This window comes from Phaseolus vulgaris, chromosome 7 (genome assembly GCF_051622355.1).
Source record: "Phaseolus vulgaris cultivar YP4 chromosome 7, ASM5162235v1, whole genome shotgun sequence".
In the NCBI taxonomy this organism is placed as follows: domain Eukaryota; kingdom Viridiplantae; phylum Streptophyta; class Magnoliopsida; order Fabales; family Fabaceae; genus Phaseolus; species Phaseolus vulgaris.
The window spans coordinates 2,620,061-2,692,149 of record NC_143504.1 but is presented as its reverse complement, the minus strand read 5'-3'; the positions used below and the strand labels follow the sequence as shown (position 1 = coordinate 2,692,149).

Genomic DNA, 72,089 nt, shown 5'->3' with positions numbered 1-72,089 from the left:
CCACTCCATTAAATTTAAACTTTTATTCAATAAAAATTAAAGAAAATCTTAATCACTTTAGAGTATTGCTCTCAATATATTAATATTAATAGAAAAAAAATGAAATGGCTCAGTTTTTAATACTATTTTACAAAGAAAACCAAAAATGAATTTTTCTTAACCCATTTTTACCTCAAACTGACCATAAAAGGAATGATCATGAAACATTACAAAATTTGTCTGAGAATGAACTGCCATATATTGCCCAGATCTACTTATAATATACACTACTACCACCTGATCTACTTATAATATAACCCTTTTTTCCCTCCATACCAAACTGACTATGAAAGGAAAGATCATGGAAAGATTACAACATTTATTAGAGAGGGAACTACCATATATTGACCCAGACTTCAGAGAAGGAACACAAACCTTATCCCAATTACCATCGCATTGAAAGTATACATTCATATAGTTTCATATTGCAATTGTGTATCATTCACAGGTCCAAAGGAACATGTATGTAGGAGTGACAATAACCAGAATCGTGCAAAGGAAAGAAGGATGAAAAATACTCAAAAAAAATAATTAACAAAAATGGCAGCTGGATGGTGAAAAAGTCTAAAAAGCAGGGAGTTGTCAGCTTTGGTTACAACAAGATATCATCCTCACCTTGTCATCAACATCAGTGAAATTCCGCACATATGTTACTTCATATCCCAAGTGTCTAAGGTACCTACAAGTTTTCATATCAATCAGAGTACAAACAGTGAGTCAACTCTTAATCTTCACATCTAGAAAAAGCAAAATTAAAACAAAAAAGAGTGAGCAGAACAAATGTTTCAAAGAAGTATTCCAATTTAACCTTTCAAATACTGAGATAATCTAATATCTAAACCTACTTAAATCTGGCTAATAATAACAGTCAGACAAACCAAATTAAATCCAACTACACATTTACATGGTAATAAACAAAAACAAATAAGCCCAATACAAAGTGAACCTTAAATCCAGAAAAGACCGAGTCTGAAACAACTTTAAAACCATGGGCTAGATTCTCAATTTCATCGGTACAGAAACCAGTAGATTGAATTGAGGCATGCCAACGAAATGAAAAGAGGGTTGGTGGGAATTGAAGAATGAATGATGAAAAAGTACCTGGTGAGAATGTCAAAGGAAACCGCGGCACGAGCGTGGCCGAGATGGCTGAAGTCATAGGCAGTTACTCCGCAAACGTACATGAAAACCTTGCCAGGGATTTTGGTTTTGAAGATCTCTTTCTGCTGAGTCATGGAGTTGTAAATCCTGAAAACACCAAGCTCCTCTTCAGCCATTGTTACCTGCAGATGAGCACACTCTCTCTCACACTCTGCAGCTATGACCCCTTCAGCCCTAATTTCTTTTCTGTTCTTCAACCCCAAACCCTTCTACCATTTACTTTTGCCTTCATAAATAATAAATAAAATAAATCATTATGTTAATAATAATCACCATTTATAATAATATATTCTTATTTTGTTTAGAGATTTTGTCTATGGTCCGAATGTAATTATATTTTGAATTTTGCATCTATTACAAATAGGTAGTATAAATTATATCTCTATTACAAATAATTGTACCTATTTGTACTATTCTGTAATTTTTTTACTCAAGTATAGGTAACTTATATTATTTTTTCATATTATTATATTTCAAAATATAAATTAATAATATAGGTTTTATTTAGATAAATATAAAATATATTAATATAAATATTAATTTTAAAACTTTAACTTACTAAAATACGATAACATAAAAAAAAAAACATTTCCACCAATAATAATAATAAATACAATATATGATTTCCTTATTTACTTTCTTTTAACTCTGGCGTTGCCTTTGGTTATTCAGTTGACTTTTTTCCTTATTAAATCTATTTTATTTACCTTAGGTTATTCATTTATTATTCTTAAATGATGTAATTAGTGGTTTCTTTATTTTACTTCATTTCCATTCTGGAGTTTTCTTTCTTTCTTCAGTTACCTAACTTACTTTCTTTACTTTTAAATATTTTTACTTACTTCAAGTTGATTATGCATCCTCCTACTGAAATAAAACATGTAATTGTGACATAAAAAAAAACTTATATATTATCAGTAATGGAAGAGTATTGAATTTGTAACATTTTTATTATATTTAGTAATTAGTCTACAAATAAAAACTCTAATTGATCTAAAATTTTATAGACAATACCATTTGAAAGAAGATTTGCCTAATCCATCTAAACAAATTCATCAAATATAATACTTGTCACCTGACCATATAAAATTTTGAATAATTCTATAATTGTCTTGAATATTTTTAATTTAAATGTATCAATAGTTCACATTGTATAAAGATTGTATTTTTCTATTTTGTAACCCTTATACTATACTTATTTTTGTCTAAATTATCACTTATATTATTTTTTTTAATTAAACTTATATTGAAAAATAAAGTTTATAATATAATCCTGGTGGGGTGAGAACAAATAATGTAATTGATGTCCAATATATGAAAAAAAAAGGTGAAACTAACTATTTTCTTTTAAATTATTATATATTGTATTATACAATAAAAAGCAACTCCAGTTAACAGGTAAATAATCCATCTATATATTTTTTTTCTAACAGAAAAATATACTGGACTCAAAGAAGATATTAAGTAAGGCTGCTTCTTCCTGCACCTCCATAGCTTATTCTCTCACCTCCATAGATTTTCATATTTCCAAAAATGCCCCTCTGTAATATTCCGGATTACATAATCCGGAAGTCATTTTTCAAATTTGTAATTAGCTTCTGGATTATATAATCCGGAAGTCTTTTCTCATATGCATGATTACTTTCTGGATTACATAATCTGGAAGTCTTTTTTAACTTCCGGATTATATAATTCGGAAGTCTTTTTTCAAATGTATTTCCGGATTACATAATCCGAAAATTATTCTATGGGGGTGGCACAAGAAGGATAAAAATGTATTTTCATATTGTGTATGGAGGTGCCAGAAGAAGATATGGAGGTGCAGGAAGAAACAGTCATTAAGTAATTATGATCAGACCCTAATTAAGTTAAGGCCCAATGTAAAGAGAGGAAGAAAATTATATAGCAATTACTTCCTGCACCTTTAAAAAATAGAGTACATATAAAAATATATTCCAGAATATGTTTCCAGATTTTTTTTTAAGAACAAATTTTTTGTATTGCAGATTTTCTTATTCGAAATGAACTTTTGATTTTTTTTTTGAATTTTTATTTCTAGAACAAAAAAAAACTCTTCCGAATCTATTATTTTTAATGTATTATTTTTAATTTTTAATTTTCTTATTAAGAATGGGATTTTTATTTTTTTATAGATTTTTATTTTTGAAACATAATAATCTCTTCCACATTTATTTTTTTAAATATATTATTTTTAATTCTAAATTTTCATTTTCGAAATAAAGGATATTTTTAAAAATTTAAATTATGTTGCTTATGTTGAGAAATATTTGGTGTAAGAAGAATTTGCCAAATTATATAAACCCTAATTATGACCCGGCCCACTACTTTCCCTCCTTGTCAGCCCCGCAACTGTTAACACTGCTTATGCAGTTTATATTAGGTTTAACTTGAGATAATTGTAGACAAAACTTTTATCTAGATCCAAATGTGCTAAGTTTAAATCAATATTTGAAAATTTTACTGAAGAAAACCTTTGAAACCTTAGTCAATTGGAATATATATTGACTTTAAAAAAAACAAAAACATAGGGGACTTCTAATGTTTTCCTTTTTGGCAAACATGTTTGGGATTGAAAATCTATAATTCAAGAACAACATATTTAAATTAGGGCTTCCATGTTGTTGTATAAAGATGATGTTTCATTTTAACCAACACTTCAACTATTGACTTTATAATAGTTTAATATATTTTTTATCAATAGAGTGTCAAAATATTGTACTGTGTAGATTGTTATGATAACTGTTTTTTTTTCTATAATCCATTATATTTCAATTATCTGTATTAAACGTGTCAGAATAAAATAAAACAAAAAGTTCAATTCAATGTTTCTTCTCTTTTTATTTTGACACTAAAAAAAAAGGTCTCATAATAATATAGAGTTTTTTTAAGATTTATTCATACGGATGTGTGTTTTAATGGACACAGTTGATAGGTATGTTTGAAGTTGACTTGTTCTTGAAAAGATAAATTAAACAAATAACTTATTGTTCAAGACTACAATATTCTATTAAAAAAATGACTTTGAATATTTTTTATCAGTATAATATTTTTTTAATATTTCAAATGGACTTAAATAGCTCATTTTCACTCTTCTACACGAGAATTTGGGCTCAGTGGGTAGAATTCCCATTTTAAATTTCGTCTTGATCAGTAAAAGGAAGGAAAATTGGAAAATAAAATATTATAGAAAAAATTAAAAAAGATATTAAAGATATAAGGATGCATATTAAGCTAGAAATTATGTATCATCACATCAGGTATTTATAATTGATCTTTTTCATCAATATACAATTATGTGAATTGTTATCCTTCATAGTTATTTTAGTCAGTAAACTCACGCAACTCAAAAATATATTTCATATTTAAATAATTTCGTTAACATTAATCTTCTAACATCTTTTAATATCTTTTAATATGTTTACATTCAAACATGTTAAAATTAATTTATCTAATTTACATAGTTAACGTAACACTGTACATCAATTATATTGGTCTATGTTTCGATAATTCATCATCTATAGATTCAACTATCCAAACCATTAAGATAAAATACACCATTTTGACCAAGCATATAAAATATATTTTTTTCTCTTTAATATGAAAAAAAAAATTCATACTTTTTTTAATTCTTATCTTGATGTTATACTTGTCTATGATCCAATAACAAAAACTAATGAAGGTGTTTACTTTGGATGTTCATCTCTTAAATTGTTTTGCATCCCACTCAAGTATAACTTCTTTCATTTGAAGGAAAAAATGTGTGTCATTTTGGAACTTCCTCCTCAAAATCCTTTGAAAAGGTTGTACTATCATCAACCTCGACTAATAAAACATAGTAAAGTTAGGTGTGATGGTTTTCAAATATTAACTAATGACAATTTTTTCCATTGTTAACTTGGAAGTCCCAATTTTAATTGGTTAGAGTGATTGAACTACGTGTCAAATTAACAAGATCTACAAAAGACTTAGAGGCTTATGAACTAACTCACAGCAAACTTTTCCACAAATTCTATCTAATTAAGTTCCTTAGAAACAATAATATACTACGGGAGACTTATCCAACTAACCACCATAATAAAAAGTCTAAATGGTATGGTCTAGCGTATAGATGTTGGAAACCTAAAAAGATGCAATTCCACACAATTATTCATTCAATCAACTATTTGATAACATATATGAAGTACTACAATATGGCGAGAAGAAACAAGTTACAAAAATGAACTATCAACATCCAGGTTGAGTTCTTTATTAAAAACTCGTTCACGACTCAATAGAAATACAAAATGTTGTTGATGTCGCACTAATGATCAATCATTGAATAAGAACTCGATGTCTTTCCCCAAATATCAATTGGAAAGAATCATCAATCAATTAATATTGAACTATTTGTATAAATACAAGATTTACGCAAGAAAATACGCGATGAAATGGTTAAATACTTAAAAAAAAAAGTAATTACATTGTTGATTAAGAGGTAACAATATCCACATTTAACTAAATTTAATAAGATGCACATCACTTTCAATATGATTTTTTTTTGTCATCCTTTAACCATAAAAAAAATAATTTTATATTCAATTGGTCGTATATATGGTTTTTTATATGACTTTTTTCTCAAATATTATTAAATAAATTTATAATTATACTTTAGTAAATATATAAAATTAATTGCATATTACAAAATTGGTATATTGGAATTATAAATCATTTTTTTTAATTTATATTTTATCATCAATTTCTAATAATAATTTCAAATTATCTTAATTTTCCAATCCATTATATAACATATTTTAAAAACAATTTTAATTTTTCTTACTGTTCATAAATTAATTATCAAGATATTAAAATTTTATTTATTTCCAAATAATATTACAAAAACAATATTAAAAAATCATATTTTTTAACATTTCAATTATTTTTTATTCTTCTCATCTTCCAATCCAATCAAAATTTATTCTCAACATTTTTAATTAATTATTTTAAGTTTTTTTTTTCTATTACAATTCAATTTTATTTTGATTTATTTTTTAATTTTCCTCCATATTTAAAACAAAAAAATGTCTCAAATTTTGACTCTCAAAAAATTAAATTTACAATTGTCAATATGAAAATTATTTGTCTAGAAGAATTCCCTTGGATATTGTGGAAATATGCCATTTGAGAAGTTAATATTTTCTTGAGTCCATTCTGGATATTATATATTAAAAGAATATTACATCACGAAAAAAAATCCTCTTTGAAACATCTATGGTATTTTTTTATTTCACCATTAAATTAAAATAAAAACTAAGAAATAAAACTTATTATTCTTCCTTCAATACATGTCATGTCCAGTGTACTTTACAATAATTACTTATTCACCTCAGTGTTCCTATGTTTCTTCCTTCAATAATGTCTTTTCCTGACACCACGTCATCAACCTCAATTTAAACAACAACCAATGGAGGACAATGTTTTAAATGAAAACTTTGTTTTTTTAACATTAAAAAACTTTGGTACAAATTACAGTAGGGTTATGTCCATTTTGAATTTTCACCCAGTCTATTAAATTGATTGTAATTATTTATTTGATATAATTTATATTTTTTGTATATCATTTTTTTTTCAATTTTTGTTTTTAATAAAAAAAATTTACTCAAATTTAACTGTTATTCTGATGTGATATAATAATTTCTAACCATTTTAACAGTTAGAACTTGTTTAAATTTTAATAAAAAATTCACCAAACAATCTCTAAAAAATAAAACTATCAAAAATTAATTCTCACTAAATATTATAAAATATTTTGAAATTTAACGTCTCATCATCACTTAATTACTAATTACAAAAATATCATATTAAAAATTAAAATTCTTCAAATATGTCGTATAAAAACAAAGATAAGTTAAATAAATTTTTAGTTTGCCATTTTAATTATCCACATAGAGTAATATACCTACATAGTTAACCACTTGCAAATCATTAAAATTAAAAATAAATCTATTATTGGAAGAATAATTCATATTTTTTTTTCTATTGTATTAAAATAAAAATTATATGAAAAATATATTTGTATTTTGTTTTATAAAGTACGATTGATCACTGACTACAGATAAAATTTTTGGACATTTTTAAAAATTGAACAGTCTTGCTCAGTTAAAAAATCAATATAATCCTCTTTTCACTCTCCACATTAATGTTGTTTTTTTCTAACTTATTTTATAATATTATCTTTTTTTATTAAGTAGTTTCCTAAACACACTTAAAATAAACATTATCTTATATAAATTTATTATGTAGGTCGGATTGTCCAATGATACTTATTTTTTTAATATTTTATTGTGACATACTATTATGTATATGTTGAATATATCAACAAAAGGGTTACAAAGATGGTTTTAAAATTAAAATTAAAAAACTTTATTTTTTAATGTCATATAAAAAATATGAGTTAAGTAAAAGTCTAGATAATAAGAAATCATGTTCTTTACTTATAAAAATTGTAATTAAATAGAAGGAGAAACAACAAAAATTATAAAAATATAGATAAATTCTCATAAAGTAAGAAAGATTAATGAAAAGTTTAAAAATTGAGACTTGATTATTCTCATTGATTCATAGTTTGAGATTACATCATATGGGGACCTAATCAGTTAATGGACTTTGAATTTAGGAGAATGTATATATATAGGACTCACATATAGATTTATGCATTTATTTTTTTTAGTCAAAAACTACTTCATGACAATAATGCTTTATAAAATACAAACAAAACCTTCAATAAGTGGTCCTCATGGTTGGAAGTTCTTATTGTGTTATATTTTTCAATTGTTACTTAAAATAATAATTGAATAAATTAAAATAATCAAGATGATACATAAATAATTATTAGATTAATATAATTAACAATATGAGGATAAAAATGTTTTAGAAATATAACTAAAGGAACTGTAAAATATAATAAATTTTAAATATTTTAATGTTATAAACTATAGCTAATATTTACCGTAAATCTTTTAATATATTCTATTAAATAAGCTGATTTGATGGGATCGTAATTTCAGTTTGAAGTCCTGTTAACCTATTTTTTAAAAATTAACATTAAAATAAATTTTTTAAAAGATTGTTCTTTTATGTTATATTATTTGAAAGATTGTGGTTTATCCTTATTCAAATAATTTTCTTTTCACTAATCACCAAATTTCCTTTATATACAAAGAGAAAATGTGCCTGCTCAATAAAATTACTAAAACACATTAAATAATATTATCTTGATTTTGAAAATGTTTCAAAACATTCTAACTATAATTCTATACAGTCACATGAAAACAGTATATTAATTAAATTATATATTTTAATATAAAAAAAAAACTAAAAACACACATCTTTATTGTCCAAAATACCCAGAAAAAATAACATATTATATTTTTTTTAAAAAATTCAAAACAATTCATGACAACAAATAAAACACACATAGAACAAAGTCCAGAAAATATAAATTTAACAAGGAAAACATAATAAATCACCAGCATAAAAAGTCTCTTAAATATTTTTTTACACAAATTCTACAAATACTTTCACTACTCACACAAACATTAAAATAATTCTTTCACAAATTATCTATTTTGTCTTACACTTATCAATTTTTTAATTTTTTTTAAAAATGTATCGTTTCCTGTTTTTGTATGACTTTTTTTTCATCCTTACCGCATTCTCAGTTTCCGTTTTGAGTCTTCTTTAATAACTAAAATTAATGAAGGTCTGAATTTTTTATTTTATTACCATAAATAGTACAATAAATATGCACATGCATATTTATTTCAAATTCAGTTATAATTGACTTTTTATTTTTATACTAAATTAAATTTCAAATAATTTATTTAACTATTTTAAGGAAAGAAATATAAATAACATGTAATAAAATTGACAATAAGAATAATGTCAAGAATAATAATAATAATATAGGTACTACTCATTCTTATCCAATACTCTACTCACAATTATCTATATAACTTTATTTATTATTTTCTCTACTCTCCATTTTTCTTATTTGTTTCCTTTTTAATTACTCAATATAATACCTTTACAAAACTATATAATTTAGTATAGACCCAACAACACAAAATATATAGTATTTCAAAATATAAATTAAATATAAAATATATATAATTTTTTTTTATTAAAGTAGAGTCATAAGTAAAATTCAAATTTGTTCTAAATGTTGTTTTTATATCTATACCTATATTTAATCGTGTATATAGTACAATCATCGCATATTACAATAAAAATAATACATACAACATTAAATTATGGAAATAAATTCATATCTTTACAACTATTCACAGTATATAACAAAATATATCAGTTTTACGTAATAATAAAAGTTCTACAATAAAGTAAATAACTATCTATATAATTTAAACATTCTGAATTATCAAGAGTCATCAGTTTCTACTCGTATAACATATATATGAAAAAAACACACAAAAAGAATTGAGATTTTTTTAAAATTTAAATATCAATCTTAATAGACTTAACTGACAATGCAAACAATGAAGGCCTATGACTTAATCCACAATCATAAGACTCAATCTTACTATGAATCTGTATTCCAATTTTGATGACCTACTATGAACATTAAAAGTTATTTGAGAAGTGATTATTTAGTTAAGTAATTCTCATTAAAAATATTGGTAATTATAATTATTTTTCTTAAGAATATCGGTCATTTTCAATTTACAAAAGAAATATATACCCATTACCTAACATCGGTGATGCTGAGCAAATATCATATAGTCGAAAGTTTGACTTATGAATATCTTAGTTTAAGACATTATTTTGAACTATATAGATATTCACCTACTCTATCACTTTCTTAGACCCCACCATGGTCTTTACTTTTTATCTCGTAGTACCAAATTGTGACTTCTCAAACACAAAGATTAATACATTAACATGACTTTGACATAATGCAACAAATTTCATAACTCTTTATGGAACTGATATATTTTTTTATACTTTCAAGAATCATATACACGTGATGACTATTAAGACATGTCATATTTGTATTGCCAAAAATCTATACACACAAGTATAAAAATAAAAATAAAACATACAGGTAAGTTTATTTTATCCAAACTCATTAAATAAAAATAATAATCTATTTTTATTATTAATTTATATGTTTTTTTGAATTATAAAATAAATAAGAATTAAAGCAAACACTTTAAATCATTATATATTGATAAATATATTATAAAAAAATAAAATAATAAAAATATAAACTAATAAAGAGCATCAATGTCAGATAAATTAAATGACATAATTATAAATAAATAAATGAGAGCAATGCGTGACTAGAGATAAATTAAATATAAATGACATAAAATAAATAAATATGACCATGTAGATAAATAAATTAAGTGATGTAATATAAATAAATAAATTGGACCATAGATAAATTAAATGATATAAATATAAATAAATAAACTGTACAAGTTTGGAAATACATTAAATAACATAAATATAAATAAATAAATAGTTCAAGTTTGAAAATACATTAAATAATATAAATATAAATAAATAGTTAAATAAATAAGACCAGTAAGTGAAGATATATTAAATAACATAAAAATAAATAAATAAATAGAACCAGTAAATAACTATAGATATATATGAAATAAATATAATTAAATAAAATTACTGTGTAAGTAAATATCAATTAAATGATATAAATATAAATAAATGAACAAGATTACTATGTAACTTGATATTAAAATAAATAATATATATGAAAGAACAAAGAAATAAAGTAAATAATATATAATGCAAAATGAATAAAAAGTTAATAAAAAAACACATAATTTTATTAATAAATACAAGAATAGCTTAACATCACTCCCCTTACCTTTGATTGAAGTGAAACATTAGAATTAGAGATTCTAGAATATTTAAAAAAATTATCACCTCTTTCTCTTTGTCTTACCTTTCTTTCATCTTCTCTCCCACAACACCTATTTATAAGCCAAAATTTTACTTTATTTAATTTTGTTTAGAGTCATGATTTCAATGAAGATTTTATTTATTATCTTCATCTTATTTTATCTTTTTCTTTTCTATTTCATTTGTTTTTTTTTTCTTATCTAATATGGATAGAATACGATATATATAGATAGATACACACGTGACTATCCAAAAGTTGAATATAGCATGGATGTTTGTACAAACTATGGACTAATTAATAAATTGTTAATGCATTATAAGATTTTTTATTTTATTGGAAGTATATTGTTTTATTTGTTAATGTCAAATATCCTATTTCATTTCTATATCACCCTTTTCCAACTAAAATCGAATAAACTATCATTTTTCTTTATATAACTTGTAATTTATATTTATATTTATTAATTTATCTGATAACCATCTATTATCACGTTAATTTGAAATCTCATACGACAAAATTTTATTTGGAGACTAGATCGTATTAGTGTCCAAATTAACTAATTAAATTTAAGTTAAGCCTACAAAATTTTACATTAAGTTTGTGAATTAATTCAATAATTTATATTTATTCATTCCATAATTCAATTTTTTTTTTATTCTATGAATATACACTACAAAATAAAATAAATATATACATTTAATAACATTTATTACTCTCAATTCTTCTGAAACAAACACCTCGAAAAATTCAAAACTTACAAAGAACGAAAGCTCATACAAAAACAATTTATATTAAAGAATTCTTGACATGATTTTGAGGCTCTTGGATTTAATTTGGACAATTTCTATATTTGAACTAAGAGAAGCTTTTAAAGTTGTATGTGAAAGAGGCTTTAACTGGTTAAACTAACTACATATGACTATGAAATGAAGATAAAGGTGTTCTTCCTTTCATCCCTCCAAAGAAACTAGGTAAGTAGTCATACTTTTATTTATTATAATAATAATGGGATTGCAATAATGTTATCTCCCTTTCTTAGTAAAGTGGTCCCAGTAAAGTAGACTTTGGTTATGATTTTCACAATCCAGTTTTTTTTCTAGAAATTGCATTATCTTAACTACTATAAAACTATTTGAAAAAAAAAGTTGTGAACTCGTCAGTTTGCTCTGGTTTATATTATTCAGAAGGGAAAAGAACGTGACAAAGATATTTAAACAGAGAATCTCCAACCCTAAAATAACACTAATGTTATAAAACACTTATCATATATTCCCATCCTTTCTGTCTCCTTTGGAAGAAATTTTAGAATATAGATCTTAAATCTTGCTGCATAATAATGCCTGATATATAAAATATCACAATATAAGAGGAAACAATGGGTCTCTCTCATACAATCTTGATCTAAATCAGAAAAAAGAATTTATGAAATAGTCACTAGGATTTTCTTACAACATGTACCACAACAACTTAGAAATTAGGTAACACAATACTGATACGACATGTTATAAATACAAAAATATGTATAATTTTTAAAATATAAAACACAAAAACACATATTTATATTATATAATTATGAATTATATAAAATGACAATAAAAATTTATATGAAAAATATGTTTTAATTCTTTTTTATAGCAAAAAGTGTTTCTGATGATTAGTTCATAAAAATTTGTCCCATAATAAAAATTTATAAAATAAATTGAATTTTTAAAAAATTATTATATTTTTCTATTTTAAAATTGTAACTAGAATTATCATAAATCGAACAAATATGTTTTTTTTAAATTGAACACTTCAACAATACATATTATACGTTCGATGTGTTCTGAGTCACATAGATTACAACTCATTAATAAAATTATCATTTAGTCAAGAGATGGAATTAAATTAATATATTTAATTATTTATTATAGATCAAGCAAGGAAGTAATGCATTACTCTCCTGTTTGAAAATAAAATTAAGCAAAACTAAGGCGAAATAATGAAACAATTGAGAAAGGAAATGAATTGAAAAATACAAAAATGAATATGAAGAGCTAGAGCGATTCCTGCCTCTGCATTCTCATCTGGTGGTAGAAACTCTGGATGAACTTCTCAGCCTTCTGATCAACCGATTCACCTTCATCCGCTGAACCACACTCAAACAAATCATGGGCTACGCCTGTTTCATCTCCAATTTCAAAGGGTTCCAATGCCAGCTGCCACTCCCGTTCTACTTTCAGGTTCCCCAGGCAGCAATACAGATACAAGAAAGAACGCAGACCTGGGTTGTCCCTGTTCTTGAACTGGTTTCGATGGTAACTTGGAATTAAGGGAGTGAACTGATACTCTCCGTCGTTGGAGTGATTGAGGAGCTTCAACTCCCGACGCTTCTTGAACCTCTTGAGAAGTTTCGGGAAGATGGGTTTTCTTAATCTGTGGACGAGAAGAGAGAGTCTGAGGAGATGGAGCGAGACTTTGTGGAAAAAGGGTGATGTTTTTCTGAGCATTTTTGAGAGCGAGAAAGAGAATTTGGTGGGGTATGCAATAGCAGTAGCAGTAGCAAGGGTGAGACATGGTGAAGAATGAAGAGTGAAGAGTGCTTTAAGGTAAGAAAAAGGTGGAGAGATCGAAGCCAAGCTGTAAAAGGTTTGGTCGGTTGTGTTTTGTAGTTGGCATGTTGAGGGAATGTGCAGAAGTAGCCGTTGAACCTCTCATGGTAGGGTTTCCCTCCAAATTCACTTTTTTCTTTCCCTTCACCCATTCTCTATGTTTTTTTTCTTAATTAAAAGTTTTGCCTTCAATTACTTCTAATTTTGTTTATGTTAGTTTTTTTTTTATTGGTTCTTGATTGTGAGTTGATTGATTTTAACTAAAGTATTGGATCTTTCTTTTAAATGGAGTAGTTGGCATGTGGATCACTTCTTAAATAATTTTTATTTATTTATTTATTAATTTTGGTGATAAATTTATTTCCCTTCTTTCCTACTATTACTAAATTGTTGGTTTCTTTTATCTTTCTTATGAAAAACAAAATTCAAATACGCGTAATCCACGTCAGTTCTCAATAATCAGTATTAATACGTAATGACCAATATTATTACTTGAGGCAACATATTTTATATGTATAAGATGGTTAGTGAAATATGATATTTTGACTAATTATGTGAAAAATAAAATGAATTGAGAAATTTAGAGTTTTGATAACTGATTTTATTGATGTTTGTTGAAATTTGAGTTTACTAGTAAAATTATAATTGAATCTTATGGTTAGATTATGTGAATTTTAACTTATACTTGTAAATTATAGTTATGCTGGATTCATAAATCTAATATTTTATTCAATATTCGAGTTGAATTGTTACGGGTGATGGAAGTTTTGAAATTTAAAATTGATTGCGTTTTTGAATTTTGAGTAAAAACTTAGGTTTTAAATTTAATTTAGATAACCATAGAATTTGATACCGGTTATACTAACTTTATGGTTGTTTTAAAATTGAATTGATATGAAATTATTTTTAATAAAAAAAGACTTAAGTTTTTGGTTATTTTTTGAATACTTTTATGTCTATTACCACATGTTAGTTACTTAAATAATATATATATATATATATATATATATATATATATCAATTAAAACTAAGTTATGTTTTGATACTACTTTGCTATAAGTAATGAGTGTTGTTTTTAAAATAATAATTCAGTCAATTTGTTCTCATATTCATAATGGTTATTTAAATGTTAGATTAACTCTCTAACTTTTGACTAAGCACAATATCATATATTTTATTTCTCATTTATAAATTTCGCTTAACATAAAGTATCTATACAGAGATATTTGTAGATAACTTAGTATTGATTTTTATTTGTTTCTTTTTTAAAAGTAAAGATTATATTTTATACTTCGATTATTATATTTTGTACTTCAATTATAAAATGTGTATTATTCTTTTTATAAACAACAAATAGTATAGTAAATAAAGAGACATTAAACATTTTCGCTTTTATATATTCTACTAATCAGAATATATATATATATATATATATATATATATATATATATATATATTATATGGTATAATCACATATTGTTTAAGTATTGAGTTCAATAAAAGTTTTAATATTTTTTTATTGAAATATATTTTAAGAATAAAATTATAATGAAATTTTAAATTTTAAAATAGACAATAATTTAAATATGATGACAGATCCTAGTGATACTTAATCAACTTGAAATCGAAATATATATATTAAATTGATTTTTTTTATATAAATATGTTTATATTTATTTTTTTACAACAGATAATAGAAATAGAAATGATATATTTATACTTCTATGATATATATTTATTTTATTTTAAAATTTATATATATCAAAAGATAAGAGGGGAGGATTAGAGAAGAAAGGAAGGAGGAGAATGATAAAAAGAAGAAAGAATTAAAAAGTGTTATAAAAAGTGGATATATTTTAATTATAAAGGAAGTGAAATTTGAAAGGTGAAATAAAAGCAGTTGGAAAATGTTGAGAGAGTGGTGCGTGTGGGGAAGAGAATGGGTGAGTATGAATCCATTGTAGGTTTGCGTGGTGTGTGAGAATGACCTGTGCCACGTGGCATCATAAATCATCATGCACGTGTTTTTTATCTCTTATTTTAATGGACCAAGATAAATTGCAAATTGTTTACTTTAATTTAGAATTAGAATGTAACAAAGCAAGAATTGAATAGGTGATAACGTGGCACGTGGGACTGTGATTGGGATTTGGCAAGCGCTTCCTTCTTTCCTTTTCTTTCCTTTCCCTTCACACAATCCCTTTCATCACTTTATTTACTTCTTTTTATTTTATTATAATTCGCCTTTTTCAACAAATCCCTTTCCTAACCTCATCCAACTCCATTAATTCTTTCAAATTTTGTTTTCGATATACCTATATTTAAAAGGAGAATTTTTTTTTAACTGTTCTTATTTTTTATTTTTTTAATCTTTATATAATATTTAATTATATTATGAACATTATCTCATTTCTTATTTTTTTAAAATATATTCAAATTGAATCTCCTCAATTACCTCATCGTTAGGTATATATTTTATATGCACTAGTTATTAATATTGTATAATTTTTAAAGTTTATATCTTTTATGAATTAAGTGTTGGCATATGTACTCTAATAAACAAATATGAATTTGTTATGGGTCATAATAGTATTTTAAGTTTGATGATCACAATTTTTTTTTGGATAGATTTTAAGTTTATCATTATTTACTTTTGTAGATGAGTCAAACTTAAATATTTAAGTTAATACAACTCTATGAAGTGAGGAATATGTTGAAAATGATTAAAAAATGTTAAATAGTATTATTGTGTTAAAGGTTTGATGAAGCATGAATACTATTATTGAATAATATTTAAGATAGTAAGTTGGCGCATGATTATTGAAAGTGTATCCTTTAGTTAAAATTGATCTTATAAGATATGTAAAGAATTACCTCTTGGAATAAATTTTGGTAAGATACTTTTGGGTTGATTTGTATCATTAATGAATTGATAGTGTTGTTAATGATGAGAGTAATAACTTGACAATAGTAAAATGTGATGAATGTTAGATTGTATCATAACATTTGAAACTCTATGTGATAGATTCATTTTTGAAAATTCTTTGTTTTGTTTAGGGTTTTATGATTAGATTTGGTATGGTTGACTTTGATTATGTTGATAAAAATTTAAAAGTAATGTTTTAGGACGTTGATGTCAGCCAATCTGAGTATTTAATAGTTGAAAATGAGCAATTTAAACTTGCTGTAAAGTGTAGAATTATTTATCAAAATGGAAAATTATGCATTCACCTAACAAATGGTAATTTCACTCAATAAATTTTATCTAGAAATCCAATTTTTCTTTAATGCAAGAAGTTAGATAGTTTTTTGAGAATTGATTAATTTTCGTGACATGGTTAAAGATGCACAATGAATGAAATATTTTATCATCTATGCACAAATCATTTTGGGAGTGTTGATCTCGTAGGGGTCAACTTCTAAGACTGAAACAACTAAAATTGTGGCAGACAAATTACACAACTTGAATTGGTATTTTTCATGCTAATACGAGGAATGTTGTCCTTTTGGTTGGTACTGATTTGTTGGGTATGGGAAAACATTATAAGGTAGTAGATTGAGCGTCCAATATTTGGACCATTTTTGTGTAGGGCGTAGGGTTATAAGGTCTTCTGTGGACATGTTTTTTGTATAAGGGTTGAGACATCCCTTGAATATCTCATTTTTATTCATTTTATTCTTTGTTGAGAAAAAAATGATTAAATGTATGTACTAAGCAAAACACTTTGTTGTGAAAAAGATCCCTTTAACTTCACCAATGACATAAGTGACATTACTAAAAGGTGAAAAATTGAAGGAAGAATAATGATATTGAAAAATAAATATTGAGGTATGAAAGGACTCAAATTGTCAGTTGAGGTGTGAACATGACTATACTTTAAACCCAACTTACTCTTATTCCTGTAGTATATTTAGTAGAATATTTGACTTACCCTTATTGCATGCACAATGTATTTTTTTTTATAAAAGTTTTCATGTTAAGCATTACTATGCAACTTGACATCTCAGTTAGGCTGACACCTCAAGCAACAACAATCATCTGACATCACATGAAAAAAATATTATGAAAAAAAAGGAAAGAAAATACAAAAATATGGGGGGACCAAAACCTATATGCTAACAAAAACGATACATAGGTAGACTATACTTATTCATAAAGAATTCTAAGAACAGACTAGATGAAAGTTTGTTATACCAATGAAATGGTTATCTATGAATAAATCTTAAATTAGCTAACTTATCAACACATGCATTTCCTTCACGAAAAATATGACTAACCCTAGACCTGATTTTCTCACAGTAATTAAGACAAGTATTATATCGATTATGAAGCATTCGCGGAACATTAGTTCTAGAAGTAAACGCAGCACAAACTAAGACAAAATCACATTCAACCCAAACATTAGTAAGCCCCATCTTTTGAACTTCTTCCATAACATGTATAACTCCATAAAACTCACCAATCATAACAGTTTGAACTTCAAGAAACGCAGAGAAAACACCAATAAACTCCCTCATACTCCCACAAAAAATACCTCCACAAGTAGCAAGACCATGATACCCCCTAGCAGTCCGACCAACGTTAATTTTAACCCAACCTGGTGAAGGAAACTCCGATCTAAAAGGAAGAGGACGAAGAACTTTACCACTACGAGTATTAATACCAAAAAACTTAATCACGCTAAAATCCAACATATCATTCTTCATTGAAGTTTTAGATGAATTTCTCATTAGACAAGTTAAGTTTTTAATTACCAAAATAATCCTAGAAACCTCAATCTTATCCTGAAATCTAACATAATTCCTCATACACCATATAATCCAAATAGAAAAAGTTACCACAACAAGCTTAATCAATTTAACCAAAGGATTATCATCACTCTTAATAAAAGAAAAAAGATCATCCTTATTAGAGAAATGAGAAGTAAGAAAATTCTGTCGAACCCAACTCCAAATATGCAAAACATTAGAATATTCAAAAAATAAATGTTGAGTAGATTCCTCATGCTTTTCACAAATCGTACACATATAACATATATGCAAACCTTTATTCTAAATATGTTGATCTGTAGGAAGTTGCCCATGAAAACAATTTCAGAGTACTAGAGTTTTGGAAGGCGAAATAGATGAAGACCAAATGAATTTACCCCAACCACATGGAACTCCTGATTCCAAGAAAAAAGTCCAAGCCGATTTAAAAGTGAAACGACTAGACTCATCTAGAATCCAATTAGGAATATCCTGTTCTTCCCTAACCATGATATGATTAAAAAAATGAGGCATCTGCTGTAAAGACAAGAGAATATTTCAATCACAACCTGTCCAAAACTGAGAGATTGTATCCAGAATGCTAGCATCATCAGGTAAACCTGCAATATTTGCTAAAAAATTAGTAAAACACCATTTATCATTCCATAAATTAATAAAAGTGCATGTACCAACAATCCAAGAAGTATAATCAAGTATAGTAGAATAAAACTGTTTAATTTCAGGCCAAAGAGATGAGGATCTATAAACCATTGTAAACTCGTATTTTCATTTAAGAACCCAGACTTTCAGAAGAAAAGCCAATACTTGTTGCTATAAAAAAAGATTCAAGCAAGCTTAAGAAGATATGCATTATTTTCATGACGAAGATTAATAATCTTCAAACCTCCATTCTCAAAAGGAGAACAAATCGTATCCCAATTCACTGTGACTATGCCTTTTTTCATAATATCACCAGTCCAAATAAAATTTCGACATCATTGCTCAACTTGGTTAAGAAGTGAAATAGATCATTTATACATATTAAAACTATAAGCTAGAAATCCAGAAGTTACCATATTGACCAACTGAATCCGACCCATCATGCTAAGAGATTTACCTTTCCAAGATGTTAGTTTCAATTTGACTTTATCAACCAAATGTTGAAGAAATCGACACTTTCGAGCACCAACAAAGATTGACACTCCTAAATAATTAAAAAGGCAAACAACCATGACTATAAAAAAGAATATGTTGTATTTTAGTTACAAATCTTGCAGAAGTATTCTTGGTGAAAAAAACTACTTTTAGAGTTATTAACTTATTGACCAAAAAAATTATCATATGTTTTAAGAAAAATACTCAAATTTCTAAGAGACTTAATATTCTCATACAAAAAATAAATATGTCATCAACATATAAAATATGGGAGGGAGTGAGATAACCTTCTAGACTAGTCATATATATATATATAACTTCTTTTGCAAGAAAAAAAAATAAGTACAACATGTTTTATATGGATCTTTCAAAATATATTAACAAATATTCCTTAACAAATATACTTTGTTAATATAGATATATTCTGGTTTATAAGGATTTCTTTTTATAAAAGGTTGGTCATTTTTAGGAATTTGTTATTCTAAAGAAGTGTCATTTATATGATACGATAGTTTATGTTTATTTTTTATGAATGTATATATAGTTAGTTAAGATTATAATATTTATGGAGTGTTAAACACTAAATTTTAGAAATTGCTTAAGATTTATGAAAAACTGTTTTTTTTTTCTATCAAACATAGGAAATAAGACATCAACAAATATGTGATTTCAATCTATTTATAAAAATAATACAAATTCTTTGAAAAGAGCTTAAAATACAAGCAACTATGTGAACTTGTTTAATTTTAATGGAGCTCACATTAACCTTCATTATTGTTCTTCCATATTAGGTCTTGTTTAAATTTTATGACTCCATTTGGCAAACAAATAGCTCTAATTATAGTAATGTATCATTTATAATTAAAAATTTAATTCTTTATTAACTCTTCCGTTTTTACCTAATATTTTGATAGATGAATAAAGTAAATATTTAATTTCTTGACAGAAATTGATATATAAATATATATTAGACTGATAAAATAAAATAAAATATAAAAATTTGACGTGTTTGATAAATTGGCGATAATTTGATAAATATTAAATTATGTTTTATATAAAATTTATTCAATTATTTTACTATAATTATTTTAAATTACTTGTCTTTTCATACTAAATATAAAATATTATTTTATTTACATCTTTATCTTTTGTTAAATAAGATTACTGGTTATACTCTTTTTCAAATTGATGGTATAATATATCTATAAAAAAAACACAGGGAACTATTAGGGATTTAGTATTTTATGTTTTATTTGTGAGGTAATAAATGAAGAAAGGATGGAACTGGAGTATATACTTCTGCATGAGTTGTTATCGTAATAAAAAAAACAAAAATATAAGTTAAAGTTTATTTTGTAAATTGTTTCCAAGTGTTTAGATAAAGAATTGTGATGCTTTTTAAAACATACAACATTTCTAACATGGATATGTTATAAGAACAACTCTTTCATATCAAAAGTTTAAAAGTAGATTATTAATTGCTTCTCCAAGCAATTTAATCTCTTTAAAAATATTATTTTATGAAAACTCTTGTACATAACTAGTTTTTAATAATAAAACATTACATTATTAAGTAAAATAACAATATATGTGCTACGGATACACATTAAAATAATAGTTCTATGAGATAACATATTATCAAAATATAGAAATTCCTCTTATAAATAAAAATACAAATAGGTTAGATCACTACAAGAAAATAACGATTTAGTCACCAAATTTAACAACCGAAAAATAGTGGTCGCTATTTGAGATTGAAATAGTCACCGACCACTCTTAGTGTCAAATCTGTGACTGAAATAGTGACTGAATGAAGTGTTGATGAGTTTTGTTAGTGTTGCGACCGAAACAACAACCGAAGATGAAAGTAGCAAAATAAAATTAAAAAATAATTATATCTACGATCGAAACTATTTATTTGTCAGCGACCAATTTTTTTCACTCACTAAATGAATTTGCTAAATTCTGCCACCGAATTAGCGACCAAATTTCTTTTATATTTTTAGCTACCAATTATCTTTTGGTCGCTAAATGAAATTGTTTATTTTTGTCACCAAATTAGCGACCGATTTTATAGCTTTAGCAACCGATTTTGGTGGTAGCTAAGGAAGATTTCTTTTTGTAGTGGATTGATGAGACTTAAACAAGTCTGGATTTTACTTATTTAAAAATACATTTTATTATATACATAATATAATGTATAATTATTTTTTACCGAGCTCTTAAATTATTATCAATCTCATTGCAATTACAATAAAGTAATATAAAGGTTTAACAATATCTAATTAAAAATAAACCTACAACAAAGTCTAAAAAAAACTATTAAAAAAGAACTCTAAAAAAAATAGATAAAAGTTTATTATATCAATAAAAATCCTCTTTCTAAATAAAGTATAAGTTAATAAACTTAATATTTTATCAAATACTTTTAAGTTTATCTTTTTCTTTTATTATTTATTTGATTTTAATCACAACGAAACCAGATTATTGTTTCCTGATCTTGGAAGAATATTCAAACGCTTTTTTTAAACAGGTCTCTAGCTAACTTTTTTAGATTTGATATTTAGACTTAAAAAGTTGTTTTTAATACTTGTAAACTAGAACTAGCAAACAATCATTAACCAGTTAAGCTCCCTTCACTTTCAGTTCCACAAGAAGATTTCATCACAATAATCTCCCCAGATTATAAAAAGTTTTTTATTAATTTATGAAGTATTATACTCGAACCTTTTAAATCAATCTATATAAACAAAAATTATTTAAGAAGCTAGAATCACTGAAAAGGGGATATAAACTGAAGAATATTCAAGGAGAAAAAGATACTACATGATGATTTTTTTATATTCATTTACCCATAAATTTGCTAAACCCTTCAATTATAAGTTAGTTATTGGATTATGATTATCATTAGATTGAAATAAAAACCAATTTATTTAGTTTGAGTTGTTTAAGATTTGAAAGATTGATATAATTTGAGTAGTAAATTGTTTGATAGTGATTTAGTAAAACACAATCTCAACATATTTTCTATAATTACAAATTCTCGCACTACACATGAACTATTCAACTATCTCCTTGTAGTTTTATATATTTTTATGCCTTTGTCATTTACTGTTTTTTTTCCTACTTTTATCTCTATTTCTTTATTTTGTTTACTTTTTATATATTTATATACTTTATTACTGATTTAATTTTTTTATATTTCTCCTTTAACTTTTATTTTTATTTTTCTCTTTATATTTTTCAAATCCCTTAAACACTGTATTTTATAAAAATATAATCCTTGGCATACACCTAAATCAATATGGTTACTTCAAGTTGCTCATACATTGAATTTTATCAAAATATAAATCTTTATATATATATATATATATATATATTTTGTTGAAAATCCTACATTAACTATACTAGAAATAAAAATATTTTATAATATATAAATTATATAAATTTTATCTTATAAATTAATTTTATAAATTTGAATTAAGTTAAATTATTTTTTAAGATATGATATTATTTTTTAAGCTTTAAACACAACTTTACTCATAAGCAAGAATTAAGCCATCTCCTTCTGAAGATAATTTTGAGATGAATGGAAAACATGGAAGATGGAGATATTGTGTTTTGATTCCCAAATATAATGTCTTCATCTTATATTACATAACATTAAATTATTCTTTTCTATGGTTCTTTTAATTTTCTATTTATTTTGATATACTAAGTTAAGAAGTTGAGATGTAAAATAATTTATATATATTTTTCTTTATTAAGAAACACCTTTTAAAACAAAATCGTAATTTGAGGTGAGAACACATCTATAAATAATATGTAATTTTTAATAAGGATACACAAGTTTATTTTTAAATATATTTAACTAAGTTTGTTTTGTTAAATAATAGATTTTTCTTTTATATATGAAAACACTTAAATCATATCAACAAATGCATTTTCAATAACTTTTCTAATAAAAACAAAGTTATTTAATAATATATGATTTTACTTATTTAAAAAATATATATACATAACAAAATATTATATTAACCTGTTTAAAGGTACGTTATAATGAGGAATATTTGAATTTAAAAAACAAGGAAATAATTATAATAATCATGATAAGATTCCTTTAAAAAAAATCATGATACGATGTTCACTATTTCAAAATCGTTTATAAAAATATTGTGTTAGAATGCTCTCTTCAACTTTATTAGAACATGTACCATTAAATTAAAAATTAATCCTTTTACCGTATAATTTTTTCATATTAATCGACATTAAAAAACTATATATTTTAATCCTTACTTAAAGAATTATCTTTACCAATGTTCCTTCCCTTTACTAAAATTAGAACTTTTTTACACTTCATACTTTATTTTAAGGTCAAACTTAAATGTACAAAGTGTTAAATTTAATCTTCATTGATGCTACTTTACATGCAGAGAAGAAAAAAAAAGGAAAATAATGATTTGATAAGTCTTAGAGCTGTATACAATATGTAATAAATTTAAAAATAAATATATATAATAAAAGGTAATTTGTAATTAAAGAATATAAAAAAAATATATTAAAATAATAGTATTTATGGTTATATTATGATTGATGTGGACTGTGAATGTTATGATTAAAAAAAATATACTTATTTATAATTTAGTTTTCACAGTGTTTGGTTGGTATTTCAAATTCAATTAAATTACATTAACAACCTATCAACATATTGAAGTCATATTCTGGATATAACATTTCATCTCTATGTAAAAAAAAAGCATTTTATCTTATTTCATTCAAAGTATAAACGAAGTGGATCGATCCCACACGAACCAAACTATATTCTATCTTTTTCACTCGAATTGATTAAAATGTTAAATTAAAAATGTTGGTGTATTTTCTGTCTGAGTGTAAGAGAGTTTATTAGTATTTTTTTTATGTATTTATTGGTATTTATACTTTTTTTTTTGAGTTTTATGAAATTATATATATGTTATGAATAAAATTCAAAAGATGAGTCTTATTAATGTATAACATTGTGATTCTTTCCTGGTTAGTTGGGCACTTTCTCTTAGAACTACGGTTCTGTAGGTGTTTCGTAATCAATAGAACATTTGTCTCAATTATTGAGGCAAAATAAAGTTTAGAATTACTCATATTTTTCGCAAAGGGAATATGTGTGTAGATAAATTGACTAATTTAGTATTTATTCATAGAGATCTATTTCATTCATATAATAGGATTTCACCAAGTCTATTATTAGGAATTTTTTATAAGTATAGTTTATTTATGTTTCGTTTTTTTTAACATGAGTTTTAGTTTAATCATCTCATAATTTTTTGTATTTTTTTATAATACTTTTTTTTATTATAACAGATGATTATGGTTACTTGAAGATCTAATTGAGATGTGAAATTTCATGGTGATACCTAATATAAAAACTTGATATAAAAAAAAAAGATAATGTTGGTGACGGTATATTAATTCTCATCCTTTCAAATCCTTGACCACCAAGAACCCAAAATCAATGGTCCGATTGACCTAGCACAACACGCAAATCAAATTTTAATCCAAAACACAGAGAAACAAAATGAACGGCCTCGATCGAATCACACCATTTCGAAATCGCAAAAACGAACGGCGGAGCGTGAGTTAAAATAAACGAGGTATTTAACCCGGGAAAAAAGGGAAAAAAAGAAAGGAAAAAAAGAGGTATGTATAAGTAGGCAACGCATCGCGGCGCAGGTTAGCGTTGAGCCTAGAAGGCGAACCCGAACGTTAAAACCGCCTCGCTTCGTTCTTTCTTTGTTTCAGAGTTATATAAATAAGAGTTTGCGTTTCCCGGCGACTATGCAACGAAGCGAAACTCGCGAAAGTGCGAAACCCAAACCAAAAGCTTGCGGCTTTCGCGTGGGTTCAATTTCTCAGCTTCGAAAGTTCTCGCTTGGGCTCTGCTGAAGAACAACAAGAAGAAGAAAAGCAAGACACTTGTCGCTGTTTTTTTTTTTTTTTTCCTTTTGGGGTTGTGTTTGGATTAAATGGTGTTTACGTGTTCGGAGGAAGGAGAGAGTATGGCCATGGGACCCGAGAGATCGAAGCCTCTTCACAATTTCATGTTACCCTGTTTGAAGTGGGGGAGTCAGCGCCACCTCCGCTGCACCAAACTGGGCTCCGACTCCTCCACTGACGCCGGAGATCGGCGATCTCCGGCGCCGCGGGAATTCGACCCCCCGCCGCCTGGAAATGCCGACGCGCGACTGCGTCTCAAGCGGCCGCGATTCCTCGGCGACGAGGGGATCGACGCCGTCAGGGAGAAGCTCATGCTCGATCTCAAAACCGAGGCTGATAGGATGAAGGACGCGATTCTCGGTAAGGAGGTCGTCGAGGAGGACAATGATGTTATCATGGACGACGCGCCGTCAGTGACGGTGGCGGTTGAGGAGGAGGCGCAGCCGTTGGCTTCTGAAGTCAGGACGTGGAATCTGCGGACGCGGAGGGCTCCCGTGGCGGTCAAGATTGACGAGAGGAAGGCCGGGGTCGGGACGTCGTTTACGCCGTTGAGGAGCCTTTCCGGCGCCGGAAAGTCACCGAAATTAAGAGGGTCGCCGGAGAAAGACGAGCGGCCGGCGAAGTTTTCTATGACGCTGACGAAGAAGGAGATTGAGGATGATTTCATGAATTTGGTGGGCCACCGGCCTCCCCGCCGGCCCAAGAAGCGCCCCAGAAACGCTCAGAAGCAATTGGATGTAAGCTGATCAATTCATTACGTTGTGTTATCTCATATCATTCCTTGAACCCTTTCGATTTTATCATGTTGTCAGTATCAAAAAAAAAAAACAAGTCTTGAGTTTGGTTTTGTGCTGCAGACCCTTTTCCCTGGTCAGTGGTTGTCGGAGGTTAGTGCTGATTGCTACAAGGTTCCTGAGGAAGCTGAAACTGGCAAGGTATGTATAAAGTTTTTGCCGAAGTTTTTCTGTTTTTTGTTTGTTTGGTTGATTGATTGGATTGTGATTTGTATTTTGTGTGTGGGATTTGATTTGGCAGAGGTAGCGTTGAGGCTGGCGAAAGGCATTTTGTTGTTGGCTGCGGAGGATGCATATGAGGCTGATGGGGGATTTCATGGATGGATGGATTTGGTGGTGTTTCCCAGGAGCAGTTGATGCTTGCCTTTGTTGATTTCAATGTTGCTTTTCAACTTCAGAAATATAGTTTCATTCTTTTGTTTATAGAATAATACTCTGAACAGTGATGATTGCTCCAAATCACATATGGTTTACTACTTTGCTTTTGAGGCTGTGTGTACTAGCTTCAAGGATGAAGTTATATTGTTGGCACTTTAAACTTTAATTTGAAATTCTAGATTATGGAGCTTATTTTCTGAGATCTAAGTTTACTCAATCTCTTCTTTCTGATTATTTTTGTTCACACTGTTTAAATTTGGCCGTGCTTGTGAGATTGGGATGGATTCTGTTTCTCCTTGTTAGGGCTTTTCTCCTTTCCGAATCATGGAATAGAGCCATGGTTTATGTGGTTTCCTCTGTAACAAGAGTTATACTTAGTGGTACTGTAACTACTACGAATGCAGTTCTATCCATCGAGTGCAGTGCTATTCTAGCCACAAGATAGCCAACTGTTTATCCATTGCCGAGGCTAGAATGCAGGTCCATCCACCATCCAAACGGCACCAAGAAAACCTCTCAGCATATTTAACATTTGATGAGATGAATATCGGCTAATCATTTAAAACCAAGCAACACATCTCTAATGTATCTCTTCAAACCTTTCATAAATCAGCCCTCACATTCATAATTGCATTTACTGCGAAATGATAAGTCAACTAGCTATGCAGGCCACGGATTCAACACTGTAAAGCACATATTTTGGCTAAAATGCTTCACCTGTTGAGGTAAAGATTGTGCAGCTGAACCTCTCTGCTCTCTATATCTACCAATGAAGATAGTCTTTCAGTCTCACCATTAGAGCTTTAAACTGCAAAGCACGGATAATTTTCCTAGGACTCGAGAACAACATTTTCATTGTCATAGTTCTCCATTTGTTTAGAAGTAATGCAGAATTGATTCTGATATAACTGAATGTAATTTATTGCAGTCACAAGTCTTGCTTGTAGAAAGAAGAACTGAATTCAGTGTTTTGTCAGGCAAACACTGAATCACTTGGGTGAAGTTGTATAGTTGTGCATGTTGTGATTTATTATGTATGAAATTACTGTTGCATTAATATATACAAAAGTTTATTTATGAGTTGAAAAGAATTTAGAAGTCAACCTTGCATGATCCTACATTGGTGTTGGAAATGCATGATCCTACATTGGTGTTGGAAATGGGAATCTTGTCCGTAAAGGTGTTATTTAGAAAAAGACGCGTTATGAAGCACTGTGACTTAGCATACATGGACATAAAGCCTACATGGTGGCCCGGTGATCATGGTTTTGTTCAACTTCCTCAGAGTCCTAGTTTTTCATGTCTGCACGCTGCCAACGTCATATATTGTGACTTGTCTTTGTGAAATGGGATCAAAGATGGTTAGGTGAAGAGTGAGTAATCTTTATGTGTATGCATCTAAAATCCAAAAGTAGAATTAATTTCAACACATGTTGAGTTAAGGTTCAATCAGTTTAGTCTGTGAATAATTTATTAAAATCTGTTTGTATAGAGGGAGAGAGAATGTGTACAAGATTTGTTGATGTCATAAAGAAAGATAAATAACAAAATTGCTTAGGAATAAAATATGGTAAAAAAATACAACACTTAATTTTAAGATTTTTTAAAACATACTGTTGGCAACAAAGGAGTACAAGGTAAAACCCAACAACAATTTACCATAACAATTTTTTGTACAACAATTTACCATAACAATTTTTTGTACAACAATTTACCATAACAATTTTTTGTACAACACAGATATATATGCTATGTATTTTTAAAAAAAAATTATTTTGGTTTTTAATTTAAAATTTAGATCTATTAGAAAGAGTATTTTCAATTTTTTTAACTTAAAAATGTGAAATAGGAAGTTAAAATATTTTATACGTCATAGATATTATAATGCATAGATATTATAATGTTATAATATAATTAAAAATTTATTTTCTAAACTAAAAAAATCAATAAAAACTTATTTTATAAATATTTAAGAAGTGTAAAGTTTAGACTAAAAGTAAAAAACTAATTTTGCATTATAATATATAAAAAAACATATTTAACATATTTCTTAAATTTGTTTGAAGTGATACTCCTAAATATTTGAATGAAATATTCATAATCTTACAATGGAGTATAATTTTCACCTCAGTATTCTTCTTGTAGAGATTGACAGTAAATTCAGATACTACTTTAAAATATCTCAATATTAACCTATTGTGATAGTGGGTTTTCCAAAGTTAAGATATCATCAATCATATACTTACTAATTCGATTTCCATTTCAATTCTTAATTTTATTTATATTTATTTATATATTTTTACATTTTTATTGATTAAAATTTAAATAAAAATGTTCAGTTTAAGATTTAATTGAATCAAAATAAAATACATAAAACTGGAAATTGTATTAAAATTTATAAGTTTTCTAAAGTAATGAGAGAAAATGTTTTTATTTTAAATTGGAGAGATTTAAATTGTGAGTTGAAAAAAATAATGAAACAAAAATTATATTTAAGTAAAAAAGAAAATGATCTGCAGACACTTGGTTTGACACATAGAATGAGAAAGAGAAAATAAAGAAAAAGTTAGGAATGATAGATAATATTAAATATACTAAGTTTTGTATATCACTAGTTGACCGATTCTTTTAACAAATGCAAATCACATTTTACAAAATGTCTACTTGCGTTTAAGAAAAATTGACGCAGACACGGTTTTCAATATTAAAATGAAATTGTGATAAAATACACAAATATGTATAACAAATTATATGAAGTTAACAAAAATTATTATATTATTCTTTTTAAATATATTTTTCTTAGAGAAAAAAAACTAAAAAATGAGAGTTACTTGATTCATTACCTCAAAATATGACTACTTTTTTTTGGATGTATGTAATTAAAAGAAAAAACTCTAACTTATTGAATAAGATGAAATTGATGATATTAATCCAATCTATTTATCATCTCCAATTACATCATCATAATCATTATCATAATAATAATAAAACAAAAAAGATAATTGCTAGTATATATAATCATAAATGTCTCTTTACCGTTTGAAAGTCATTCATCTCCATCATTTCAAATACACATCACATCATATGCACAGCCTTGCACTTAACCAATCAGTAAATGAAAAATAAGCTGAAAATAAAATAAATAAATAAAATTGTTAATCAATTTGTTTCTTGGTATGTACATCCTGGTTGATATTGATTTGGTCTGACAAAAATTAACTATCATATGAATATTGTGGATTTAATTCATGACACTTTATTAGTATAATGCATTTTACTGTTCTTCACAACGGTTAACTTATTTGAATATATTATATACTAAGGAGAGTCAACCGAACAATAGTTAGTTAATAAATGCATTTTTTTTAATAAAAAGTGTTTGACCAAGACCAAACACTGTTTATGAAACATATGCAGACTCCAACTTAGTTTAAAAGATCATGAAAGCAGCTTTGACCATGTTTATTTAAAAGATCTTTTTAATGATTAATAAATTATACGGAAATAATTATTATTCATACTTTGTTATATTTCAATAGAACTAGATTATTAGAGATGAAACTTTAAGATGTTGCTTGACTATTTTTATAAAAATCCTTCATTTTCTATTAAAAAAAATAATTATTCACATGTATATGTTTCATAGAATTGAAATATATATATAATATTGAGGTACAAGAAATATTAAGAGTTTAATATATATAAAATAATTTTGTTTGGCTCAAATGCCAATAAAAACTATACAATACACAGGTGGTTCCTTTCTTTTAAGGCGAATTGACCAGACAAGGAATTAACTTATAAAAACATAGTTTAATTTTTTTATAAAAATAATTTAAGTGGACAAATTGATCATTTAGCACTATATCCACAGTGCATTTTGGTTTAGAGTTGAATCAAGTCAACATGGTGTTGACCTAGTATCAAAACGAGTTGAACAACCAGAGAAATAGAATAATATTAATTATCAACATATTAATAAGAAATTATGAACAAATGATATTTAACCCTATACGAAGAACCATCTTATTTATTAAGCATATAAATTTTATGAGATATATAAAACTTATACTAATAGAAATATTTATGATTATTTATTGTTATATGTATGATAACTAACATACACACAACCTAGTTGTGCTACAGTGTATAAAGAGTTGAATATGTCAAATCTACCATAAATCTAAGTGTCCCTGAAACTAAAATTAATTAGGTGTTCTTACTAATAACGTATATACACCATATATATATTATTCTTTGTGTAAGGTGATTTAATATCATGCTTCCTACATCATAAAATTAATTTTATGAGATTTTTTTTAAAATTTTCCATTAAATAAAATAATTTAGAAGATAGTGGTTTGAGTGGAAGAAGGTTCAAATAAAAGAATTTGTGTTTATTTTGAAAGGTCAAACCTTTAGCTCTAGGAAAGATAGTTGGATTTAGAGAGATCCTTATACTAGCATGTATAATAATGTTAATTCAGCTTATGCAATCTTATCAAAATCGCACATAGGGTTAAGCAACGCTATGTTTACAGACCTGTGGAGTTTCCACCCTTGGCTTAATGCTTTGGCATAATCTATCTAGAAGGGTTGTCCAACTAGCAAATTCTCTATGTGTTTTATGTGGGAGTGAGGAAGAAACATCTTCTCACCTACTCTTAACTTACTAAATTGCAAGTTCTGTATGGAATTTTTGTTTTATCGATTAAGTCAGTTAATCATAATTCTTGGAAGGATAATTTTGACCAATTCGAGTGTCCTTGGTTTGACAAAGAAGACAATAAAGTGTGGAAAGGAGTGTGGGTCTTCATTATTTAGTGCATTCAGAAGCATAGAAATGGGACAGTATTTAACCAAGCAAAAGTGGAAGTGGTTGAAATATTTTTCCTAGCCCAGATGCAGGTTTCAAGGACATGTTTTTCGTTTTCAGATTGGATCCAATGTCCGAGTACATGTATTAACATAGTAGCAAAATGATGGGTTCCTCAAACAAACGGGTATCTCTTGGTTTGTTATACTTTACTTTGTCTTGTGGATGCTGCACTCAAGTTCACAGTTCGATTATATTGGGTATCATGTGATTTGTAGATGATCGGAAGTAAATGAATTATAAGATTCTTCTTGATTGTTGTTGGCACAGACTTGCCTTTTAAACTGAAGAAGAAAGTGCAGATGTTTTCAAGTACAGGGAGCAAGAGTCACTCATTGTAGCTATACGTCTTTTGTTACTTGTTTATTGTGAGAGGATTCAGTTTGCTATGATTTTAGTGTGTCTTAGTGTGGTTGTTGTCCAAAGCAATTTACACCTAATTGTGGGTTTTTCTCTCTCCATTTTCTCTATATTTTAGCAGTTGATTGTGGTCCATTTGTTGCAGTTTTGTGTGCTTTAATTGCTTTTATTTTTAGTAAAAGAATGATGCAAAGTTGTCTCATATTGTAAGAGTTTTATGCTTTTGTAGAGTCATAGAGAATATAACAAGCTACTCTATCTTGTATAAGAGTTACATATATCCCTTGAATGTTTCTCATTATTTATTTATTTATTGTTTGTCGAGTAAAAAAACCTAGAAGATTTTATCTTTTTTCTCAAGTGTTGATAAAAAAATATTTTTCTTCTTTGCTTATTTAAAAATTTCAGAACCGATTAAAACTATTTCTATAAAAAAAAATTCTGCTAAAAAACTAAAAGATGAAAAAAAACTCACTCGTAGGGTAGAAGTGATTTCGATAATTAATTAACCATGCAAATGATGAACGAAAGAAATATAAACTCACTTTAAAATACCATTCCCAAATATAAAATAATGTTTTCAAAACTAATTATACCAAAACCAAGTCTAAAAGAATCCAATACAAACAAAACTCACAATTTTTTTTTAAAGTGATTGAAGCATATATAAACTTGAATGAGGTAGTATTTTTCTGAAGTTCAGTAATCCAGATTGTTTAATTACAAAAGTTCAGCGTTTCATAACTGACAAAATAAATAATCTTTTAATGTATGTTTCACATCTCGTAATTAATATAAGTAGGTGTAGTAATATAGTAACCCTAGTTGCTAAAACCTTAAAGGTCGTTCAAAATGGTAAGCAGATACAGGAAGAGGTTTATGATGTCGCCATAGATGGCAATAGCAGCCCAGATGTAATCGTCGTAGGTATATCTTTTGATGAGATCATCAGTGTCGTATACGATGAAACCACACATTATCAGTGCACCAATCCCAGCAATGATCATACGCCCAATTGGTCCAAAAGGGAAAAACACCTGTAACCAACAAAATGAGATCACTCTACAAAAGAAGAAACAAAAACAAATGACAGTGTTGGCGATGAAATTTTTACCTGAATGATCGAGAACAATAACATGACCATAAGGGAAGCAAAGAGGAACGGGCCTAGGAAACTGAAATCACTGCCTCTTTTAACAGCCCAAAATGTGTACATCGTCAAGCTCCCAGTCACCACACCTGTTAGTAGTGCAGCCTCCATAACAATCATTGCTGTTTCACAAACATAAAATGTTCAGACATGTCCAGATCTCAAGTAGGTTTTGAAAAAAGAGGGTTCAAGTTAGAGGGGTTTTTGGAATTTGTTTGTGGGTGAGCCATTTTGTTTTATAATGTAATTGTGATCTTTTGGTTGTATTCGGATCACTTATGTGAATTGTTTTGACTCAAGACTGGTTATAAGGATTATCATAGATAAATTTTTATGATGATTTGTTGCATGTCTGAAATATGTTTGTAGGTTAGTTACTTTGTATAAAGATTGGACACTCTTAAATGTCTGTAGTTATAACATCCTTGTACAAGTTATAACATCCTTGAAGCAAAAAAAATTCAAATCTCAAATTTGGTGTGGCTTCATTTCATAAGATGATAAATTTTGTTAAGAGTAGGAAGAAGTTTAGAAAGGATACCGTCGACAAAAGCACAAGCGAATCCAACTGTGACAGACATGCCGAGGGTATAGAGACCAAGAAGAACGAGGTTGATGGGGTGTTTGTTGTAGTATTTGCTCAACACAAACAAAACTGCATGCACATGACAGACAGAAGAACCAATTAACTACAGTTGATTAATGAAGGAAAAGTAAAAGCTATAGACAAGAGGAGAGAGGTTAATTACGTATGATAGAGAAAATGGCGGCTCCAAAGAAAAGGAAGAGACCATAGGGATTATAGCGAGCGAAATTTCTTGCGGGTGGGAAGAAGATGAAGATGGAGGAACAGGCAGCTGTGAAAAGCAGCTGAATAGAAATAATGATGTAAACCTTTCGTATGAATCCCCATCGTAGCTCAGGTGACTCAATCATGTATGGGTAGAGGTTGTTGGTTTGTCCATGGGAGAATCCCGATTCAATGTCACCTTTACCCATGTGGCTCACCAACTGTTGAGATAGGAAGAACCTTTTTTTCCTTCTCTTATGTCTCTATCTTTTCAAGAAATTCTCAATGGGTTTTAGATTATGCAGATTCAATGGCTTCTTTCTTTTCTGGTTTAAACCCAAACCCTCATTGCAACGCATGCATATATATATAGAATTGGCGTGGCTTAATTTTGGTGTGCTTTAGTACTTCATTTATAGCTCTTCCTCGCTGTTTTCCAACCATTTTTACATGCATACACAACTAATTAACGACCATTGCTATTAAAAATAATGCCTAAACTAAAATATACATGACAAATTTAATCACATGGCAAATTCAAATTCGGACACTGACCCTAAAATATACATGACAAATTTACATCAACTATTAAATTCACAATTTAATACTTCATGTGACATGTAACACATGTAACATTTAATTGTTGAGTTTATTTGATGTTTATAAGCTCCTCACAATTGGTAATTTATCTCGATTAAATTATCATTTCTAAATTTGTGTGAATAATATCTAGAATGATAATAGGGAGATCTTTCTCAAATGACGAAATACTTGAAATCTGATAACGATTTAGAGATTTTATATTAAATTTAGGTGGATATTGCTATGATAATTATAAGATGATGATTCAGAGATCTTTTATAAATTTTGACAAATATTCGTTGTTTTAGAGATCATCGTTATGATAGTTATAGGATGATGATCAAGAGATCTTTCATAAATTTAGGCAAATATTTGTTATTATAGAAATCAAGTGATCTTTTGCAAATCTAGGTAGATATTCTATAATGACAATATTTTTGTTACAATTTGAGTTGTTGAACGTGATATTAATATAATTTTTAATAAAATATATATATAATTTTTTTAACCATAACAAAATAATTAAAATATTTTTATTGTATGATTTTTCAATTATATTTTGTAATACATGCTATATTTAAATAAATTAATTATTAGGTGAAGAAAACAAACTTAAATAACTAAGAGAAAACAAAATTTAGTTTGGAGTTTGAGAACAAAACCCTTCCTAACTTTTTTTTTGGAAATGTTAATTATTTGCAATAATAATAGATATTGAATCAGGTTAACACCAATTGATATAGCTTCTAATGACTAAGACGAACATTGTAAGTATAAAAAAATAATGGTGAAGATATAAAGTTATTGAAAATATCAAATTCATTTAATTATATATTTGAGTGAGAAATCAGCTTTATGTGGACAATATTGTATAAAATATAAAACATGTGGAATAAATATGTATGAATAAAAAAGAGTAGTAAAAGAAACCTTTTAAAAGAATAATGGTTTAATAATATTAGTATGACAATAATTAATACCTATTCAAAGATAACTATGTTCTGCAGTGAATCTTGTTTTTTAAGGATTGGGTATCCTTAAATATCTCTTTTTATTCTATTTATTTTTTTTATATATAGAAAACCATTCAAAGAGAAATAGAACAAAAAAATTACACAATTTTATGAGCACCTATACCCCCAACAACTATTTTTTCTCTTTATTAGCTCATAATTTTTGCTCGTAAGAATTATGGGAAGGATATATAGTAGATTATGTCATCATATTTAGAGTATAAATTATAGAAAATAGTTCTAAAAATATTAGATCTCCTATTCATACTAAATATTGAGAACTTGTAGTAAGTTTTATATATATACTAAAAAAAATTATGAAATAAAAATTAATTTTTAGAAATCAAAATAATTAGTTGCAATAAATTAGAAACAATTTTACAAATTAAAAAAAAATTGATTTCTAAACTAGTTTATAGTTTCTAATTAGATACCAATTTAAAAACTATTTAACAATAATATAAACTAATTTAAAAACCAATTTTTTTTTTAGAGGTCTAAAATGGTCTCTAATTTAGTTAATATTATAACTAATTATTTTGCTCTCTAAAAATTGATTTTTATTTCATAATTTTCTTGTAATATATATATATATATATATATATATATATATATATTTCTGATTGTGGACTGTGATTTTATTGAAAGATTAGATTAGATAAAAAAAATTACAATTATTTTTAAATCCTTTTTTATACAGCAATTTCAACTTTCAAATATATGAACTTTAATAAGTTGTAAGAGGATTGGGGCTTGAAACTTGAAAACAGAGAACAGTTTGGGTCAATGGGATGGACCTTCTTTGAGTTTTGTACCTTTTCTGGTCCTCTTCAATTTTTTTTCTAGTCAATTATTTTCCTGCACTAAATGATTTTAGATCTAACATCAAATAATTTTTTAATTTTCAAAAGTATATTTTATTTTTGAAATTAAAAACTAGAATTACAAAATATTTAAGGAAAAGGAAATTCAGAATAGATATTTATGTATACAAAAATCCATTAAAAAATATTTAAAAAAAAATTCCGGAAACATATTTTACATAAAGGATTTCAGAAAATTACTGAGAACATTTTCAGTTATGGAGTATAAGTTTAAATTTGTTGGGTGCAGTAACCAATTTCCTTTATTTTATCCTATAATCCATGGCATTTTTAATCATCCAAAATCTTCTTTGATGGAAGTGTATGAGATCATTTTTCCCCTCACAAGAATCTTTCTTTCTAACATAAGCTTATCTTATGCAGCATGGTATTAAATGGGAATAGAGTGTATGAGATAATAAGGAAGAAATATTCTTTTACAGCTTCATGGATTAAGATTTGAAAACAGCAAACATTGTGCATAGCATTGATGTTATTATTTGATTTTTATCTCTGTCTTTTGCTCCTGACTCTGTTATTGTTTGAAATTTGAAGGGTGTGGAGGTTTACAAGTTACAATTCTGAATAAAGGAAGCTGAGGGAAGTTAAATCATGGACCCCACTCTGAAGCAAAGAAAAAGGACATAAGACATTTAAATAGTCTAATCTTCTATAAAGCAATTGATGAATGGCTGGTAAATTCAAAGAATGGGCCATCTTGGAAACAAAAACATAGAACTTCACAATATTCTGTGAAGTCACATTAATTGGTTAAATTAAGTCAAGAATGGGTGATGTTCTTAGAGTGGTTAACTGGCCAAGACTTGTGAAGGATTAAAGCAGTGCAAATAAATAAGAACAAGAAAAGAAGTAACAAACAGTGTAAGCTAAAACATAGAGGGGTATTTTAATCAATGATTTCTTTTTCTAACCTATTCTTTTTGACTGAACTGCTTTGTCATGCTGCCACAATAAAACAAAAAGAACAAAATTAGAGGGTCCCATAAAACAGTAGGTTTGGAATATTTTTGAGCATACAAAAAGAAAAATGGAGCCCTTACAGCAAGTCTTCAATCAGTGTTGAAGTGAACAAAAGCCAGTCACATGTAGTTATCAGCAGAAATTTTTTAAAAGGATAGAAGAGGGAAAGAGCATGGGAGAGAGGTCTCCAAAGAAGGATTCCTTGTTTATTTGTCTCCTAGGTCCTAAACATAGTGATATGCATGAATTATTTTTGTCCATTTCCATCTCTCAACTGTACTTTTCACCCTCCAAATTTACAATTAACACCTTCATCATAATTTTCTGTAATGCAGTTTTTAATACTCTTGTTCCATTCATTCACAGTTAGCCTCACATGATGCTACATGGACCAAAATCACAGAAACCAGCATAACCCTCTCAAGGATTTCATCATCAATGACAGATTAAAAAATGAGTTTATTTTTCTATACATGCATTATCAGATATAATTGTTTTGCACAATTAACTGATAAAGATTTATAAGTGGTTATTCTAGAATTTAGTAAACTTGTTGAGAGTTCTTAGTTGATTAAGAGTGTAAGAACATTTTTCTACTCTCAGTAAAAATGAACAAAAAGATTAAAACTGTGAATGCTCCTATTTCTTCTTTCTTTTAATCTTTCCATTACAGAACAGGGAACCAAATCCAAAAAATCTGGCAGTAGCTTTGGGAATATATGCTTGTGGTAGATTCAGAACAGGACTTATTCTAACACCATTACCCGAATATCCACCGCTTTTCTTTAAGGAAGCTTTTTGAGACGAACTATAAAAATAATATGTACTTGAACTCGAAGAGGAAGACGAAGACCTTCTGCTCGAAACAGAGGATTGTTTCTGCAGCCTCTGCTTGTGAGTTTCTCTTGGAAGCTCTGTTTGCTTCGGATTCAGGGCCGAACCGGTTGATTTGCTTCGTGACAGGAACTGAAGCGACCGAATCAAGCCATTCCCACGGGTTGTATCGAAATTCAAACTGCTACTGCGCTTGAATTGCCAGAAATACTTGGATGATGGTTTTTCTTCTTCGTTCTCTGCTTCGTCAGAGGAAGCAGACAAGAACTCTTTGAGCCTCTTTCTTTGAGTCTTTTCAGTGGTTGCAGGATGAGATCGAGGAGGTTCTGAAGGTTTGTTGGAAACGGTTTTGATCTCTGTTGGGACAATCTTACCATTAGAGAAGAGTTCATCGGCGGAAGAGAGATGCTGAGCTAAGCCATTGGTGATGCAGAACACGAAGTCAGAGCTTGAGTCCAAGAGGCACAGGTCTGATCCGCGGTGGCGATCTTCGACACGAACGGATGCATCTTCCGCGTTCTTCAGATCGTGGGAGAAGGAGATTCGCGGGCTGATTCCCGTGCTGGATATCTCGGAGCACACTTCTATTGCCATGGGGATTTGTTCAGAACAGGGGAACTCTGTTTCTGGGGAACAGACAGAGGAAATGATGTTGTCTTGAAATGTTGGGGAAGCCGCGAAAAAGTTTCAAAATTTATGAAATGGGGTGAGGGGGTTGGTTGAAACGGTGATGGGTTTGAGTCAAAGGGAGAGAAAGAGACACTGGGAGAGAGAAATAGATAGAAGTGTGGGAATTAAGGGGTTGAGAAGTCAGAAATGGCAGCTTTAGCTTTTGGTCGTGTGTTGATGTGTTGTGTAGGTTGGGTGTGTGTGTGTGCTAGGTGCGTCCTCCGAAATTGAAGGAAGAATTATGCAGGGTGCTGCAGATTATATTTAACATTGTGGTGCTGGATTGCGTGAGATCCTTTTCTTTAAGATGTGTTTAGGGAAGGTTAAAGGGAAAGCAGAGCAAAGAGAGGGAAAGAGGTGAAACTAATCACCGAAAGGCTATAAAAGGATAACTCTTTTTGGGGGTTTCCAAAGAAGCTTTAGAAATCAGCATAGTGTGATGAGAGAGAAAGAGAGAGAGAGAGAGGGAGAGAGAAATTGACATGCACCACTTGAGAATGATGCAGTGGAAGAAGAGTATTTTTTAAGGAAAAAGATTACATGCTAATATGCTAAGATAACATGCTCAACTATCATAAATGCTTATTATGCTAGAGTTTAACTGTTGAGAATAACTTGCTCATGAAGAAGATTGCTTGCAAAGTGGAATCTTTGCTTAGAAAAGAGTAAAACAATCACTTCCAAAGTTAAGAACAATGAAATGATGGAGCTTATCAATGTCACTAGATTAGAAATAAAAAATAAAAAAATCTTATATTTTTTTTATTGAAATTAATAAAGTTTATTGTATTTATTAGTTTCCAAAAAGATTTTTAAAGAAAGCTAAAAAGGTATTTTATAAAATGATCACATTTTCTTACTTCTATCTAGTTCTCGAAAAGATTGAAAGCGGTAATTAGTAAATTATAATGTTAACAAGAGTTCATTATTAGTAGAATTTATTGGAAATATTTTCTTTGCCAACAAGAAAAGAAAAAAAGGAGCATAAATGCTCTACTTGCTACTAAAAAATTATTATGCTTATTTTTAAACAGTTATCGTTAAAGATGATCCAAAGCTGATTTGCGTCAACAAGAATAAGGTTTTCATTTTTTTTGTAAGTTTTGTGAGAAAAAGTTTAATAAGTTATTACGTATTTCTAATTTTTCAAAAAGCATAATTATATTTTTATTAATTTGTTTTCTACTTATACATTTTTATTAATTTGTTCCTACTAATGTTCTTAAAATGTCATCATCTAAATTATTTTTTTCTCATTTTCTAGCCTTATTTTTCCAGTAGGAAAAATGCAAATCTTAATTGCATGAACAATATATACGAGATTCTGAAAATGAATGATTTTGAGTTTTAACAAAACAATAACCCTTTCTTCACAAATACGTAAGGAAGGTTTTCTCAAGCACAATAAGCGTTTTTTTATTTAGCTTGTCATCCTAATAAAAAACAAAGTGATGAAAAAAATTATTGACTTTTATCGTCTTCACAAGTACGTATGATCACGCCAATATTAATTTAATATTAACCTTAATTATCTTTGCACAAGTTTCTTATGTTAATGACAGATCTGATAAATACTAAACCAGGTTTTGGATCTTGGCAATCATCAACATTTTCAGTGTTTGTGCAAATCTTGTTCTAATTTCTTAGATCAGCTAATATTCATTGGTCATGATCTGCCATTAAATCAAGAAAAATCTCTAACATTTTTAATGCAATTATCAGAATAAATTATTAAAAATATACTTTAAACCTAATTTAATCTCATAAAACTAACTTATAAAATAAAATTTATACTAACTTATATAATATAAAATGCTCTAGTTTTTCATTGACGTGATCTCTAACACAAATTAGAACACACGAGGATTTAAAAGCACTCTTAGTTGTTACAACGATTTCAACATTTGGATACATGGGTTAAAAGCATTAATGTTGTCCTATGTGGTGGAAACATGATGTTCTGAGTTAGCATTATGTGGCAGCGATGTGGGATTCCTTTTAGGACAACAAGCATAGCAAAAAATGATATTGATTCATAGGAAATTATTGTTGCAATGACTAGGCACTGTCACAGGAGTACTGGTACCACACCTTTAGTACTTCTTGAAGCAATGTAAACATCATGAACATTATTAGGGTCATAACAGAATGCTTCTTCTTCTCGAGAAGAAGATGAACCTTTTTCAAATTCCATACACATTATTTAACCTTTGTGGAGGAGGTGAAGATCTGGTAGCATAGAAATGGACATTCTTATTCTCTAGAGTGAAATTGGGTTGGATTAAAACACAGAGGTGATGTCTGAAAAAAGAATTGGCAAGAGAAAGAGAAAATGAAAGGGGAAAGGGAATCTCTAGATGAGATTTGGGGGCATCCCTATATGTGTGGGAGAGTAGTACTTTGACAGTGTTGGATGATTCCTACTGTGTTGGCACGTGGGTAATGGTGATCCCGATCAGATTATGATTCTTGCTGGCTATTCGATTGGATGCACTTGGCATCTTCATCTCATGAATTTTCATGGAACAATCACACACTCTACAATCTGGATACGGGTACAAAGTACGAGTGACATAACATACACTCAATTCTCAATTCAATGCGTACATCACTCTTTCTCCATCACTTCTCAATCAAAGTGTTCAATGCAACCGCATCATTTTGGTTGAGATGTTACTCGTAAAGATAAGTCTATTTCATATAGTATATAAATAATAAGTATAAATCTTTTTATAAATTGATTTTATAAGGGTGAATTATATTTGACGAGATTCCATATCGATTAGAGATTATCAGAATCCAATCGATTAGAGATTGTGACAGTTCATTTTTTATAAGTGAGTGTCAGCCTCATTTCAAAAGTCGATTGTATAAGGTTAAGTTAAACATAAATTCATTTAATATAGACAATTTATTATTTATAAATAAATATAAAATTCATTTTATTGTTAGATACTTTATTACTAGATGTAAGAATACGAAATTAACAAATCTCCTTCTTGATTTATAATCAATTTCATCCAAATTCATATGACTAATTTTAATAAATTATTATTTTTACTAGTTTTTCGCTAAAATAATCAAAATTCAATTTTCACAATTTCAAATATTCTAACATATATACTTATATCTCCAAATTAGCTGGAACAATTTTTTTAAAATGATTTTCAAAAGTAAAACCTACAAAATTAACCATTGTTCTTTATGTATGAATTTGAAATAATTTTATAATATATAGAGTAAAAAACTTAGCAAGATGTTACAATATTATCAAACTAAGTACAGTCTCCACTTCGTATAAACAAAATTAGCTTGCTTCCTGAGGGTACTACTTCAAATGATATCATATATATATATATATATATATATAGTATTGTCGTAAACATGTGTTTACTTTTCATTGAGAAAAGTGCTTATAATTATTAAAAACATTCTTAATTGTTAAGACTTTTATTTAATTTTGATGTTTAAATGTGAAAATATTCCCTGGGAAATATTTCAAGAATTAAGTAAACTTCTATTCTAAGTATTAATTGTACTTTAGCTATAAATGTTGTAGACAGTGTAAGATTAATAAATATTCTCTATTTCTTTAAAGTAAATGAGCAAAAAAATGTAAGTTTAGTAAATGTGATTATGTTGAGAAAAATATTTTTCTTAATTTATATAAGGGAATAAGAACATGTTTACTATTATCGATATTTATAGTTGAGTTTAAAATATTTTTCATGATATCAACTACAAAGTTACTGTTAATATATTATAAATATTTTTATTAGTTTTTTTTAAAGATATAGATCACATGAGTTCTTTCAACATATAAAATATCACATGTTTACGGAGCTACATGAAAAATATTCCTCACATAAAATATATTTGACATGTGATCATTAAATCATATTCATTTATGTGGAATTGAAGTGAACGAGATATATCACTACAAGAAAATTATGAAATAGAAATTAATTTTTAGAAATCAAAAATAAACTTTGGTAGCTAATTAGATATCAATTTATAAATTATTTAACAATAATAGAAACTAATTTAGAAACCAATTTTTTTTAGTCACTAAAATAGTATCTAATTTAGTCAATATATCAACTAATTATTTTTGTTTCTATTTCATTATTTTCTAATAGTGTATTATACATATAAAATGTAAAATACAAGATGTATAGCTGGGTCAAATTGTTTCACAATAGTTTTACTTAGAAAAAATAATTACTTGTAAGCATAAAAAATGCATTGAAATATTATTAAATCAATATGGTATAATCTATAAGTTTATTAAGAAATGTTTGAATATTATTATAGAGTGATGATTGGTGAATTAAATTTTATTAGTATTTTTTTTGTTGGAATATATGGTTTTAAATGATAAAATTGATATGTTAGTGTATAAGTTATCATGTGATGATATGTAAAATTTGAAGTGTATGATATGAAATAAAATATTATTTGAGTTGGAATGTATATGAGTGATGATATATTATGATTATGTTATGATAGAACATGAATGCAAACATGGTTGTTTTCAGGGAGAGAATTTCATGTTAAGATGTTTAAGTGACATGTTGACTTGAGATTATATATGAAATATCCCGAGTTTATTGATATTAGATTCGTATAGAGGAAAATATGAGGTGGTGAGAGTAAAAAAGGATTTATAACCTTGTATGCAATGTGAAAACAAAAGTTGTGTTTAGTAGTTTATAGCGATCCACTTGTCACATGAGTCGATACATTCATATAATGTAACTTTGTTGTCATGACAACCTAATAGATGTATTGTGTTAGATGCACATATGTGAGTGTAGTTCAGCAAATGTGTTTCCCGAAAATAGAGTCAGATGTTTATGATGTTAATATTAGATATAGATAATGTTCTGAGAGTTCTATATTTAATTTTGGTGTATGTTTAGTGAGTAAATTGAAAGTAGATGAAATATGAGTGAATTTTTAAAATATATGTATTCACATATGCATGTAGTGAGATCTTAAAACAACATTTACTTATTTTTTTTTTTGTTATAAGTTTGTGATCCAATATGATTGTATATATGAAACTCATGCTTTTATGAATAAGAAAACTCTCTACAAATAAAATGATAAAAAAAATTATATTATATTATATATTAACTTTTTAGTAATATATATAAATCTCTATGAAGAGAAAAAAGTTAAAATTATTATATATATATATATATATATATATTAGTTAAATCTAAGTATTACCACTAGAGCAAAATGAGGAATATATGATAACTTTTTATGATGGTTGATAGTCACCCATTATAATAAATGTTACGGTGACATACTTGTAATTTTGAAAAAAACTTATTATGTGAGTTGTAGATCGAACTGACATAATAATTAGTTATTATGTTAGGTCATATTTTAAGTGTCATAAAAGTTATTTATTATGTGTGTTCAATTTAAAACCATCATATAGTAAAATTTGTGATAGATTAAAAAAATTATAAATTTCTAACTTCTCCTTATCTTAGGGTTTGTGTGTTGAGGGTTTGCAAAGGAACAAAAAAATGAGTGAAAGAGTGAGAAAGTGAAATGGTTCAATGATCAAAAGGGGTTTTGGTTCATAATCCTGGACGAAGTTTCAAGGATTTTTTTTGTTCATCAATTGCAGATCAAATATGACGATTTTCGAAGTCTTGCCGAGGCAGAATCCGTTGAGTTTGCCATTAAATTTGACAGTGACAGACGCACCAAGATGATCAATATCACCGATTAATTATATTCTAGTAGTTCTCCCTCTAATAAATCAAACCAAGATTCCTAAGTCATTTGGACTATATAATAGGTGAGTTTAATCTAATTTTTTTTTTAATGCACCTAGATTAAAAAAAATGCCAAACAGAACTGTAAATATTATTGCAAAAACTTTATAAGGTGAGACATGCTATAAGAACTTCATTGTAAAGATATCCCATTTGAATAAAACTGTAAAGTAATAGTGTCTTAATTACAAAAATTAGGTTGAGTTAAACATTTTTTGTGTGGTTATAGTTTCTTGAAGGTGTAATTATTTAGTTTCTACAAAAAAATAATAATTAGATTTTGAATATTAAAGGTTAAATAATTTTAGGAGATGTAAGATTGAATTTAATGGTAAAAATTAGACGGATGTTTGATTCAATTACTAGTAAAAAAATATACTAATATTTAATATTAATTAAACAATTTTAGTTTACTGTTAATATATCATTTAATTACTGAAAAATATGATTATTTTTATTACAATAACAAATGTAGAAGTTCATTGTTAAAAATAATTAACAATATTTTGTAATAATAGACATTTGACTTTTTTATCACATTTTAGTATTGGATGATATATTAATAGCAAATAAAAATTGTTTAATTTTGTAAATTTGTAGGAACAATTAAATATTTACAGGAAGCGGAATTGCGTGTTTATAAAATTAAAGATATCAAAAGTAAATTTAAGTTAATTTAAAATCAAAATCAAAGCAATTCCTTTCTTAAAAAATTATAATTTCAAATAAAATGTTTTCCAATATGTTATAATAAAGAATATATTTGGTCAACAGGGCCAATAATTTTAAAAATATTAAATTAATTCTTATTGCGGGCCCAGTGCGTGAAGCCCAAGCTAATACGTCAGAAAGTGGGATCCAAGCCCAAGTTGAAGCGGTAAACGTCAACCTAAGTCACTCTCCAGTGGGATGTAGAGGATGATCGTAAAGCCCACAGGATCTTAAACCAAGAATCTTTACATCCTCACTCTTAACGTTAACAATAAAGCTCGTCGACTCTGGATTAGTTAATTTCTTACACACCCTTCTATATCTTCACCACTACCATTTCTGTCGTCGCAGTCACAGCCAAAACCCTAAAGTCTCTCACACTTTGTCGGAATACGATTTTGGCTTTTTCCGTCACAAGATGCCGGCGAAGGATGGCGGCTCCGATAAGGAGAAGTGCCTAGATCTCTTTCTGAAGATCGGTTTAGACGAGCGCACAGCTCGAAACACTGTCGCCAATAACAAAGTCACTGCCAATCTCACTTCCGTCATCAACGAGGTATATACACAACCATCCATAGCACAATGATTCTCAATTCAACAATTCCTTCTGCAACCAGTCTTTCTAATTTCGGAAGGTTTCCGTTTCCTTTATTCGTTATATTAGTTGCATTTGTTCTGTGTTTTTTTAGGCTGGTGTTACTGATGGATGCAGTCGAACGGTTGGAAATCTTCTTTACACGGTAATAAATGTCTTTGCATGCACTCGAATTTGTGTTACACTCGTAATTCTGGATGTCTTTATGTTCTGTATTCTGCTGTGCTCACTGAACTACGCGAGTCTATGGTAAAGAGAAATTGTATAACGTTTTATTGTGGTTTTCTTGATGACTGTTGTTGACGTTGATTTATGTGGCAGGTTGCGACGAAGTACCCTGCAAATGCCTTGCCGCATCGTCCAACATTACTTCAATACATTGTTTCTTCGAAGGTGTGCATATTAGATTCTTGGTTGCCGTCTTATGTTCGTCGATTGGCACTAACTGTTTAATTTGTGTTATTATTGTATTCCACTTTTTATTTGTTCTCTTGATTGGTTGTCAACTTTGTTATTATGTTTTCTGCTGATCTCTGGTTTAGATGAAGTTTTATGTTTGAGATATTTCTTCTCTTCTATGATTGTGCTTGCAGGTCAAAACAACTGCACAGTTAGATGCAGCCTTATCATTTCTTGCTTCTACGGGCTTGGAGAATCTTGATTCGAAAACATTTGAAGAAGCTTGTGGTGTTGGTACGGTAGAAAAAACTTTAGCAGTGTAGTCTCGTATAAAGTTGACCTTATGATCTATTTGGACGAGCTTCTTAAAAAGACTTTTAAGAGAGAAAATTAAGAAGAAAACAAGGAAATTGATTTCCTCATAAGTTAAATTTAGCTTGTGGACAAGTTTAAAACAAAACTTTGGAGAAGTTATGTGCAAATTTCTAGAAATTAACTTATGATAAGTGTATCTCTTAATATCTTGCATACTTGAGCAGGCGTTGAGGTTTCAACAGAAGATATCAAACAAGCTGTCAGTGAAGTTGTTGAGGAGAACAAGTCTACAATTTTGGAGCTACGTTATCGAACAAATGGTAGTGTTCAGTCTTTGCCGTGATAGATTTAATAATTCAATTCTGGCAGATTTCATTACTTTGAAATTATAACTTTAAATGAATTGATATGATTTAACTTTCCAATATATATACTGTAAAATCTCACTACAAATTTTAAATTGGAATGCACCTTTTTAATTCTTATAGAGAAGTTCATTATGTGGATGATTGGATGGTTTATTATTATGCAATTTGTTTCCCTTTTATATTGAACTGTCATTCTATTCAGTGCTGAGAACATTTATATTTTATCTTTGCTAGTGGGTGAGTTGCTTGGGCATGTGCGCAAGAGGCTGCCATGGGGTGACGCCAAAGTTGCCAAGGTGACAGCTATGGAATAAACCTAATTCAAGGGTCGTTCGTTTACTTATTTCATGTTTTTAATACTATTTAGTTGCTTTCGCAGCAACTTGTTGATGCAAAACTATATGAACTACTGGGCGATCGAACAGCAGCAGATGATGAAAAGCCATCTAAAAAGAAGAAGGAGAAACCTGCTAAAGTAGAGGTGCCTGTGTTTCCAGTTGTCTATTTTGGCTTTACTTTTTTTATGACATTACTTATTGGTTCACAATTCTACTTACATGCTTATATAGGATAAAGCACCTGTTGCCACTCCTGAAAAGTCACCTGAAGAAGATGTTAATCCATATTTAATATTTCCTAACCCAGTGGAAAATTTCAAGGTATTTTCTTTTATTTAAAATTAAATTGCATTTTAGTATGAATGGAGTCATTTCCAATGCACTGCTTGCTCATGGCATGACATATGAGTGTTTCTTATCGAATCTTTCTGGTTGCTATATTGTTCTTGCAAGGCTTTCAACGCTATAAAGTTCCCTTGGTGCCCTTAGTTTGAAGTTTAACTTTGTTCCTTAACTTGCATCTGCAACATGTCTTGATGATAAGTTGATTTCAGGTGCATACTGAAGTGCCTTTTAGTGATGGAAGTATTTTGAGATGTTGTAATACAAGGGCGCTTCTTGACAAACACTTGAAAGCAACATGTGGAAAAGTTTTGACCCGCTTTCCACCCGAACCAAATGGATATCTGCATATTGGTCATGCAAAAGTATGTAACTTTTTTTGCATTGTAATCATTACTCTGGTTTTTCCCCCCAGTGATATATAGTTTGAAATAAAAACTTAATTGTTGTTCAGGCTATGTTTATTGATTTTGGGCTGGCAAAAGACAGGGATGGAGGTTGTTATCTGAGGTGTGTACTTTTTTTTCAATTTTTCCTTTATTTATTGTCAGTTCAGCTGAGTTTCTCTTCTTTCATCTGAAAGAGATGGACATTGCTCTTGTGAAATATATCATCTAGGAATTATCTATGGGGGAGTTTTAGCATCTTTAACTGGCCTAGAATATTTTAAGATTGAACTTAAAAATGCTTTATAAATAACAAATCATGAGTAGTGTGAAGTGTGGGTGTTTAGATTAAGAGAGAGTTAAAAAGTGGAGAGAAATGAGTGGAAAGTTTATGAGTCATTTGATTGATGTGATAGAATAAAAGAAACTGTAGATTGATATGTTTAGAAAATAACCAAAGTGCCCTTTTGTGAAAAATGAAATTTGATTCCCTTGTGTTAAGAAATGTTTAAATAAATACCTAACACCCATGTCGGATCAAACCGCGGGTACTTGATTATAAAATAATTGTCAATTATTTGATACCTGTAAGTGTTCATAATTATGTAAAATTACTTGATGTAAAAAATATTTTTAAAATATAAATTAGAGTTAAGATAAATTATAAATTTAAATAAAAATTATTTTAAAATTTTAGTAGACAAAATAAATTAAATTTTTAAACAACAAATTAAATTAAGTTATTTCATGAAACACCAAATTTTAAATTTATTTATTTATTTAAATTGTTATTTAAATATTTAAACACCAATTCCAGGTATGATGATACAAATCCTGAAGCAGAAAAGAAAGAATATATTGATCACATTGAAGAAATTGTCCAGTGGATGGGTTGGAAACCATTCAAGGTATGTTCGTTTGTTTCATGACGTGTATTGGCTGACGTGATCTTGGTTATTTAGATGTTTAACAGCTTTGTAATGTTTGCAGATTACTTACACAAGTGATTACTTCCAAGAGTTGTATGAATTAGCTGTGGAGCTCATAAAAAAGGGTCATGCGTATGTTGACCATCAGGTTGTCATCCAAACATCTGAATATCTTATTGCTACAAATATTTAACATTGTTGTTAAATGTTTCATTGGTTCTTCCCTTTAGGTGGTTTTAAAACATCTGACATGTAATTAACTTGATTTATTTGAAGCACTAATTCTGATCCCTTTGGCAGTTTACTCTGAAAATTTCAATTGCATGGAATTATATTATCAACCCTTATGTTATAAATTTGTGTTCTCGTGCCTAAGCATGAAGACATCTCTTTTTTGTATTCTCTTTCTGATTGTGATGCGTGCATCATCAACACTATTTAGCACTTATTGTATATTTTTAAAACTTTTAAAATTATTGATTATTTATGTTTTTCTTTTACGTTGGAATTCCTTCTTTCCTATAAATCTTAGCTTTAATCACTTTCAATTTTTAATATCAAATTTTTCTTTTTTAAATACCTTAGATTTAGTGAGAATTTTTTTAAAAGATTAAAGGAATTAATTTGATAGTATTACTCATCACATATTTACACTTTTACGTTTATTTTATATTTTAAAAAAGTTACTTCAATTGTTGCAAAGGATACTTGCTATTCCAGAAGAAAATGTTAACGTGGAATACTAAGGAGGATGTGATAATTGTCTCCATGTTGTTGAATTTTGTATTAAGCAAGCACAACAAACATTAACAGTATTTAATGATGATTTGGTTGTAGACACCTGATGAGATAAAGGAATATAGGGAGAAGAAAATGAACAGTCCTTGGAGAGACAGACCAATTTCAGAGTCATTGAAGCTCTTTGAGGATATGAAAAATGGCCTTGTAGAAGAAGGAAAAGCCACACTTAGAATGAAGCAAGACATGCAGAGTGATAATTACAATATGTATGACCTTATTGCTTACAGAATTAAGGTAAGTACTTGCCTAGATGATTTTGATTACTCAAATTTACGGGGAGATAATGATCCAATTTCATGTGATGTGAATGCTTTTGGTCTTTTAGTTTACTCCACACCCTCACGCCGGAGACAAATGGTGTATTTATCCAAGTTATGACTATGCTCACTGCATTGTTGATTCTCTAGAGAATATCACACATTCAGTAAGTTGTCTTTCACTCTATTTTTTCTTGGTGATGTTACAATTTTCTTGCTAGTAACCCGGTTTCTCCTTTTTTATTTACCCATTTCAACCTTCAACAAGAATGTGTTAATCCTAGATGCTTAAATTCTCCTAATTTAATCTCTCTCTATCTATATATTTATAGTGGCGGTCCTTGTGATAACATCCGTTTTTTATACACGTGATATTTGGATATCCTAATATAATAATACTTAGACAGCTAGATTTCTAGCTTCTTCAACATTATTTTATGCTCTAAACTTTTGTAATATTTATAGTCAGTTAGATTTTTGGAAGATCATTGAGTTGGAGTTATTATGTTTTAAAATGTGTGGTTCTCCTTAAAAAAATTGTAGTTTCAACTTTCATGTATATATACATAATGGGAATTTTAAATTTTCTGTCCTACAAATAGCGGTGTGCTGTACAGAATGTTCTATTCACTATAGTTGGTTCTTTGTGGCTATAACTGTGCTGGGAACTTTTGTAACTAATGGTCAATGTTTTATGGCTTCATACCTAACAAATAGCATTCAGATTTCGTATGCGATTAATGCTAACTCTGTTGTTATTTTATATATATCTAATTCACGAATATCTCATGCAGCTGTGTACACTTGAATTTGAGACACGTCGAGCATCGTATTATTGGTTGTTGCATGCGTTAGGCATTTACCAGCCTTATGTATGGGAATATTCAAGGTTGAATGTCTCTAACACAGTTATGTCAAAGCGTAAGGTGAATCAGCAATTTTGCACATTGTAATAATTTTGTTGAGTTTTGTTATTATGCTTATAATTTGCTATCCCCTAATTACATATTGTTCTTTGTTGAAGCTGAATCGTCTAGTTACAGAGAAGTGGGTTGATGGGTGGGATGATCCTCGTTTGATGACACTAGCTGGTTTGCGGCGAAGAGGCATGAGCCCCACTGCAATCAATGCTTTTGTCCGAGGAATTGGAATAACTAGAAGGTATGTTATCAATTTCCAACTACAGTTGGTTGTATAAGAATGCTATTTCTAAGTTATTGGTGTGGAAAAGTACTTGAAACACCACATACTTCAGTTCATGTTTTATACTAAAAATTGACCTGAATTTCATTTTAGCTTTTACCATTTCCTTTATATCTTGATGTCGGAAGTTGCTTTGGTAATGCTTTATTATATTTATCATATTAATTGCTATTTATGTCTTTTTCAATCTATAATTTTTCAATGTAATTGATGAATTATTCTGTTAGCAGTTATAACAAAACATTTTGTGATCCATGTATTTGCCCCCACCAAAAGCCTAGGTTGTTTTTTTTTTTTTGTAGTTATGAAGGCACAAATTCTCTACATTTGTCAATTCATTATTGCGTATTAGTTTTGGACGTCATGTTATAGTTTGTGTTAGTAAAAGATGTTTATTTGTCAACTTAGTCTCTCTATCTCTGAGAGAAAAGGCATAGTCTACAATGACTTGATCCATCATGTGCTGTGTTAATAAAAATGGCTATAAATCTTTAGTATTTTTGTTACCACTAATGACTACACCCCTGTTCCCATCCTCAAAGTAAAAATTCACACACATTCTTGTCTCCATCCCCATTGGATATGAAATTTGTCTCATCCCCCCCATAGTCTTCGAGACACTTTGAGTAGTGAGTATTATCGTCCCCCAAATATTAAATAACTCTCACAAAAATAAAAAATTCAAACAGAATAAAATAAACATGATATTATCAAATATTCAATGTTAAAAGAACACATTTTCTTTTCTTCAATATCAAAGATCAAAGGAATATTTTATAATTGCATAAATGACAAGTAATTATAAAAAAAAGTAAACAATTACGCAATTGAAATTTCATGACAACTATAACATGTATTACTTTTTGAAAATCTTGAGAGGAAAAATACAAGGATTTGAGTCAATTTGGTGAATATTGAAAGAGTTGAACCATTGAGAGAGAGAATGAAAAATTGTGTAGTGAATGAAGAATTTTTCAAATGAAATGAAACTAAGAACCAAAGATAAAAGATATTATAAGTTCTTTATGTTATCTAGTAAAGTAAGGGTTTACATGATTGAACATTCAAAATTGATGACATTCTCGCATGACAGAAAATAAACAAAAAATAAAATATTAAAAAGGAGTACAAATGAACAAATGGGTGACTTAATTCATTGAAAATGAGGTTTACATTTCTTGAAATGCAATACATTGTTTGAACAAAACTGGATAAAGGAAAAAAAAAGTGTAATTGAGGTTGTGATGAAGGAGAAAATACTTTAGGGATTTGAGTGAACTTGGTGGATTGAGTTGAACAATTGAGAGAGAAGATGGAAAATTATTTATCGAAAGAAAAATTCTTCAAATGAAATGAAACAAAAACCCAACAAGAAAATTGAAAATAAGTTTTTTTGGCTACCTACCTAATAAACTAATAGTGTTTTAGTTATTTTAAATGGGGACGGGAACATACATACCCATCCCATCTATGTACTTGAATTAAAATATTGGATATTACTCATACTTATACCTGGTAAATGAGGGGATTCCCGTCAAAATCATTATGAGTTCGGACAATACAGCGAGTGCAAATTTATTTTTCCTACCTTTTAGATATTGTGATTGAGTGTTATTTCCTCTTTTTCTACTTTTAATTTTTGTTAAAATTGTAAGTACTTTGTATCCTTTGTAGAGTTTAAAAGCTTGCCAGTTATTAGCAATTTTTTTAAAAACTGAACCATTAATAAACTTGTGATTGAAAACATTAGTGCCAAGAAGATACTACATTCTAAATATATCAGTCTCGCCAGGAGGGAAATATTGCATTGGAATGGCGGGATTGTTATTGCCAGAGGCAGAAACAGAAAATAGGGAGTAGAGAAAACAACATATAATTTAGCAAAAGGCTTAACTTGGTGAACAGTAGGCCTATTTATTCAGGTGGATGTAAAGAAATATTTGAAGATTACAGAAAGTAGCTCCTGACCACTCAAATCCTATTTTTGTGTCACTTGTATTATACAACCTAGCATTTTGCCTTCATTGTGTGTATCTGTACTGCAGGTTTTTTGGGTCAGGTCATGATGTGTCTGGCAGAACCCAAAATTAAAATTTCAGCAAGCAGCCACTTTCTCTTTATAGGACCAAAAAAATACTGATCTCCTTAACAAACAGAACATAAGTCTTTGAAGAAATAGTTGTCTAGGTGATGCCTTATCCAAATAGTTGATTCACTATTGTGTTCTTTGCACGGGATTGTTATTTTATTTATTCGTTTATTTAATGTGTGCTTTAGGAAATGCACATTTGAAGCTTTAATCAGTTGACTGTAGCTTACTTTCAAGAACAAGAACCTGCGCACTGTTTTTTCATTTAAAAAATAGGTATATGAGGGTGGAGGTGCATCATTAATTACAATTATTCTTTTTGTTGCTGTAGTGATGGCACTTTGATTTCTATTGAACGCCTTGAATACCATGTTAGGGAAGAATTAAACAGAACAGCTCCTCGTGCAATGGTTGTCCTTCATCCCCTCAAGGTATATTTATTTTCTTTCTATGCCAGTATACCGTTCTGATTTAATCAGCTTAAGACTAATTGATTTAATCTTGTAAGGTTGTTATTACTAATCTTGAAGCCAACCCAGTTATTGAGGTTGATGCAAAGATATGGCCTGATGCAAAAGCTGATGATGCTTCTGCTTTCTACAAGGTAATGCTTAGCTTGTGAAAACCGATATCTTTGGGCAATGCTCTGGTTTTAGGATGATGATTCAATATGTTGACTTTTTTGTTAAGCTTTATCATGATATTACCAGTTCATATGTTGGTTGGTTTCTGATTCTCTTTTCATGTCTACGTTTGTAGATTCCATTTTCCAATATTGTATATATTGAACACTCGGACTTCCGGATGCAAGATTCGAAAGATTATTATGGTCTAGCTCCTGGGAAATCTGCGATACTCAGGTTAGTTGAGGGTACAAATTGATATTGTGGTGAGAATTTAAAGTCCACTGTTCAAAGTTTTCATTGTTTGGTGTAGATATGCATTTCCTATAAAGTGCACTGAAGTGATTCTAGCTGATGATAATGAGACTATTCTTGAAATTCGAGCCGAGTATGATCCTTCAAAGAAGACAAAGCCTAAGGTTTACAAACTTTGCTATTTCTGTTGATTAAAAATAGTCGACGAGAGTTGTGGAAAACTGATTGGTGATCTGTGCAATCCTTTTGTTTTTAGGGGGTTCTCCATTGGGTTCCTCAACCTTCTCCTGGAGTTGATCCATTAAAGGTGGAAGTCAGGTTGTTTGAGAGGCTATTCGTATCAGAGGTTTGCTATCCTTTACGTCTGCCTGTGATTTTACACACACGCTATATAGTTTGCTAATAATATTTTCCTTCTTTGTTGCTGTTTGAATCACTGGAATAGAATCCCGCTGAACTTGACAATTGGCTCGGCGATTTAAACCCTAATTCCAAAGTGATAATCCCGGATGCTTACGGCGTGTCCTCCCTGCAGAATGCGAAAGTTGGGGACAATTTCCAATTTGAACGATTAGGTACTTTACGTTGAGTGCTACTTGATTATTAGTTCATCTTTCTTCACTTAATATCTAACCCTTATATCTCTGCTCTTGTAGGCTACTTCGTAGTTGACAGGGACTCAACTCCAGAAAAACTTGTTTTTAATAGGACTGTCACCTTAAAGGACAGCTATAGCAAAGGTGGAAAATAGGGTTCCTCAATATTGGCACATGCAGGTCCTGCGGTTCATACATGTTTAAAATAGATACTTGTAACACAGAAATTTTTGGGGTTGGGGGGTTATGTAAAACATTTACTAGCCACTTAGCCGTGTACATTTTCTTAAGGGATCATTTATAAGTTCCTCAGTTATTTAATTACTTTTTGGTTGGTTGGTTTTGTAGTTTGGATATTTTATTTGTTTTTACTCTTGGTGAATTAGTGCCAACGTTGATGTTTTTTCCTATTAGTCGAGTGTAACATTAGTATTAAGAAATCATTTCCCTCTAAAAAGAAATTACATTTAAGTCAGATTAAGTCTAGTGTTTGCACTGTATGCATGTATGTGACATGTGACAGGACAATGTTGTTCTGATTGACAGTAATGTGTATCCAGGTTGAATTAAAATGGCAGTTTTAACTTTAATAGTTATCTTAAACATAGCCCTTTTTAGATTGAAGTCAACTATTAAGCATTTGTCATCGAAAGAGTTTTAATTTGCTTAAACTATTTATAACGCCTTGAATTAAGCACAAGGAGACTCGCAAAAATAATTTTTACTCTATTACTTCATGAAAAGTACCTAAAAATTCAAATGGAGATTGTATTCCACCTAAGCCCCATCTATCATAATAGATAAATGGTGTTAACCTAAATGTTTTTTTTTATCGGCAGTGTTAACCTAAATGTAACATTTTAATTAAGTTAATTTCTGATTTTATGAATTCACAGGTACAAAATTTGACTATCAGGTGTCAATTTTATATAATTGTTTTTATAGGTTTGGTTTTAAAATTTGTTTAATTTTTATAATCAATTTGAAAACTTGTTTAATTTAGAACCGGTTCTTAAAAACTGTTTTGATTTTGAAATGATTCTTTCAAATAATTTACACTATTAGATTAAGAATCCAATTACTTAAAATTGTTCTGTTTAAAAAAAAGAATTTTGCTCATCCCTATAACTAACTCTAATTTTATTTCATTGGAAGGATCATGTAAACTTAGAGGGTGTTTGCTCTGGTTGCCATATGATATAGTGAGTCTATAATAAATTTGTACTTTATAAATTATTTTACTAACTACAAGTTGGGATTGTTACCTTCTTTATTTTAATGGTTTAAAAATAGAAATAATGATACTCATTAATGCAATTAAAAAGAGATGCTCCTTAATTATAAACCTATAGTGAGTTAATGGGTTTTATTTTTGTAAAATGAAACTTGCAATTCTACATCCTAATATTATCATTAAATTTTGTTTATGCCTTCACTGTTTTTCCAACTTTAAATATACTGAAACTTCATATTAGTTTAAGAATTTGTTTTTCTTGTTAAGATATACTGGAAGAATATTAACCATAAAAGGGAAATGATAATAATGATGCATTGTATTCCATTATTCCAAATTTTATTGCCAGCAAAATCAATCAGCCAACAGAAAGTTATTCTCCTACACTATCACTAGGGCATCTTTAATAGTATATATACCATCATCGCCTTTAGAATCTAATGTATTGCATTATGTTTCTATTCAGAAAATTCAAATCTTAATATGCAACAGTACTTCCCACAACCATGATTTCCCATCACGAATCAGTCACCAATTTGAAAACCTTAGACTTTAAATCTGCTTATTGCATATTCTTAATTTAGATAACAATCTTAAGCTAATTGCCATCTATTTTCTTTATTTTAAGTTTGTCTGAAATAGGTGTACCCTTATAAGCTGAAGATGTTCATAACCATTTATCTCTCTTCAAATTCAATACACTACTAAAAGATTGCACTATTCTTAGAAGTCTAACTACTCTTCGACACTTTTTTTATTTCCATTTTTCATACTTCAATGTGTCTATGGTGATCTCTTTCTTCTTTTTTTTTTTTCTCTCGTGATCTTCCTTCCTTCATGATTTTTCGGTATGTCAGATAAGTAGTGCCTACAAGGTATAAAGTTAGAATATGTTTAATTATCTTTTTCTTTAAAAAAACACTATACCTACCTACTAATTGAGTTACCTAATTATATTACAAAATATTGAGTTTCATCAGCTTTATTGAACTTTACTATTTATACTTTTATTTACTAAGTTCAACACTATACTTTGAACTTTATTTTGGATCTTAGTGTGATTCATATTGAACTTAGCCAGATTGACTTTAACTTTGTGTAGGAGGTTTTAAATTTAGGTTCTTTTGATTAGACTTACTTGTAATCTGTTACTTTTGATCAGTACATCTAAAAGTTTCTCACGAACCTTTCGGTCTCTCGGCACCTTGATTTATAAAAGTACAAAATCCAAACATCTTGCTCACACTTCACATATATTCGAGTGATTGATTTCAATATTTAGCGTTTAGTAGAGTTGTGTAAAATGGGCTTATGGTGCACTCAGATGTGATTTTGCAAGTATTCTCTATACTCTCTGGTTGGATCAGAATCCTTATCCTCTTATCACCTCAAGTGAGTCTCGAGCATAAAGGTTGGGCTACACCAGCTTCCATACTAAAAAGGGATGCAGGAATGTTATTAGCATTGCAATTTTCTTCATTCACACATCAAAAGTTATTCTTAAAGAGAAATAAAGGGTGACTTAGTGTCATTCCCTTCTATGGGGCTCATCCCCATACCCCAAATGGTGAAAATGTTCACTACTCTACAATTCTCAATCTTTTACTTTCACTAAGCAGAATTATTGTTTTTGTCATGAATGCAACTCAGAATAAAAGTCTCAAGAACAAAACAGAATCTTGGAAAATAAAGAGAATAATGAAGTGCATATATTGATAAAATAATGAAATGGATGTGGGGTTAGTTGGTTTTGTACTTATTGGCTGCGATAACCAATGAAAGCAAACAAGATCACTCTTCTCTTTCTGGAGGAAAGTAAAAGGGTCTGAGTCTCATTCTCCCAATTATGGAGTTTGGTCTAGTCACGCTTACATTTGACAGTGAAAGGTTGATTTGATTGAAAGTAAGGGAGAATGAGTATTATTTATCTATATCCATCTACCAATCTAATCTCTGCCTTTCAAAGGTTCCAATTCTCATGAATAATTAGCACCAACATCAGAGCACATGCTTTGGTGCCACCTTTTCTTTCCTCTCCAAAAACACTTCATTTCTTATCTCACTCATCCATCTTCCTACGCCACCTTATCCACCTCACTCACATTCTAGAGCATATGCTGCAACCATTCACTCCCACCACAGTATTTATCAATCAAAACACAAAAGTATCAGTATCTGTACATATATACATGTAACATTTAATGTAACTAATACGTTTTTGTTGTGACTTACAATAAAAATCAGTATTCTTAAGATAAAAGAAAAGAGGGGTGGAGAATGATGCTGTAGACTTCACAAGTGGCTCCAAAATTAGCACGCCTCAGAAAGAACCATGCACAAGCAAAGGGGACAGTTGGCAACTTTATTATAACAGAGACTACATGCTGAAAGTTTCAACACTGGTGCAATTTTTCTTTGAATAAAATTGTGCATTTACATTGTATGTCGAAAATACCACATTGAATCGAATGATAAGAAGGTCGAATGATCTTCTTAATTCAAACACAACCTATAAATTCACAATTAACTATAATTAAAGTATGATTAGATCTTTTTTTTAGACCCACAAGCAGGTTTATAAGAGTTGAAGTTCATCCAAAAAATATAAATATCAGAAAAGATTCAGGATTTAGAGTCAAGGTTAATTTTTTTCATTCTCAACTCATATGTATATTATACTCGAACTAACTTGATAGTCAGAATGTTTTAATCGTATCTACTCTTCTTATTGAAAAGTCGTTCAAAGACCATAGTAAAGACCGGAAGATAAAGACAAAAAAAATTATTTTTAAGACTAGTCCCACCTTGTAAGAAGTGTATATACTTAAGATTTAAGATTGAAGTTTGATAGAATTAGTTAAACGTTGGGTTGATTGTTGCATGAATAAAATGTGAGTGGCTTGTTTGTTTTTGACCGTGGCCTTTATTTTCAGAGGAGGACTTTGAAAATTGCACAGTAAATTTGAGCAGTAGCTGTGTGGTTGAATGATTTGAGGGATGTTTCTTTTCCTGATTCGTAGAACAGAGAGAAAAAGAAATGAAGGTAGCAGACAAGAAGTTTAAAAGCAGTCTTTTTCTGTGGTTGAACGTAGAAACCGGTGCAGTCACGCCCTCTCTCTCTGGCTCCATTATAATCTTGTTTAATTGCCAAAGTGTAGTTTCTTCATGTCTGTTGCTTTCAGTTTCAAATCATACCAAAGAAACACCTCATTATTATTATTATTAAGCTGTCACAATCACACATCATGCGCATGCACTGTGTTTTTTTTCTTTCTGTAAGACCCAAAAGAGATTCATGGGTTTAATGTCACACATTTCTTTGTGTTTAGTTCCGAATTGCTGCCACCCCAGCCGCTAATTTAGCAAAGGATAAGGATTTGGTTTAAATTACTGTTCCAAGGTCGTAGGTACAACTGAATCAGAGTCAAACATTTCTAAATCTTTATTTTATATTTTAATATTAAATAAATTATTGCACGTGCCTTTCAATACACTGAAACTAACACAACACGTGTCTCTCAATCATTACTGCCCGCTTCCTGTTCAACTGTTACCAACTACTTCTTTCATCATATTACTCTTTCATTTTTAAATCAAATTTATTAAAAAGCTTTTAAAAAATCTCCATATAAAGTATAAATATATTTATATTCTAATTTTATTTTAAATTATTTTAAAATTCATATTTATTGTATTTTTTATGCATAGAAACTGAACTAGAATAAAAAGACAATCTTTTGTGAAATTTATTCACTTAAACCTTTTCTATAAAACCATTGTTTTGGTTTTTCTTCATATGTGAAAATTAAGATGCTTATGTAAAATAAACATGTTTATATCAGCGGCTTTTTAAAAGTAAAAGAAATAACAAAGTAGTTCAAATTAATAACCAATATCTTAAATTTTAATTATTGTTCGAGTACTTAAACCTTTTTTTCTTTGTACTCGTACGAAAATGAAAAGTCACGTGTCCTTTCGTAACAGTTCTGAGAATTTAGATAAAATATAAATAAAATCAATTTAAAAAATTACGAAGCTTTTATAAAAAGTAGCTTTAATATTATGACGATACTATAAGTAGGATATAGATTTGGGAGCAAATCATAAATGGAGTAACTCATTCGTACCCTTAAAATTAATTTCCACATTTCATTTAAGAAAATAAGTCCTTTTTTTATTTGTTTGATAAGGCGGAGACGAGCAAAAGTGCCTTGAAAATTCCGTTCGCAATTCACACCTTAGATTCAACTATTTCTTTTTATATAGAAACAGAAATTCATTATATACGGAAAAAACTAAATAGATAACTATCGCGTTTTATGAAGAAAAAAAATTATACTCTGACAACTCTTAAAGTTGTATACACTCTTAATTCTTGATGTGATGAGTTTAGAAATAAATATATAATAAAACGTAAGTTTGGAATTAAATGATATGAAAAAGTATTAAAATAATAGTAGTGGGAGTTGTAATGTGATTGTATAAAAAATTTGAGTTGTCAACATATCATTACTCGAAAAAAAAATACTATCCACCAATTTAAACATAAAAAAGTATATAAATATTTATGTATGATTTAAATGATATTATTTTCTTAGATAAATCAACATTTTCTTTATAATGATCTCATATTTGAATGCTTTGGTGATCTTTTATTGTTTGAGTGATAGTCTCTATTTATTTATTTATTTATTTTGCCAGATAGTCTTTGAAAGAAATAAATTGTTAGTTTTTTTTTTCATTGGAATACTTAAACATCATTTGATCAATGTGATTTATTGTAAAATTCAACAACTTTTGAAACATCAAACATACCACATTATTGTATTAATTTTCTTATAGTATCACATGTTTCAGAACCGTGCACCAGTATTAATTTTAATAATAAACAACTTATGATTATTTAAATGTCATCTAATCGTTTAAGTATTATACTCTATCACTTAAACCATAATGATATACACAATAATAATTCATCATTTGAGATTTATTTAAATGATAGACTATTAACCATACTAGCCTATAAACTTATTTTTTACTAATAACAAAACAACATAACAATTTCTAACACTTTATCACCTTTTGAAACCATCCAAAATAAAAATATCTATTTTTTATCTTGAAATTCAAATTTGTACTTGTAACAAATTATATACATGCTTGTATATTTATACTTTCCACATGTAGATAAGTGCAAAACTTGTTACATAGTTCCAAAACTTGTAAAATAAGCTTAAGGTAAATCCAATGTACTAAACATTCCACTCAAAACATATCTCCTTTAATCAAAGTATTAAAGAGAGGATTAGAAAAATTTAAAACTAGGAGAAAATATTTTATATAAGGGTTGAGATATTCCTGAAAGGTCTCGTTTCATTTTATTTTATTTATTCTTTAAAAAAAAAAAGATAGGAGAAGAATGAAATAATAATAATAGGTAGAAAAAAGTTATCGTGATAACTTGATCAGAAATCTAACGGAGTTATCTCAATTCTTAGATTACTAACTTAAAACTTCATAAATATAAAAACAATTTATAAAAAAATATTTTTAAATAGAAATTTTATAATAAAATAAATGAAAAATATTTATAAACTTATTTATTTTTTTCTTTTTGTCCATTTAAGATTTATCTTGCTCTAGGTTCTATATGTCTTAGAAAAGTGGTTGGTATTAAATCACTACAAGAAAATCATTAAATAGAAACCAATTTTAGAGACAAAAAATAATTAGTTGTTATATTGACTAAATTAGATATTGTTCTAGAGACTAAAAAAAATTATTGGTTTATAAATTAGTTTCTATTATTGATAAATAGTTTCTAAATTAGTTAACTACCAAGGTTTTTGCTACCAAATTTAGAATCTAAGTAATTGGTAGTTAAAACCCTGATAGCTACTTAAATACCAATTTAAAAATTATTTATCAATAATAGAAATTAATTTAGAAACCAATAATTTCTTTAGTCTTTAAAATAATATATAATTTAGTCAATATAACAACCAATTATTTTTAGTCCCTAAAATTGGTTTCTATTTAATAATTTTATAGTGAATTATCTATAATTAAAAACTGATTAATAGAAGGCTCAATAATGTCTCAGCTATGTTATTATAAGAATTGTTTTGATAATAAAGTTTTATAAAGTTTATATTTCTATCATTTTTATTTATAGTTTATTTTTATAATCTATTATTATTGTTAATATACATACATATATATATTTTGTTGAAATATAACTCTTAATTTTAAGACAATATTACATTAATTTACTTTTTAACAAGAGCTTTTTTAATAAAGTTATATGAATTTTTTTACTATAATAATACATTTAACTTATTTATTTCCTGCAATATTATATTGTGTTTAATATATATATATATATATATATTATGTTAAATAATTATTCAAATAGAACGGTTGACTGTAACAATTTAGAATTTGGTTCTAGATTTTTTAAATAATTTTTTCTTAAAAATTCAAAATTATCAAGTTCATAATAAAATCGAATTCTGAATTATTAAAGTAAATTATGTTACTATTTATGTAAATATTTGACATGCTATTTAAAAAATAAATAGTTTAAGTATGTTAATTTAGTCAAAATTTCACTCTATACTTAAATTTAAGAATTTTCTTAAATTCTTCATGTAAAAGATATTTATAGTAATAATTAACTTGACCCTTTTAAGGGTGTGTTTTAAATTAGTGTTATAGATAAAAATAACTTAGTTGAAAGGGAGAGACTCCCTAAAAAAGTAATAAAATTGGAATACTTCATACTAGTGTTATTATATAAAAAGAAAGTATTACCAAAATAAATTTGTTATATTATTTTAATGTGAAATATCAATCTAATCAATAGTGTTTTATTCAATTAAATTTGTAATTTTTTAAAAATTTGATCGTGAATAATAGAAGAACCTCAAAGACATTTTTTGCATTAGGATTTGTCTTTGCTAATGTAATCAATGTAAGATAAAGATGAGGGGACATGACATGACCAAGTCATGGTCTTCACCTTTGTGTTTTTCATCACTTATGAACGTGTCCTGCTCTTCAACTTTATGATTTCTTTATATATATATTATTTATATTTTAAATTTCATTTTTATAATAATATTTTTTTATGTGATATATAGATGATTATTATTACTCAAATTATCAGTTATCAGTTGAGATATCAAGTTTAATATCTAAAAGTTTTTATAAAAAATGATATTTGATTTTTTTAATCATGGCATTAGTTAAAAAACATATATCTATCAGTACTTAGTAATAATATGACATGGCATATTTAAATAATATTATGATATTACTAAAGAATAATATTCAAATACATATTATGATATTAATAAAAATGAGACTGTTTTTAAAATAGTTAATACTTTTAAAGGATTACATCAATATTTCATTTTAAAAAAAACTAATGAAACACATGCTTATAAAAAAGAAAAAAAATGATTTAAGATTATATTCTTTTACATATTTAGTTTATGCATCTGAATTTTTTACATGTTTTCTTTAGTTTTAGAAAAATTATGGGCAAATTATAAAACTTTTCTATTAATTATGAAAATTTAGAAAACAAAAGGAAAAAGAAGAAATCTCTTGATCTTATATTCATTTATCATTTTTGCACTAAATTTCTTCTATCTTTCCTATTATAAGTTTGAATTATATGAATATGATTTCGTACTGTGATTTTTATAATAGTTATTTTAAAAACTATATTTTTTATTGATTATCAGTGAAAATTATTTTAAGTTGATAATGTATAGTCACTAAACTCAAAGATTTAACGCATGCCAATTTGTTGCGCATTCACTTTATATATATTATGATTTCGTATACATTTTCTTTCAAGAAATTTTTTTTATTTAGAATTTTTAATTTTAATTTATTTTGGAATTAAAAATTATAAGTATGCCCTTTTAAACATAAACGTTAATCATAATATATAGGTCACATAAAGGAATCGTTAAAAATATTAATAATAGTAATTAATATTTCTTACAAAATTCTACATATCCCATCACACACACATATTTACAATTAACATAATGAACAAAATTTGAGCCAATGCTTATCAGTTCAAGCAGTAAACAGTTTAATTTAAAAAAGAAAAACTTTGAAATAAAGTTTTATACATAAAAAAGTGGAGATATTTTTATTTTTCTTGAATATGACCCATTTAAAGTAATTTTAAAATATTAAAAGTCTAAAATGAAAATATTTATTAAAATAAAAAACGAAAGAAACAATAACTACACTATATGTATAGGTCAATAGGTGTCCCACTGTCCCAATAGGTAAATGGGTGAAGCAAAGACATCCAATAATTGCATTATAAATAGTTAGTTAAGAGTTTAGGGTTAAAATTCTATTTTGATGAAAAATATGAAATAGATGTTTCTAGATTTTATTTTTGTAGTTTTAACATAAACAACCCTTTAACATCAAAGAAGGAAATTATCTTTTCTGTTTTGGTTTATTTTAATTATAGTTTTCAGTTAATATATTTTTCATAAAATTAATTATTTTTAAAAAAGTATAAAAAACAATTATCAAATTTTTTATTCACAATTTTTGAAATAAAAAAGTAAAATGATATTATTTCACAACTAGTAATTACCTGACCTATGTTTTTAACTAAACAGTCTATATTTAAATTTCAATGATATTATTATAGATATGGAATAATTTATATTGACACTCCAATTATTTTTAAAAGAAAAATTCTACATGAATTTTTTTTTTCAAAACTCATGTACATGCTTATAATATTTATTGGAAAAAAAGTAAATGCAAACAAAACCCTCCCATCTAATCCAAAGTGCGAAAATATTTTCAACCCGTGATGATATCAAGCATGCGAAGAAGCTTGTTTTAAAAGTAAAATTATTTTTAAAAAGGAAAATATCTGAAATGATACTTTAAAAAAAAAAAGAGTTAACAAGAGTGACTAAATTAAATAGAAGGTCGCTGGCGTCAACGTCATGTACTTTGAAATTTTTAAAGTTATTATTTGTACAATCTTCTTACTTATTAACTAAAAATGTTATATAGTTTAAAAATCAAATTTTGGAGAAAATAATTATAACAAAGATAAACTAATTTTAGCTTATTAATTTTCTTTTAAAGTGTTTGTAAGGATTTTTTTTCCAAACAAAATATATATGAAATTAGTTAAATTTTATTATATACTTAGTTACAAGAAGACACGTTCCGCAAGAGACTTGGATTTTCAATAGTTACACTGAAAAAAATTATTAAATAAAAAAATTATTTTAAATATAAAAATAAGTAGTTACTATTTGATTAAATAAATACTATTTTATAAACTAAAAAAACTATTGATATCTAAAATAGTTTCTATTATTAATAAAAATTTATAAAATAATTTTTAAATTGTTATTTAACCATTAATTATTTACTACTTTATATTTTAAATTAGTCATTAATAGTCTTTTAGAGACCAATTTAGAATCTAAAATATTAGTTGCTAAAACTTAAGTAGTTAATTTAGATACAAATTTAAAAACTATTTTATAAATTTTTATTAATAATAAAAAACATCTCATATATGAATAAATTTTTAGTTTCTAAATTAATATCTAATTTAGTTAATATAATTGTTAATTATTTTTGTCTTTAAATTTGATTACTATTTAATTATTTTCTTATAGTATTATAGATTTAATACAAAAAATCAATGTACATTCTAATTTTTTCTAAATTTGAGGTGCATAGGTGAAAGATAAAATAAAAATAAGAGAAAAAAAAGCTGATAGATTTAATGAATAATAATATGAAAAGGTTGTTCTCTGACTGAAGGTATTATTGAATCTATAGAAAAGCACTTTGGATGAAAAGGTTCAAAATTGTTGGTGACATTTAGGCCATGTGATGGCATATAGCCAAGAATATTTCTTAGTCAATTTCTTCCTTGACAAGCTTCGAGAAATATGGCACCACTGCAACACAGTCCCAAGCTTGAGAGATCAAATGCAATATTTGGTGAAATATCCTCTGCCCTGGTTATGATTCCAGGAAGAAGACAAGGGAGTTGCTAGAATGGTAGGCTAGTCCAGTTTGTTATGCACCACTATCTTCAATTTTTTCTAGTTTTTTCAAGATGCAAAATGATGACCTTTTGCAGATGACACATACATTGGTACTCAATTTTATGAGTGAACCCCACCACTTATTACAAGTGGCTGCTCTTGGAGATATGCAAAAACAAGTAGCATTTTTCACTGTCTTTAGAGATTGTTATTTATACTTTGCAAGTGTCACTCCATCACAAGATTTGACTTCACTATTCGTTACTTTTTTCATTCAGGGTTCAAACAGAACAAATCATCATTTACACGAACATAGATATTCAGAAACAAAAAGAGGGAAAAATGAAACGCACTATGTCCAAAATACACTCACAACACAACATCCAAGATACAATATTGCCTTAGTGAAATTACAACTTTTTGCAACTTCTGAATAAATCTGAAACAGGGGAACATTAATACCATCTCCTGCATTTTCTATTCAAATATATGCTATTTTAAGAGGTTCATATTTAATGACGTTACACTTGGTACTAATCTCTAACTCTGAGACTATTATGTATACTTCCTATGAATCAGTATAGCATAAGAATCTTCAATTTTTTTTTCAATGATATGCCATTCCACAATAAAAGAACTTGAGATGCATGCCTTCTATTGTCAACACTGTCACATAGCATCCATGTTCCATAAAGTAGTGTCCTCCATGCTGTCTAACATCCATCCATTTCCTGCGGTCTGAAAATCAAACTGTGGGAAGTCGTAAGTTCCGAAGGCTGAAAGGGGATCCATGTTAAGGGCTTCCATGCCATAGTTATTGGTATCAGCATAACAATTGTCCTGGATTGGATAGCTGTAAACATTGTTCTCAAGCACATTTGGAGGACTTTTGGGGTGTTCAGAAATTTCAAGTAGCTGTGAAAATGGGAAGGAATCTGGGGATGGATTGATGGGGTTGGACATGGTACTAAAATGATTTGCACCATCCATAATAAATTCCCTTTGTGGAGGAGATGATGAAAACATAGAGGGAATATTGAAGCTGCTTGACGTTGAACTCATAGAAGCTTCTCCAGAATTCCCCAAATTCATCATGCTTGTCATGGAAGAGTGAGGGCTTGGAGAATTGTTCTGTTCCATCTTTTGGAGCAACCTTGGCATCCAAAAACACTTCACAGCATCAATGAATCTCTTGCTTCCAGACTCAATGTTAAGTTGGCGTGCCTGCTTCTGTACCCTTGTTCTCCAATAATTCTTGATCTCATTGTCTGTTCTTCCTGGCAGATGCTGAGCAATCTTTGACCACCTGCCCCCAATGAACAACAAAAGCATGTCAAACTCATCGTGATTTGTTGAACAAGGCTAATTTTTGAGTGCATAATTACTCATTTTAGACAGATCATTGGTTAGTGGTTACCTGTTACCCCACTTGGAGTGGAGTTCAAGGATCAAGAGTTGCTCCTGTGGAGTGAGGTTCCCTCTCTTAATGTCTGGTTTCAAATAATTCAGCCATCTGAGTCTGCAGCTTTTTCCAGTCCTCTTCAATCCTGAGATTTTGGATTGGAATAATGTTAGAAAGGTATAAAACAGTTAGAAGTGAAGGAACTTATTCCTCTAACTTTAAACCGTACGTGGAATCTGTACCTGCACTCTTGGCTAACATATTCCACCGACCTTCACCATGACGAGCAATATAGTGAATGAGTAGGCTATCTTCTTCAAGAGTCCAAGGTCCTCTTCTCAGCTCACTCTCTTCCTCATTAGAACTCAAATCTCTCTTTGCAATTGTGGACATGGTTAGTTTCTGTTTTTGTGGCTTCAAGACAGAAAAAGAACTGGTACACAAATTTTACGGATGGTTTTGAATTTGATATTGCTCAGAAGAAAGTTTAAGCTAATACCAGCAGAAGCAAGCAAATTAGAAATGAGTTTTGGTGAGTGTTTCTACATCATCATCATGGGGCTATATATATATACTCCCCACGGAATTTTGTTAAATGGGTTTGGTAGACTAGGGAACAAGAGGCTATACGTTAGCTCTTGGAATAACTGAAATTGTGAGTGATTATATTATTATGCCCTTTTTCAAAATAGGTCCCACCCATACTATTCCTTAGTTATGCCAAACACCCTGAACAAAGACACTAAATTCCAAGTGTTAACAAAACAAAACACCCTCATCTCTTCATTGCACCATTATCTCCTACTAAACAAACATCAAAGAATCCAAAAAACAGTTAATAAAAGAGGGAATATATTAAGGTTACTCTGTTAACTGAGGAAGTTAATTAACTAACTTAAGAGCTGTGCAAATCAATAACTTTCTTCTACTCTCAGCCAGGACAAGATTTTGGATTGATCCTGCAAAAATTAGCTGCGGAATAATTTGATTATAAAACAAGGTTTTTTTTTTCCATGCACCTTTTTGCTGTAAGAATCGATTCAGGCTTGCAGAATCCAAGAGAAACACGCCAAAGATTCTTTCTTAAGTATACATGTATCCCATGTTAATGAGTAAAGAAAATCTCCATATACTAATTAGAGTCCGTTATATTATTTTTTAACTTTTAGAGAATCCAGTATCCATCTGTGGTAAATCTGAACGTGAAACCAATGTTGTAGAGAAAAAAATACGTTTTCAAGAAAGGGAAATTTAACCTACATGTAACGTCATGCCTTTATTCCATTCTAGGGTAATACTTTATACAGCAGTAGAAGAACCAAAAATTCGAGTCACAGTTTCTCTTCGCCATTAGATTCTCCTCTCAATCTACACACAGTTACGTTATACCACTCTATACAATGATTGTATTTTTCTGATTCTGCTAGAGTTCTCTCTCAAAAGTTGTCCTTTGCATCATTGTGCAAGTGGTCTTCATCACTTTTTTTGTAATCACAGTTGTATTACCATGCTTGTTTTTTTCCTGCAGAAAAAAGACTCTTTATAAAAGTACCTTTCCCTTAGCATTGTGTACTTGCCTACTACGTATTTCACTTTGAGTCTCCAACTATATTGCCCTCTGAGGAGGTAAACCGTCACCACTTAATACAATTTCTTTAGATTAATAAAAACTCATTATTGATATTATTAAGAAATTAATAAAAACTCATTATTGATATTATTGGAAATGTGAGGTGGACTAAAAATTAAGACATTTTATAGTATATAAGTGAGTGTAAATCTCCGATTTATGAGGTTGAGTTAATCTTAAAGTTCATCTTCTTAACATGTTATCAGAGTTATTTATAGCATATCCTACCGATTGTTTGTTGAACTTATCAGACCACCTGCTATCAGACCGTTATTAAACTACTCATAAAAATAGTCTCATGCACGAGTTGACAACCTTTGGGAATGTGTTGTTGAAGATCCTACATCGACTAAAGATTAAGACATTTCATAATATATATATAAATGAATACAAAACTCATCTTATAATTCGGTTTAACCTTATAAGCCAGTTTAATTTATAAGTTGTTTAACTGGTATAACTTTTAAAATAATTAATACTTGTATGAAAGTTTACAAAAACAATTGTTGATATAATTTTTAATAATTACAGTAAATTAACAAATATATTCTGCATTACATTTTATAATTGAACAATAACATAGTAATTTTTTATATTATCTGTGCATGTAATTAATATTTATTTTAATAAAATAAATATAATGCATCTATATAATAAATGGTTGAAGGAGTTTTTACGTGTTTCTCTTAACATTTTAGGTTAGTCTCTGAGGTATCCCAAACTTCAATGGAGGAAAAAAAGTCACTTCGAATTGAACTCTGTTGTTTAAGTACATAAGAATTTACCATAGGATTTTGTGGCTTAGGTAGATTGAACAGCTCTATATGCCTTTAATGTGGGTTGAAATAGGATAATCATGTTGTTCTTGAAGATAAGGTAAGGTCATTATCTTTAGGTGGCTAAGTAGGTGTTTTGAATTGGCCCCTAGCTGATGAAGAGGTTGTTTTGGATCTTTCCAGACCTATAGGCATTTCGTGACCTAGATCATGGAGCAATAACACTTTGTTGACCAAACGAATTGTAGAAAATCTCTCCAGATAAATTATTTGAGCATTACATTTCTGATACAGAGCTGCATAATATCATTCAGGTGGTGTTACTTTGCAATTATAATTTTAAAGTTTTCTGCAATAATCGAAACTACTATTTTACTACAAAATTTCATAGTATTTTAAAAAGAATTGTGAGTTTAATCAGAAAGCAGTGGTGCAAGTTTATGAATAGATTCAGATGTAACAGTCTCTTATGACAGCTCATGATTTGAATGTGTACAGAAAAGTGTATTTAGATTTAATGATGAACAGTGTTTGATCTAGAGAAGAATATGTGTATGTTAATATGAAAACACAGAAAGAAAAGGTGTCTCTGAGAATTGAAGATGAGGTGTGTTTTGCAAGTATTTCTATGCAAGTAACGTGTTTGACTGAGGAAAAGAAAAGGGAAGTGAAAAGAAGATGACAGTGTAGAGATACATACAATGTAAGAGGAAGAGGAGCGGCGGGGAAGAAGCACGTCAGCAACTAAATGTCGGTTTGGTGAGAAAGTGGGGACACTGCGTTTGTCTCAGTCAGCCACCAGCTGTTTCCTTTGTTCTCTTTCTCTGTTTTTTTCTTCCCATCAAAGCCACGCATCGTCCCGTGCTCCTCTGAACTACTCCATATAAACACATGCAGCAATTTCGATCAAATCCACGTTTCTGAAATAAAAGTTTTTTAACTTCATTACATTAACCACCGTATATATACACGTGTGATCTTTATGTTATATATGGGGATATTTAGGAATGTAGTTGGTGAAAAGATGTACATGCACTATAAACCTAAAAAAAAAACTAATTTCTCATATCTAAAATCATTTTTATTATCAGTGCAAAATTAAACCATACATGCTCATAAAGGGTTTAACAGGATATTGTTCTTGTGAAGTAAGTATGATTAAAATCTCATAAATATCATTTGTGTAAATAGTTAGCAAAGTAGGAAACAACAGGGTAGTAGCATAGCATCTATTGCTGTTTTGTTAGCATAGGAGATTTGTTTCAACAATGTCAAAAGCATGTGCTTAGTGAATTGCAAAAGCATATCAAGCTCAATCTCTTCTTGTAAAAAATCTATTAAAAAGTAAATTTTAAGTCTAACTCAATCTTATAAAATTAACTTATAAGGTGAAGTTTGTACTTACTTATAAAGAATGAAATATTTTATCTGTAATTGATGTGGAATCTCCAACAAAATCACAATGTGATGGAGACTGCATCAAATCAAATGTACAAAACACGAAAAGTTGAGTTCCAATAATAAGATTGTTTAAAAATCAACATATTATTTTCGGTCAAGTTGATCTACAAATGCATAATCCTAAAGGAGAAGAAGATTCATAGATAGATGATGTTGTAATTTAGGTATGGAGGATCAAGAGGTTATGTATACACACATTTCAAGTATTATAAGATTCTTAAAATTTTGATATAATGTGATTCCATAATTCTTTACATGATATATATGTTTGAAGGTATATTATATAAGACGTGTTGGTACAATATGTTTATAGGTTGAAACACTCTAAAGACTCAATTTAATTAATTTATTATTACTAATTTTAAAAAAAGAACCTTACACATACTCAGAAATTTCGTTTCTCTAAGTTAAATTTTTTTATGTTAAGAAATAAAGAAGATCAATTAAATTTTAATGGATCAAGAAAGGATAAAGGACTTATTTAAAACATACAACAATGGAGTCTTTAGAAGCACCCCATTATAAAATTAAAGTGTACTATTAATGTGAATTTTGATATATATGATCGATTATAATTAGATAACAGCATAAATGTACT

At 28.4% G+C, this 72,089-nt stretch overlaps 7 protein-coding genes across 7 annotated transcripts in view; 2 read left to right on the top strand and 5 right to left on the bottom strand.

The window, feature by feature from the left end:
* The window catches only part of LOC137827656 (Cysteinyl-tRNA synthetase, class Ia family protein), a 6,705-nt gene extending 5,160 nt beyond the window's left edge, over positions 1-1,545 (bottom strand). The window contains exons 1-2 of the mRNA XM_068633876.2: positions 1,141-1,545; positions 655-718 (exon numbers count right to left, since the gene is read on the bottom strand). Of these exons, the coding sequence (XP_068489977.1) occupies positions 655-718; positions 1,141-1,316 (240 nt within the window). The 5' untranslated portion in view covers positions 1,317-1,545. The remainder of the gene's footprint in view (positions 1-654; positions 719-1,140) is intronic.
* Positions 1,546-13,018: 11,473 nt separating this feature from the next.
* LOC137828199 (cotton fiber protein) lies at positions 13,019-13,765 on the bottom strand. The gene has a single exon (XM_068634670.2). It carries the CDS (start codon positions 13,630-13,632, stop codon positions 13,180-13,182), a length of 453 nt encoding a protein of 150 aa, XP_068490771.1. The 5' UTR covers positions 13,633-13,765; the 3' UTR covers positions 13,019-13,179.
* Positions 13,766-25,630: 11,865 nt separating this feature from the next.
* On the top strand, positions 25,631-26,998 carry LOC137828064 (uncharacterized). Its single transcript, XM_068634483.2, has 3 exons — positions 25,631-26,363; positions 26,484-26,561; positions 26,662-26,998. The coding sequence occupies exons 1-3, from the start codon at positions 25,656-25,658 to the stop codon at positions 26,665-26,667; spliced, it is 792 nt and encodes a 263-aa protein (XP_068490584.2). The 5' UTR covers positions 25,631-25,655; the 3' UTR covers positions 26,668-26,998.
* A 5,714-nt stretch (positions 26,999-32,712) lies between these two features.
* On the bottom strand, positions 32,713-34,320 carry LOC137828617 (protein LIFEGUARD 4). The gene is made up of 4 exons (XM_068635264.1): positions 33,934-34,320; positions 33,726-33,839; positions 33,149-33,306; positions 32,713-33,071 (listed from the first exon to the last, which is right to left on the bottom strand). Exons 1-4 carry the CDS (start codon positions 34,181-34,183, stop codon positions 32,871-32,873), a joined length of 723 nt encoding a protein of 240 aa, XP_068491365.1. The 5' UTR covers positions 34,184-34,320; the 3' UTR covers positions 32,713-32,870.
* Positions 34,321-38,034: 3,714 nt separating this feature from the next.
* LOC137829143 (membrane-associated kinase regulator) lies at positions 38,035-39,434 on the bottom strand. The gene has a single exon (XM_068635938.2). The coding sequence runs from the start codon at positions 38,839-38,841 to the stop codon at positions 38,053-38,055; it is 789 nt and encodes a 262-aa protein (XP_068492039.1). The 5' UTR covers positions 38,842-39,434; the 3' UTR covers positions 38,035-38,052.
* A 6,113-nt stretch (positions 39,435-45,547) lies between these two features.
* On the top strand, positions 45,548-55,332 carry LOC137830127 (glutamine--tRNA ligase). The gene is made up of 23 exons (XM_068637287.2): positions 45,548-45,981; positions 46,115-46,165; positions 46,342-46,413; positions 46,614-46,713; positions 46,959-47,054; positions 47,337-47,398; positions 47,482-47,583; positions 47,672-47,761; positions 47,995-48,147; positions 48,237-48,292; positions 48,986-49,076; positions 49,159-49,245; positions 49,935-50,132; positions 50,224-50,322; positions 50,950-51,081; positions 51,180-51,316; positions 53,779-53,878; positions 53,956-54,051; positions 54,207-54,307; positions 54,384-54,489; positions 54,582-54,671; positions 54,771-54,900; positions 54,982-55,332. The coding sequence occupies exons 1-23, from the start codon at positions 45,844-45,846 to the stop codon at positions 55,074-55,076; spliced, it is 2,382 nt and encodes a 793-aa protein (XP_068493388.1). The 5' UTR covers positions 45,548-45,843; the 3' UTR covers positions 55,077-55,332.
* Positions 55,333-66,579: 11,247 nt separating this feature from the next.
* On the bottom strand, positions 66,580-68,168 carry LOC137829768 (uncharacterized). The gene is made up of 3 exons (XM_068636670.1): positions 67,867-68,168; positions 67,640-67,769; positions 66,580-67,528 (listed from the first exon to the last, which is right to left on the bottom strand). The coding sequence occupies exons 1-3, from the start codon at positions 68,015-68,017 to the stop codon at positions 66,892-66,894; spliced, it is 918 nt and encodes a 305-aa protein (XP_068492771.1). The 5' UTR covers positions 68,018-68,168; the 3' UTR covers positions 66,580-66,891.
* Positions 68,169-72,089: the final 3,921 nt, after the last annotated feature.

Coding starts and splice junctions, on each gene's coding strand:
- LOC137828199 (XM_068634670.2), bottom strand. CDS start 13,632: ATGCTCAGAAAAACATCACCCTTTTTCCACAAAGTCTCGCTCCATCTC.
- LOC137828064 (XM_068634483.2), top strand. CDS start 25,656: ATGGTGTTTACGTGTTCGGAGGAAGGAGAGAGTATGGCCATGGGACCC. Junction 26,364..26,483: donor ACGCTCAGAAGCAATTGGAT/GTAAGCTGATCA, acceptor TTTGTGCTGCAG/ACCCTTTTCCCTGGTCAGTG.
- LOC137828617 (XM_068635264.1), bottom strand. CDS start 34,183: ATGGGTAAAGGTGACATTGAATCGGGATTCTCCCATGGACAAACCAAC. Junction 33,840..33,933: donor CGCCATTTTCTCTATCATAC/GTAATTAACCTC, acceptor ATGTGCATGCAG/TTTTGTTTGTGTTGAGCAAA. Junction 33,072..33,148: donor TATTGTTCTCGATCATTCAG/GTAAAAATTTCA, acceptor TGTTGGTTACAG/GTGTTTTTCCCTTTTGGACC.
- LOC137829143 (XM_068635938.2), bottom strand. CDS start 38,841: ATGGCAATAGAAGTGTGCTCCGAGATATCCAGCACGGGAATCAGCCCG.
- LOC137830127 (XM_068637287.2), top strand. CDS start 45,844: ATGCCGGCGAAGGATGGCGGCTCCGATAAGGAGAAGTGCCTAGATCTC. Junction 47,055..47,336: donor GCTACGTTATCGAACAAATG/GTAGTGTTCAGT, acceptor TATCTTTGCTAG/TGGGTGAGTTGCTTGGGCAT. Junction 47,399..47,481: donor GTGACGCCAAAGTTGCCAAG/GTGACAGCTATG, acceptor TTGCTTTCGCAG/CAACTTGTTGATGCAAAACT.
- LOC137829768 (XM_068636670.1), bottom strand. CDS start 68,017: ATGTCCACAATTGCAAAGAGAGATTTGAGTTCTAATGAGGAAGAGAGT. Junction 67,770..67,866: donor TATGTTAGCCAAGAGTGCAG/GTACAGATTCCA, acceptor CCAAAATCTCAG/GATTGAAGAGGACTGGAAAA. Junction 67,529..67,639: donor CACTCCAAGTGGGGTAACAG/GTAACCACTAAC, acceptor CATTGGGGGCAG/GTGGTCAAAGATTGCTCAGC.